Raw genomic sequence first — 72089 nt, 5'->3', positions numbered from 1 at the left:
GATGATTTTTCCTTTACTTTTTTTTAAAATCCATTCTTGGTCTTTGAGACAGTAGTGTGGATGCTTGCCCAGAGCCCTGCATGCTAGGCTTGTGACAGTACAAAGAACTCTGTGCAGAGATGATATTTAAAGCCACCAGTAGAGGCAGGTTTCTTAAACATGCCAGTATGGTAGTAGCATTTTGTTCTTCTCTATTATCTTGAGGAACTCCTTAACAGAAGAGGTTGAACAGTAATGTTGGTGTGAGTCTCTTCACAAGACTGCTACTTTCTTTGGTCCCTCTGGAGTTTATCAGTGTTCCATCAGTGTGCCTACTGGTGAGTCAGGAAAGAGGACTGGACCTCTTTTGCACACTCTCGACATCTTTAAGTCCTCATCCAAGAACCAAACTAGCACTAGCACCTTTTCTCAAGACCAGAATACATACCCACCACATTTTGCTAGATGATTGTTTGTTATTTTGTTTGTTTGTTTCTTACCATGTATTTTAGGGATGGTTGGTTAAACAGGGATTATTGTACCAGTAGGAGCTGGCCATGGGAAGGGAAGAGGTATATCAAAACTCCTAGGGCAATTACTAATATCAAGGGAAAGCTAAGGTGATACCTTAGGGATTTAAGCATCCTTTTCTTAAGGTTGTTGGGTTTATAATACTACTGGCTTTGCAAAAGCCCAACAGCTTATTGTTGGTTTTGAGATGAATTCTCAAGGTTTACTTTTAACTTATTTTCAGTGCAACTTGACTGCAAGTAAAGTTCAATGCACTGCCAGAATTCTTGCAGCTTTTGAAAACATTGTCTAGTAGTTTTAACTTCTGTAATATTTGATGCTTAACTTTCTAAATTGTGTTTTTCCTTTGGTATGTAAAAAATAAAACACTGGGAGATCTATATGAAGCACTGGAAAAAAAGAAAAAAAAGGAGACTTTTTTTTCATTTTCTGGAATGTGTCCTCTAAATTACTGTATCTTTAATATATAAATGTAACATACAAAATTGCACATTCTACTCTTACCACCAAATTATTGATTCACAAGGTTTCATACAACTGCACATCATCATGTAATTCATTAAAACTCACACAAAGTCTACTTAAAATCAGCAGTAATAGTATAATTTTTTTGATGCATTGAGTAAAATACATTATTAATCAAAAAGATATGGGGAAGAAAACTTTCTAGCAAATTTTAATACTTGGAGTACTCTCAACATACAGGGGTTGCTGAGGAAATTTCTTACCATATGTATGATGCAGGTTTTATTTCCCTAATTTTAAAGTTTGTGGAAACAGGTTCAGTTTTTGGTCCCAGATGAAGAGAAGCCCATAAGGTCTATAGTTTTACAATATTCAGAAGTATAATAAGAATTTTTGAGAACAGAACATCAAGACGTATTAAGATCATCAAGGTCCAAATCAGTGCTAGTGTTAACAGTCAAAACACTTAAGTTCTTTGGAATCCTGCCCTACATTGTGTCAGTGCCTACTTACAAAACCAAAGAACCCCTTCCTAAATGCTTGGAAATATTGCCTGAAGTATAGGGAGTGAAAGCCATTAAAAATAGATAGTTGTATACTGGTATAAAAGCATAATGTGAGCAAAGTTTATTGCTGACGTGGCATTAATTAGTATTTGTAACATGGAGTTATTACAGCATGCAGTGGCTATGCAGCCACAATATTTGCCACAGCTGTGCAGCTGCACATATGCATGCACACAGGAAAAAAAAATCATACAGTATTCCTATGCTTGTGTATTTGAGACATTTATGTACCATAAGTGTGCATCATTTGGTTTTGAAGCAAGGACGATGGTTAGATGTGCTGTAACCTATTCACATGTGCATGGGAACTAACTGCAGACTCTGCCTTATGCTGCATTAACTGTCTTGAGAAACCAAAGTGCAGTTTGGGAGGCAAATCAAAGTTTCCCTTGCCAGGAAGTGTTTTGTTTCTGTAACCATAAAGGAAGTCCATTAGGTTGTTTGACTGTATTTGGTTCAGCTTAGTTTTTCTCCTTTCTGTATCTTTCTAACGCAGCTGTGCTTTTCCTTGAATCTGATCCTGTGCTGTGGCCTGGGCCATGGCCTGGACTTCACCCTCAGTATTGCACAGTGCTCTATAGAATACCAACACAAGTTCTGCAGTCTGTGGTTTTTGTTTGGGTTTTTTTTTTTCCCCCACATTGACAAGTGTCTGTCCCATCAGAACAGCCTCACTTTTTAACATTATAGTTTGCTTTTAAATACCTTTTCCTAGATGATTTTGGGCATTTTTAGACTGATTCTTTTCTTGACACCTGGAAACAAACTCAGCAACATCAACATTCCTTTCTGTTGCTCCATTGATCTGAAAATGCTGCATTTACAATTGTTTCCTTTTGAATCTTCTTTTCTCTGTTTTTATTGTAGCCAACAATAGTCATCATGTCAGCTGGGCAAAATATTTATTGCAATATACATATAAAATTAAATGTTCTGTCATGCCATTTCTAGGTGAATTAAATTTCAACAGTGGACAAATCAAACCAAATTCTGAACTATTTTGAGATACTCATGTAGGTGGAAGCTGGACAAAACCCCTAGTTCATGAGGGTGTTAAAAATAAGTGATTTATTGACCTGAGCAGGACTGGTTGGTCATAGATACAAATGTTGAACTGTAAGAGGACAGCTCTACATTACCTGTCACAGACCTGTTTATTCTTTTCATTGCTAGGGGTGTTTCTTAGTATTTCAAAATTGTCATTTTTCTATTAGAGATTGTGATGACCTTTTACCGTGCTGAAATTTTGCATGCTGAATGCTGACACCTCTTGCAAGTACCTCATCTGTAACCATAGCTTTTCAAGGCCACTTTTTATGTGCTGAGTGTTCTTTTGCTCTCAGATTCCCTGGGCAGAATCTAGCTTGTTGTGGGTGCTGTAACAAATGATAAGAGATTTCATATGAAGACTTGCTCACAGGTAGCCTTAATGTAACTCCCAATTTTTTAGTGTTATAATGTGTGATTTTTCCCTTTCTTAGAGTTGTTACACAGTTGAATATATGCTAAGTAGGTGGAGTATCTGGCTTTGTCACAAGTTTAAAATACTGTACTTTTGAGCAGACATCATGAAGAAAAGCAGCATCTTGTGGGTGTTATCTTGGTGTTTTTCCCATTCAAGGGATTAATGTGTGACACTGTACAGTGACACTTTAGTTGTGCTCTGCTTTTCTTGGCTTGTTTAGTAAACTACTATGTGATAATTTACATTTACTTGGTGTGGTGGATTATGCTTGCTACCTTCTGTTGCATCCACTGAAACTCAGAAAGACCGTAAAGAGAAGCTCCCTAGCATATTCTGGGATGGATGTCTTTCATTTAAATGTGTTCCCTCTCTAATTTGTTCATTATTTGGACAAGAATATGAACACCATTGTAGGTGGTGTCTTCAAACAGGTGTCAAGGATTTTCCCCAGGGATTAGCTCTGTTCCTAGGACCATTTATTTCAAGAGGAAGGCTTCAACTTCTCTATGTTGTTGAATAGTGTCCAGTTAAATCAGATTAAGGCAGTGTTTGAACACACAGCAAAAGATATGTCACAAGGATATAATGCAGACTTTGGTAGAAGCCAGGAAAAGATCACCCATTGCTTCAAACCAATTATGCCAGGCTTAAAACTCACTGGAACTAGTATAGGCAGGTCTTCTGCAGCCGTATCCTGTGTGCTGTTATGCAAGAAGCTTGCATAGGGCATAGCTGCTGAGTAGAGTACGCAGCTAAAACCACATCAGTCATCTACACTGGTTCTTGAGAAGAATTGTGTGGGTATATCTCTATACCAAAGAGGAGATGTAGATTTAGTTTCTGGGGAGCTGTGCACACCCTGTTTTGGAATCTGTCCACCTCCCAGTGAATTCTCTGAAGCAACTGCCAACAAGTGTGAGGTATGCTGATGGGACAGTCTATGCCTAAACTTCCTGTCTGTAGAAGAGACAGATATTTCTACCTTCCTTCACTTAGGTGTTGCAACTGTAGAGCCAGTATTAATTTTTAAGGCTTCCAGGTAGTACAGTAAGAGGATTTGTTTAAAGAACAAGCAGTTAATAACTGGAGCATCACATAGACCAGCTCACCATCAGAACTGAAGAGAAAGCAGAGTGTTTGCAGCACCTCCAGACAATGCTTGCTGTCTTTCTGGGGGTGTTGTGTTGTTTTGGTTTTTTGTTTTGTTTTGTTTTGTTTTGTTTTGTTTTGTTTTGTTTTGTTTGTTTGGTTTGGGTTTTTTCCTACCTTAGCTTGCATCACCCATTTAAACAGATCTACTAGATCACTACATTCAGTGTAAGCCTTGAAAGCTCAGGTCTGGGTCCTTCTGCAGCGTTGTGGCCAAATGTGCAGACAGAACATTTATTTAGATGCATACAGTTCTGCCTGCAAGCAAAAGCCAGGGATATGCTCAGCCATTTGAGAAGACTAACACGGTAGAGAAGCACATTTACAAGGAGTCCTCCTCTGACTAGTCAGGCGGTGTACCTGCAGTATTGAGTCTGATCAGATCCCCAGGTTAGATAGCTGCTGCCATGCTTTATCAGCTTCATCAGTTGGACACTTAACAGCTAAACAAGCTGCTTGGGAAGCAGGGAACAGGCAATAACTGCAGCAGCAGCCTAATGTGATAGAGAAAGTCATGCTTCTTATGCTTTGGCACCAGTGGCACACAGATGATGAATTAAATACTGATACTTGGTGATGAATTAAATAAGCCATGCAAAGTTATGAGGGCTAGATGTGATGCCTGCCCGTTACATACCAGCAACCACATGCACAGTTGCATAATGTTTTAGAGTACTTAGTGTTATTGGAGAGCCAGCTGTGTAAGTCACTGTTTAATGATCTCTGGTGGGACTGGATACAGGACCTGTGGTAAAAAAAAAGTAACTCTTCTCCAAAAGTTTTGGTTTCTTTTTTCTTTTTTTTTTCTTCCCTCCAGAGCTTTTGTTTTCAGCGTGTGATTCATCATTGCTCAGTGTCTTATGTAAACCTCCATTGCAGTGCAAAATGGACTCAAATGGGACACGGTCTAAGCACTCTGAGAATAGCTACAAATGACCCCTTACACAGGCTAGTTGTTCAGCCTGACCCTGTGTTTATTCTGCTTCCACTGTAGTTATGAGGGACCCTGCAAACAGGATCATGTCTTTAAACACAGGTTTTATGTCTGTTAGCTCTTTTATTTAAGCCTGTCAGTTCTCATTTTGGAATCCATCACTGTATCTGCTGTGGTTTGGTTTTCTTTATTCCCTAGAAGTCTGCAGTGATTTATTTGCAAACAGCAGAAGCTTTGGTTTTCTGCTAAATTGTCTGCTTCCAGTTCTAAACACTCAGTGACTCTTCAGACAATGGTTTTATTTGTTTCTGCTGTGTACGCATTCATGTTAGTCACATCATCATTTTGTAATTGCATCAAGCCACTTGCCTTAGTCATTAGCTGCAGGATCTCTGTGTAGTTTCCACCATCAGGGGATTTCACAAACAAATTGTAAGCTATATCTTATGTGTCTTTAGATCTGTACTTTACGTCTACTCTACAGCTGTCTTAGGATGAAAAAAATACAGCCAGTGTAACTGAATCCCTGAGGGAAATAAGAAGAATAATTTTTATTGTGCTTAGGCTTATCTTTGCTGCTAAAAATGCATCCTGTAGCTCTGATGAACTTCATTGTAAAATCTTAAAATGCTAATTTAAAATCATACATTATGAAATACATGGGGAAAGAGAAATCATAGGATCATAGAATGGCTTAGGTTGGAAGGGACCTTAGAGATCATCTGCTCCAACCTCCCTGCCATGGGCAGGGATGCCTCACAACTAGGCTTGGCTGCGCAAGGCCTCATCCAACCTGGCACTGAACACCCCCAGGGAGGAGAAAACTTAATGAGCACAAGCTTCCTTGTGGTTAAGAGAAAGCCCTTTTACAGTGGTAGGAGAAAGTATGTAATAGCATTTATACCCTTTCTTGTTGCCAGTTTGATGTAAAAGATCAATGATAACTGGGCCTAAAGACCATGAAAACCATGGTGACTTTCAGAATTCTAATTTTCTTTCAATTTTTTTTTTTTTTTTTTTTTTTAGCAATAACCATATCACATAGCCATGAGACACTGTCTAGTTAGAAAACAGGCAGATGAATTTTTAGGTCAACGAGATCCAGCTGGTTACTTTAACATGTTTTTCTGTATGCCTTTCTAGCAAACAATGCACTTGTTAAAAACATAATTAATGCTGGAGCAGACAAACAAACCAACAAAAGAGGCACTTAGAGGCAGTGTTCATAGGAGTTAGAGATGGAAAAGCTCCATTAGGTCATCTGCCTATTCCCCTAATAGTAGGAGGCTGTTTTGCTCCATCAGAAGCAAAGAGTTGGTAAACTGTGCAAGAGGGGAAGGACAGAGGAAATGGCACTGGGGAGTGACAGAGCAACAAAAAGGCCATAAGAAAGAACACAAACAAGAACAGCATTAGCAGTGATTTTAGAAATCAAGGTCAAAGCATGCTGCCTTTGGAGGTCGTTTCTGAAGAGGATTTCTTTAAAGCACTTGACTATCTCTGTATAGAAAATAGGAAGGAAGATTGTACACTTGTGCAGGAAATGTATTAAGACAGAGCTAACTGTTTAACAGGGGGACACCACGCAGAGCTGTATAGCTGGATTGAATGGGGGTGGTGGTAGGTTTTCAGCCTTTCAATTGGGAAGGATCACACCTGGGACTCCAGCCGATGACACCAAGCTATGTGGTGTGGTGCAGTCACTTGAGGGAAGGGATGCCATCCAAAGGGACCTTGACAGGCTTGAGAAATGGGCCAGTGCAAACTGCAGGAGGTTCAACAAGTCAAAGTGCAAGGCCCTGCACCTGGGTTATCCAGTCCCAGGCACAAATATAAACTGGGTACAGAGTGGGTTGAGAGTAGCCCTAAAGAGAAGGACTTGGAGGCATTGATAGATGAGCTGAGCACGAGCTGGCGGTGTGCTCATGCAGCCCAGAAGGCCAATCATATCCTGGGATCCATCAGGAGGAGTGTGGCCAGCAGATCAAGAGGCGATTCTCCCCCTTTACTCTGCTCTTGTGAGTATACTCAAATACTGTGTCTAGTTCTGGTGTCCCCAACATAAGAGGGACATAGATCTGTTGGAGCAAGTCCAGAGGAGGCCACAAAAATGATCCAGAGGTTGGAACACCTGTGCTATGAGGATAGGCTAAGGGAACTGGGATTTTTCAGCCTGGAGGCAGGACCTGAAGGGAACTTGCAGGAAGGCTGGAGAGGGACTTTTTACAAAAGTGTGCACTGATAGGACGAGGGGAGTGGATTTAAATTGAAGAATAGGTTTGGATGGGATCTTAGGAAGAAATTCTTCGCTACAAGGGTGGCAAGAATCTGGAATAGATTGTCCAGAGGAGCTGTGGATGCCCCCTCCCTGGAGATATTCAGGGCCAGGTTGGATGGGGCCTTCAGTAACCTGGTCTAGTTGAGAGGTGTCCCTTCCCATGGCAGATTGGATTAGGTCTCTTCCAGCCTAAGCCATTCTATGATTCTGTGGTCCATGAGTGTAATTCAAAGCTCACATTGTAAATTAATCTGAAATAACTGGCAAAATAATTTTAGTGTGAAGCTGAACAGATCCCTGGTCAGGTTCTCCTTAGAGTTAGTTACAACCAATGAATATATTTTTTATTTCTTGTGAACTCTTACCGTTAGCCTTCCTGATAATCTAGTTTGTCAAGCACATGGTGTTTTGTTTTCTCAGAAATAGTTATCCTTCACCTTGCCTAGCCTTGCTACCTTTTAGATGAACTGATGCAAACTTTCTTGTATAACAGGTTAGGCATTACTGAACTCATTCAAATATTAATTTAAGCACCAAGTCAAAAAATTGCCATGGTTTCCATGGAGAGGTTTTTCACCTGAGTGCTGACTGCAATGCTCTTACTCTGGCAACCTTGTCCTGCATTTATTTAATCTTGTAAAACCACCTTTGTCTGGTTTTAGAGTTGAGATACAGCTATAAATGTTAGTAAATATTAATCTTGGATCGACTAGCTGAGTATTTCCATTTCTTTCTGCTCTCTGTTTCAGGGTTTTTCTAACTACTTAGTTGTGCTCATATAATCAGAAGTGTCTTTTATTTAAACATAACAAAAACAGTGATACTTGTTCTAAGAGGAACATATTTCAATTTTATTCTAACTACTCAGATTGCTTTAAATTAAACCAAATAAACTGCTTAAGCCAGAGGATAAGTGCCTTCGCAGTCTTCACAGGCTAATTTAATGATGATCCTTGCATTATGCAATGCAGCTTCCTTAGATAAAGAAAGTCTCCTATGGTCTAAATCCTAATGCTTTCCCTCTGATGAAAAATTACCATTAAATAGTGTGGAACCTTGCTTTTTCTACTATGATAGTTGCCTTTCTTCATTGTATACTGTTAATTACGCTGCCTTGCTCTTTTAATCACCATTAGTGCCAGCTCAAGGTTGAACAAGCAGCCATAGTAAGGTGATAATGCCCAGCAGACAAGGCATCAGGGCAAATATATGTTAGGCAAGAGCAGTCTCAAAGAAATATATTAGAGGTGCAGAGAATTCTTAGTAAGCTAAACACTGAGACTGGATATGCCAAATTGCCCTTTTTTTATTTCCTTTTTTAAAAATATATTTTGTTCTGTTTCATAATTTTTTTTTTTTTTGCTTGCTGGGGTATTTTTGATGTGGTTTTTGGTTTTGGGGTTTGGTTTGGTGGTGTGGGGTTTTCTTGTTTGTTTGTTTTGGTTTGGCTTTGTTATTGTTTGTGGGTTTGGGTTTGTTTTTTGGTTTGGTTTGGTTTGGGTTTTTTTCCCAAGTGCTGATCTGTGTTATTGAAGTCTTATCATTGCAGCTGCTCTAGGGTGTGTGCTATTTGTGCTACATGTCCTTTGTATTCATCATTGAAGACTGGCAAGCCAATGCATGGAGAGTGCTCCAACGTAACAAAGATACCTCGAAGATCTCTGTTTGGCTTGATAAGTGGTTGGAAATCCAATTTAAGAATTAGTCTTGCTCTTTGTGTCTTCATTTTGAAATGAGTAGATTTAAAAGGAGTTGTGTGGATCAGGTGTGCCATGCTGTCATGCAAATGCCCCAGCCCAGCGAGCACACTTGGTGCCACTTGCTTGCTAACACCTCCATGTGTATGTTCATGTTCACATTCATACAATATAAAGACAATATTAAAATATTTTTATAAGATGTAGCTACTCCCATGACAGCTGAGGTAAACATGCTGGGCTCTTAGGTTCCATAAATGAGCTTCCTGAGATCTGCAAGTCTTTTTATAAATGTTAAGTAAATATTTTTTCAGTTGATGTTAAAAAAGTATTACGTGACTCAGCCCTACAGCAATATTCAGAATTTCTCTCTATCTGACAGTGGATAGACTTTTTTTTTTTTAAGCTATGAACATCTTTATTGGGTGGTTTTGTTGTTGGGATTTTTTTTTCCTGCAAGTTCATCTTCTGTGTGGTGTGGCTGCCAAATTGTATTAACATTTCCTAGGGGAAGATGAAAACTGTTTTGAAGTCATGGAAGTATTTTAGATGGCTATAGCAATAAACAGAATATGTGTCATTTGTGCACATGGGCTCTATTTTGTACCTAGAATAGAAAGGCAACTCTGATTTCTGTGGCTTTGAATGCCAAAGTACCTGTCATTGCATACCTGATTTGGCTCACCTGTAGGCAGTACCATAGTATAAGTCAGGTATTGAAATGACTGATCTGCTAGATTCCTGGATAAATATTCTGATTTTATTATCCTTCCATTGTAAATCGGAGCATGAAATACTTCTTAGACATTTAGTAGCCAGAAGCAGGCACATGGGAAAAAAAAAAGCAGTAAGACACTGTTTTAGCTTGGAGAAGTATCTCACTTTCATCACTGAAGACTGTTTACTGTTTTTCATATGACTTTTGACTGAGAGGAAACTCTCAGTTCGTCTTTGCTGGGGCCTGATGATTGCTACAAGACAGCCTTGGTGTTAAATTTATCTGCAAAGCTGGAGACAACTTGCCTCAGTAGAAAGAACTGTGTGCAGCCATATCTCTATGCCTGTGGCATATTTGCTTCTTTAAGTTCTCATCCTTCATGAAAAGCCAATGCCTGCCAAAAAAAGCACTGTCTAAAATTCTTTCATTGGCATGAAACTGGGTTTTCAAATGTTCCCTGTTGCTGGTAGTACTCTAACCAGAGCACTGGGGCTGCTGTTGAAATTCTCACTTCAGAGTGGAGACATCAGAGCTGTCTGTGGGCTGACTGAGATAAGCATACACTGGTGAAACCAAAAGATGACTTAAGGATTTTGTGAAACTGCAGATCTTGAGTTGTTTTGATTTACTAGTTGAAAGTGTGAACTCTCTGCAATTTCTCTCTGTACTCCTGCCTTCCACTAGGGAAAGTTTTCTCTTCCCCAGTGGTGAGAAGAGCTATTAAACCATAAGGAAATTTTAAGTGAGCACAGACCTGATTGAAGAATTAGATTTCTTTGAAAAACTGTGACAGAGTATGTGGCATAGGGAGGTAACTGCAATTTTTTTTTTTTTATTTCATTTGAGAACTGATTGAATAATGTCATACACCACAGGTTAAAGGAGTGCAGCTTGCATCTTAAGTTTACAGTGATAAATCTTCTGATAATCTTCAGTTTATAACTGAGGATGAGCCTATGGGATAGTGGGGTAGCTAAAATCTAAGGACAGCAGTTTGGCAAAGGATCTGTTAGACTGTAGTTTATAGAACAGAGAATGAGAACAAAGACCTTGGTGCTACTACTGTCTCTCAAAAGCCACTGAGTCTGAGGGCACAGGAAAAAACTAAGGCAGACTCAGATAATCCAGGAAATCTAGGAGTTTAGGGAGGAGATGGACTGTTTGCTACAAAAATGAGGCTATTCAGCTGAAGGATGAATGACATGACCGCGTAGAAGAGGTAGATTCTCTGTTTTGAGGAAGCTGGGAGTTGCAGGAAGATAGCTTAAAAAATGAGCATAACAGGCATGGTGAAATGGTAATAGTGAAGTTGGTTGGGTGCTCTTGCAGGTCAGAACTTTGGTTACAAGCTATCATGGCCTTGACAGAAGAGCAGTCAGAGAGGTGTGCCACAGACAGCAGGGAAAGCCAAAGAGGCTTTGATTGGGATGTGAGGCTAAAAGATGTTGAAACTTCCTATTTCTAATGCAGTGTGAGGAGCAAATGCAGGAGCTGAATGTTGAAGTTTGGGAAAGCTCTAGCAGAAGTGCAGATGACAGCCATTAAGTAGAAAATGTCCAAAGTGCTGATGGTGTGCACACAGTGGTCCCTCACAGGTTGGGAAGAGATTACTCTGCCTAAGGCTTACTTCATATAAGGGTTAGACTGAAAATGTGAACATGAGGGAGCACTGTTACCCAACTGAGTGTATTGTGATTACTTTTGTAGATGCTAAAGAATGTGCAGTGATTATTATAGCACTGAGATCTTCTCTAGAAGTGCTAGCAAGTGATACAATGACATATAAACCCCATTAGTTTACCAAAATCTAGTGTAATTTTTATACTTCTTTTCTTGTTTAGGCTTTACAATAGTGATAAAATCAGTGTATCTTTTCAATATTTTTGGAAGGAAACATGTGAAATGCTGCCCTGTTTCCAAACTAGAAGAAGCAGTTGCATATACCACAACAAAAATGTTGTAATCTCTATGCCACAACATAGGAAATACTGCTTTGCTTGTGTAATTGCATAGCAACTTGATACAGGCTTGAGAGACTTTGGAGGAGATATTGACCCAGTGGCTCAAAGGTATGTTTAGGATAATATCAGTGTTTTAATGGATGCAGTTTTAAATTGCCATGTTATTACATACAAAGGGTAGATTTATGCTTGGCATATCTCCCTTGGCAATGTTGGCACTAAACCAGGGAGTAATTTTCTCTATTGCATTTAACAATGTCTCAGATTTAAAAGCAATGGAGCCATTAAAATATGAGTCCATCAATTAGAAAGTAATTGTGGTATGTCTCTCTAGTGCCAAGGGATTAACCCTATATAATCTCAGTGTGGTTAACAAAGGCAGTTAGCTGCTTGCTTTACATATGAGTTAAATCTGTCAAACGTGATGACTTCATGGCAAACATGCTCAAGCCCCAAAAAATGGGTTGTTGATTTCACTGAGTTAGTTCAGTGGGAACCTTGAACTGAAGGGCAACATGGTTGGGGTCCCTAGGGGCTGTTCCCATATAGGTGGTCCATGTTTGGAATTCACATACAAGTTTTGTATCTTTTCAAAGGCTGTGAGAGTATTAAACTGTATGCAGCTTTCCTCCCCGCTGTGTTGAAGTCGATGCTTGCTTTAGGGCAGTAATGCAGAGATGGGATGAAACTGGAACATAATGGTTGAGTATTTGTCAGTATTTGCTGTCACCAGTAATTATTATTAGAAACTATCAGCTGGCAAAAAAACTCAACACGAGGCAGCAATGGTCACTGGCAGCCCAGAAGGCAGCCATGTCCTAGGCTGCATCAAAAGAAGTGTGACCAGCAGGATGAGGGAGGTGATTCTGCCCCTCTGCTCTGCTCTCATGACACCGCACCGTGAGTACTGCATCCAATTATCGTGCCCCCAGCATAAGAGGGACATTGAACTGTTGGAGAGGGTCCGGAAGAGGGCCATGAAGATGATCAGAGGGCTGTAGAACCTCCCCTGTGGGGACAGGTGGCAAGAGCTGGGGCTGATCAGTCTGGAGAAAAGAAGGCTCCGGGGAGACCTTCCAGTAGCAGCCTTCCAGTACCCTACCTGAAGGGGGCCTACAAGAAAGCTGTGAAGGCACTTTTTAGAAGGGCTTGTAGTGATAGCACAAGAGGGAACGGATGGAAGCTTGAGGAGGGCAGATTTAGACTGGAGATTGGGAAGAAATTCTTTACAGAGAGGGTGGTAAAACACTGGAACAGGTTGCCCAGGGAGGTTGTGGATGCCCCCTCCCTGGAGGTGTTCAAGGGCAGGTTGGATGAGGCCTTGAACAACCTGGGGTAGTGGCAGGTGTCCCTTGCCTATGGCAGGGGAGTTGTAACTAGACAGTCTTCAAGGTCCCTTCCAACCCAAACCAGTCTATGGATCTATGAAAATCCAGTTTTATGTACTAGATATTAGACAAAAACAGCAGTGGAGCTGGAGCTGGAGCTGCTTGAGAAATTTTTGCTCCACAACTGGCAGTTGCCATCCTGTTAGCTGGTAACCAGCACATTCTCCATCCTGATTCATTGCACTGCATAGAAAAAACAGTTGGCTTGGTAAATCTGCAGAATACTAACTTTTATAAACTGATAGTGTAATGAAGGCCTTCTGGGATTTTACCATTGCATTTGGAAATATTTGAAGGATGGCAGGGAAGGCAAGGACCTGTTATCTAATACATAGTTCAGACTGTCCTTCAGTTAGGGTAACACTCTGGTTCTGCCGGGGGCTGACATTGAATGCTGTTGAACACTATATCAAAAATTTGTCTTTCTGGAATGAAACCCATCAAGCTTTAAGGCAAATAAACCATATCTTTAATAAGGTTTTAGGGTAAAGTATGTTGGCACATTGTAAAGAGATTTATGATTTCTCTCTGCACAATCTCCTGTAGCTGATAGGAAGGAGCCTATAGCTGAAATTGTATAGGTTGTTGTTGAGGCTTAGAAAAAAATGAGGAACAGAAGGGTTAAAGCTGATGGTGAGAAAAGGCAGGAGTGATGTTATGGCCTCCCTGGGGCCTGTGGGGGAGGGAAGAGGATGTAAGATCTATTGTGGGTGGGAGTTTGCTTTTACTTTTGTTGGTAACAAGCCTGATATCTGATAAAAGCCCACTGAATATACCACTTTTTTTTTTAACTCCTCTACTGTCTCTGTCTACTGTACCCCAAGATCTGCAAAAAGGGAAGAAAAAAATCATGCTATTTGCCTTGTGCATGTCATGCATCACAGCCTGTGAGCCATGTGACCCAGTCCTGGACTCACAGTTGGTGGCTGCTGCAGGCCTGTGGTGGCTGGTGTCTCCCTGGCATTGCCACCCACTGTACATGAAGCCCTTCTTGTAAGATGAAGGTGGCATCTTGATTAAGAGCTTGGGGCAGGGATCTCAGAGGCTGACCATGAAGAGTTCCCTGTGCACCTCTTTCCTTCAGGGGATTATATCTTTCTTACCTGTGTTGGGACTTCCCACCCAAGGTTCAGGAAGGCTGAGGGGTGGCAGGGTTGGAGGCAGCCACCAGGTGGTGATCAATTGGTTCACACTCCTGCTAGGGTTTTTTCCCTTATAGGGTTGAAAGCCCCTTGCCTGTCAGCCCTGGCAAGACATCCCTTAGTGACTTTGTCTTTCCTTCACACCTTCAGAGAATCACTCTGGCCACACTTACTACCTCCCCATGCCCACCATTCCTGGCCTCATATCAACAGCCAGCCATCTCTTCTGCCATCCCTTCCATCTCGCCAGTTGTGCTTCCTGTAAGCCATCCTCGTAGCCATCCCCTTCATCGCCCTTTCCCAAGACACACTTACTCCGAGCACCTTCTGCCCTTTCCCTAACCTCTGCCCCTATTTCACCTGTCCATCTTTTTCTTAAAGTGGGCTCTGAAATGAGAGATTTTTGTAAGGGTTGTATTTGTGTCCTTTGCTCCGTGCTTGTTGAGTGTATTTGCTGGCCACTGGCAAGGAAGGTATAGGTATTGCAGGAGGGTCCACAGAGATGCTAGCTTGATGCTGTGGAAGCCAGAGATCTTGCTTTTAGGTAGATGGCTTGCACCAGTCTGTTATCCCTTTGATGAATGGGTTTCTTTCAGTTCCTTTCTAACATGCTCAGCGGCAGAACCCTGAAGTTCAACAGCTTAAATGATTCAAAATATTCTGATTTTATATTTACATAGATGGACGTTCATTATTGTTGTCTTAATTATTTAAGAGAACAATTCTTTTTCTTTTTCTTCTATTCTGCTTAGTCAGACTTTTCTGAAAAAGGCAAAATCAAATCTGTAAGCTGGATGCTTTAGTAGAGAAACTGGGATTTGATGTGTTTAAATACCATTTATTTATTCATCTTTGAAAGAGACTTGTGCTGTTGTCCATACCCCTCTACACTTCAGAGCTATAATCTAATTGAAGATGCTGTCTGTCTTATAAAGCCTTGAAATACCATTGCACAGAATAATGCAATTGAAGTAAAACTACAAACCCAGAAGTTGGAAGTGTGTGCTAAGGAACTACCAAAAAGCTCTTGCTAATGTATTTACTGATGAAGTCTGAGTGATTGTTCAATACAACCTGTCCCTAAAATGAATTAACTGAATGTCTATCAGCTTTTCTGCAGAGTTGGATTTGATTTGATTTCCTCTGTTTTTACTTTTTCTAGGGCTGTCAGAATGAGTGCACAGCTGGAGGATGTACAGGAGAAACAGCAAAGCATAGGACAGAATCTTTCAAGGTATGTTGTTTGGTAAAAGAGGAAGGCTTGAGACATTTCAGTAGATGGTGCCAGACAGTATCCATAGCATGACAGTGCTTGCTGTGCAGGTGTTCATAACTACTGACACACCTGAGTGTCATAAATCTGTACATTGCATTTGCTGAGAATGCAGAAATTTTTCAATCTGGAAATAAAGTATGTTGCAGGTACTAGTTCAGCATGCAATTATGTTTCTGGTACTAGTTTAGTTTTTCCTAAGTCTATGTAGCACTCTATTATTTGTTAAACTTTAGCATTATGATTAGTGTTTAAAAGTAGATTTTTCCATCTGGTCTCAAAGTGGCAGAGCTCAGGACTCCAAAGCACACCGCAGCTCTGGCATATTATCAGCACTCAACAAACAAACAGGGCTATGATAATAAGGAATGCTGAGCAGCTGCCAGGAACTGACATGAAATTGAATCCCTCTTTTTTTATTTTAATCTTCTACTTAGAACTGAGCTCAGTTAAGATACCACTTCTCCTGCTGAATGCAGTGCTAGTAACTAAATGCTCATTTTGAACACTGTAGGGAAACAGATGTCAGCTTTTCATTCTCTGTTGGAAATGTAAAGTCTATCAGCATCTGCTTCTTGGAATTCTACTTTCATTCTGTCTTCATTTCCTTTTTTCCCCAGTCTCTCTTGTGTACATTTTTTTCCTTTATTCCTTATATCACAAATCTGTAATTCTTTTTCCCTCTCTTCTTCACTGCTTTACATTCTGCAGTTATTTAAAAATAGTGCCTGGAAAAAAAGTCTTCACTAGTGCTTTTTCAGCAGTTCCCTTCCTGTTATTGCTGACTGTTGTCAGCAGCACATGAGATGAAACTACGATGATACACTTTGTCACTGTCATCTTCTTCCTGATTTTTTTTTTTTGGGGGGGGCAATGTCACAGCTATATGGTCTTCTGAATTATGCTTAAGAAGTTAGTTCTCTTTCAGTTGTCAGATTTTATGAAGATATGGAAAATAAATGATGCATAAAATGTGTTAGACTCACTCCTTGATAAGATTTATTCCAATGCTGGTCTCACTGAAAACAGTCAAGAATTCTTGAGAGTAGATGACTGCAGAATTTCACCATGTAGCAACTTGGTTTTTTTTCTTTTTCCTCTTCCTCAACCCTTCCCAGTTCTTCTCTTCCTCATTTCTTCGCATTGTGTCTCTCTGGAAATTCTGCCCAAGAAGGAGGATTTAGGATGACTTTTCAGCCAGAAGGTCTGATTTGGAAAATGTGGACAAAACCAGGAATGCAACCACTTTTGAAACCCCAAGAATTCACAAGTATGGAGTGCAGAGTTATTTGTGAATTCACCTTTAATAAACAGCCAAGACAGACCTCAGTGGATTCATTCAGTACAGCGTGCTAGTGCATTTGAAAACAAAAATTGCATTACAGAGAGGAGGCTCTTGTGTAATCACACTGTACTGTGTCCTTCCACTCATTGACTTAGGTAGTCCAGAAGGAAGATACATTGGCAACAAACTCTGATAGTGTTTGGGCCATGGGTGAACTGGACATAAGCTAAAGCAGACTTAAGGTGGGTTTAATTATACTGGCAGTCAAGCAGGTGCTTTACCAAAGGTCCAAATATTGGGTGACACAAAGTTGGCTTTAATCCAGTTTCCTTTCTGTCAATACTCATATGTCAGCCAGAATGGGAGCTCGTTGTAATGGAGGGTCTGTGTGAGGGGAAAAATATGTTAGCAGGTGGGACAGATGGTCATAAAGGAAATAATGCTAGGAAAAAAAGCAGCTGGCTCATGGCAAAGTCTAATTTGTAAGTCCATTCTTGCCTTCTGGCTCTGTTTCTGCAAATTAGCTGCAGTCACCAGAAAGTGTACAGTTTTTTAGAAAATATTATACTGTAGGGAGTGTGTGTATGAAAATTACAGTAGGAATACAGGTACTGATTTCAGAAATGCGTTGTAAAAATTATTTGCAGTCTCTTTTAACTTCATAAATGAAGGAAAAATAATTCCAGTCACTGACAAGTAAAATAGCCTGGATTCATTCTAAGGAGTGTCAGAAACGTTTATGAGGAAGACGATTATGGTTACAATCTCATAAACTATAATTAATAATATTTCAAAGGAATCAAGTTGGCCCATGGCACTGTCTGTGCTGAAGAAAGCCACAATTTTGTGCCAGAGACCTTAAGTATTCCAAGATTTTGGAAATGCAGAAAACAGGGTATGGTTTTGTTTCATGCTTACATAAAGCATTGTTTAAAGTGGATGATGCCCAGCATTTGAATACCAAGTTGGCCTGCTGAAGACATTTCTTCTTAGAATCCAGTGCTGTGTTTTTTAGGTGGAGTGAGCTTTTTTGAACTTTAGCTCTATTTCTGCCTGATTTGGACAGGTGGACAAGGAGATTCCCTATACACTCATGAGAGAAAGAAAGAATGCTACCTAAAAGCTTCTAGCAAGCAGTTAGCCCTGCTGCTAGCTGCCTCCTGCTTTCTGTTCTCATGGGTTTCTCTCAAGTCAGTATGTCAGAACTGGCAATTGGTTCATTTTAACTGCTGCTGAACTACCTTAACTGGACTTACTTCTCCAGTTAAAAATCTCAGATCTGTGTTTTACAAGATACTTAATGTGTTGCATTTAGAGCTGACACAGTGATCTTGGAACAGATAAGAAACACTGAAGGAAATTGTGATTATGCTGGAGTTTCCCTGATTGTAGAAAATGCCACATGTCCAGGATTTATCAACCAAGCTCCTTCCACTAGAGTGGAATCTTCCTCCCTCCCTCCCTCCCTCCTCTAAGTGCTGTATGCACATACTAATTTATTTAAATAACTGGCTGTGGTTTGTGACCATAACCTAAGAGGTTATACTTGTAGGTTTTGTCTGTTGTTAGCAGCTGGTCTCAGGAAGAGAGTACAAAACCAGTAATAGAGAGTGCAGTCATCCTCTGTATCAGTGAACGCATTTCACAATGTTGAATCAAGAGTAGTCCTGTCTGATTTGCTCTTACACATGTTTTGGGTTTTTTTTGCATTCAATAATGCCATGGAATAGCACAAGGTTATGTCTAAGGCACTTGACATTTATGGCTAAAAATCTAGTAATTTCTTTAATGCCTTCTTTCTGCTTATTGTACTGTCACGAAGCAGAATGAATGTTGCTTGGATTATATAGTGGTCTATTTCCATACATAAATCTCATTTTGTTTCTCTTAATGTATATATCAGCTCTGACTTTGAATTCATAATACTTGGTCTTAAAAGACTAAAGGCATCTGTTACTGCTGTTTTATTTTCTTCATGTTAACTAATCAATATCCAGAAAGTTTATTTTTGTTTTTATGGAATACATTTTTCTCTTTGACAGACTGATACACGGAACACTTTAGGTAATTAAAGTAGGTACTTTAACAGTATTACCTACTCCTTGTGTGTTTCTCTGTGTTTTAATGATCTGAAGCTATGTAGAATTAACTGGACATCTTAATGATGCAATGTTCAGTTCTTTTGTTTTAGTTTTTAACGGCCTATTTAGTGTACCGAAATAGTGCAAACCTTCTAGGGAATACTGGCTAGTCTGCTATGCTGAAGTAAAATAAAATAGCTGTAGTTTAAGTGAACCTGGATTTGCTTGCTGATATGAAGACTTAGTGGATTGAGAAGTGTTTAAATGGATCTTCTGTATCTGAATGGTTCCTTGTGTTACTCCACATAAAGGTGTTCACTTACAGTCTTCTGCAAACAGACCCAGCCTCCCCAGGTTCCAAGCCAGTGGGGTGTCAGCCCATGGTGGACTGGAAGCTATATAGAATCATAGAATGGTCTGGGTTGGAAGTGACCTCCAAAGGTCATCTAGTCTGACTCCTTCTGCAGTAAGCAGGGGCATCCTCAACAAGATCAGGTTGCCGAGAGCCCAGGTGAGCCTCACCTTGAATATCTCCAGGCATGGGGCCCCAACTACCTCTCTGGGCAACTTTTTGCAGTGTTCCATCACCTTCATGGTAAAGAAGTTGTTCGTAACATCCAGTCTAAATCTCTTCTTCTCTCATTTCAAACCATTGTCCCTCATTCTGTCACTGCAGGCCTTTGGAAACAGTCCCTCTGCAGTCTTCTTGTAGCCCCTTTCAGGTATTGGAAGGTCGCAATTAGGTCTTCCCGTAGCCTTCTCTTCTCCAAGCTGAACAAGCCCAGCTCCCTCAGCCTGTCCTCATAGAAGAGGTGTTCCAGCCCCCTGATCGTTTTTGTGGCCCTCCTCTGTACCCACTCTATCAGATCCACAGCCACCTTGTGGTGAGGAAGTTGTGTTGAGAAGTCTTAGCACTGTGAAAACAATTCACCACAGTTCTTCCATGATGCACTAGAGGATAATTTCCCAACTGTCTGCAAGTAGATTTCTCATGCCATCAAGAACCCATCTGTAAGGTAGTTTGAGATCTGTGACAGCTCTGTTCACTTTTAGCTTGGCAGCAATTAGTTCTGTGTTTTTCTTCAGGTGGGTAATGTCCTTCAGATAGTTGCAGGCTTTTAGCAAATAGGTTTTCTAAGAGTAGGGAAAGTGATTGTCCCATTATCTGAAGCTGTAGGCTTTGCAAATAAAGCTAATTGACTTCAGCAAATAACAGGAGCTTTTAGCCAGGATACGAAGAAGATGCTAGAAAAACAGATAGGGGGCAGCCTTATTGAGTTGATTTATAGCTTTATCTTCTTGTTAACTAGGAGCTTAAGATATAGTTAATGTCTATAAAAGCACAGAAATTGTACTACAGTTTTGAAAATTCCTTTTTGCTTAAATAATTTTGGTTTTACTTTGGGGATTTTTTGTTTGTTTCATTTTGTTTGCTTGTTTTAATTTTGTGGGGTTTTTCCCTAATTTGAAGAATTGCTTTGAAAATGCAGGCCTTCAGCACCAGTCAAAGGAACCTATCTGACTCCAAAACTTACACAAGCCATGGCGTCCCTATCTATTTCCATCAAGTCTCTGGGATTCATATTTTATATATATATTTTTTTCTTTGTTGAACACACCTGAGTAGGAACTACATTTTGGAAAAATTATTTTATCTCTTTTTTTATTTTTTCCCTTTTCATTGGATTCTGTTTGCCTTTCTGTTCACTTTTGAAATCTCTATAGCCTAACTCTCATGAACTAACAGCTTGGAAAGCCGGGGAATAGTTTTATCTTAATCTCGTATTTAGTCTCTCTTTCTAAGAAAGTAATGAATGGAATGAATTGGCAAAATGTGGCAGTTTCAGTGGCAGGTCAAACACTGAAATTCATGGCAATTTTTAAGTTTACCTTCTGTTTACCATTGTGAAAAGGAGATAAGAGAAAAAGGCAGGTGTGATTAACTGAACATTTGAAATTCTCGTAACCTGTATGTAAGAGACTGCACCATGAAAGTATTTTATATTCCCAAAGGTTTTTGAAATTCGATTTGAAATGATAAATTCTGAATGCCTTCATTCCATGAATACACTTCTCTGCATATTTAGAAGCTTATTAAAATCAGGGTAAGAAGATTTAATTGCAACTGCTCAGGACTTAGATGTGTGAGATTATGATTCTATTCTTGGCTATTCCACATAACATGGTTGTGACTGGCCAGGATACTTAAGCAAGGTATTTCCAACTTGTTTGTCTGAAATTTTAGATTTGCAGTTCATTTCTTCCTTCAACATGGCTCCTTTTTAGAGAAAGGTTTAGGTGTAAATACCTTAAATTTTGGTGTGCTTTCTTCACATGAAATAGAAATGTTGTTTCCCGAAGCGGGAGATCTTAAATCTTCATGGACTAATTGTATAAGTTTTGCTTTCATAGAGCATTATTTGAGCATCTAAACCACTGTGCCACTGGACAAAAATGTGATATTGGTGAAATGTCACAGATCTCTCTATCCCAGTTTTGTGTCACAGGCCAGTGTGAGCCCTCAGCTTGTGTTAGGCTCAAATCTTCTCCCAGGCAAACTCTTTCTAAAAATGGAGCATTGTGTTTATGCTGCAGCGCAGAAATACAGTGGTTGTGAGACAAGGAGCAGTACAGCATCAGGAATTGCATTAACCAAGCTGTCAAATCTTTTGAGAAGAAGCTGTATATACTAATAGTGAATTCATTGGGTAGGGTAATTAATTAGTATGTTCCATTAGTGAAGAATGGTTCTAGTTTTGTATCTTTGGGAATGTTTGAGTCTATGAAAAAGACTTTCTGTGCAATAAACTGGGCTGTTAGAGAATTGTAGTCTGTATTTCCCTATATGGAATTGCTTCTTTCTAATCAAAGGCCCAGGTGTACCTACATAAGAGACATGAAGTGCAGTGACATGGCCAAAAAGGATTTTTATATAGCTGACTTGACGAGCAGTAAGTGAGCTGTAGCAGTGTGTTTTCCAGACCAGTGCAATGACTGCATTAAAGGCTGCTTACACTTCCTCCCTGTTCACACCTCCTGATCACTCCACTTAATTAACTGGAATAGCTGTTAGTAACCAGAAGTAGTTTATAGGACCAAAAGGTAACCACGTGTCCAATTTCTGGATAATAGCAATACATACTTCTGTACAGTATGTGGATTAGAAGAGACTTGAAATCAAATAGGTGCTTTCCTTAAGATTTCCTTAGTATCAGATAGAAGATCTCCTTAGGATCTGTAGGAACCTTGTTTCTTCATCTTTCTTAACTTTCAAAGACATATATCTACTGCAACTTGTGCCAGTGAAGAACAGACTAATGAGTAAGGGACAAAAAAAACCCCAAATGTGGAACCATTAGTAATCCATTCATTTTTCCGGAAACAGCAGAAATGGATGTGGCTAGAAAAATACAGGTAGTTTTGCCTCCCCTGTAATCCAAATTCCTACAAAGCTGGAGGTAGGGTCTTGATTAACTTCAGTGGGCTTTGGATCAAATCAGTGGGAGGTGGTGCATGGCACCATTTCAGCAATGTATTGGAGAAGTCTTGAAATGTAGTCAGTGCCATCGAAATCGAGTATATTTATTCATTGTCCATGTATTTGAGTGTTTTGTAGGGCAAGACTGATTTCCTCAAGGCTTTCTCTACAGTCTAGCTGGGCTGCAGCTTTCCAACATCTTTATTTCCTTTCTGGTATATTTGGGGAGCTTCAAGGTATGTTTTCAGCTGTGTTGCTGCCCTAGGTGCCCTTTTCATCCTCTAAGGCAAGAAGTTTATGTCAATTCCAACCACTTATCTGTTGTCTTACCAGAGCAGGTTTACTTCCCTGTCTACTGCTCCAAACCAAATATTCCTGCATTATAGTTGGAACATCTGTCAGGTCATGGGAAAGGCTAAAGAGGCCAACAGTATGTCATGCCCTTCTCCTTTTTCTCCCATTGCTTACAAGTGTAGCAGAAACTTATTCTCTGTTTTGACAAATATTCAATGAATATCTCTTATGGATAGTTTAGGTTAGATGCCTTGCAGAGGATGAACTAGACAAAGTCCTTCCCACCATATTTTCTGTTGTTTCTATGATTGACTCACAACTGGTTCAGAGCCTTGACTCCCTTTTGCTTTGTCATTTGTTCTGTGGTTTATTACCCAGTGTATAGTCAATCTGATGCAATGATTCCAGGCCCCAGTCCAATTATTTGTGCTAACACATTCTCAGATGAAGTCTCAGGCAAGCTTTATGTTGAAATATTGCTGGGTATTCTCCCTGGGGTTACAGAAGATATTTTGTTAGATTTTTCTTTTCTTTTTTTTTGTTTTTTAATAGGAGGAAAATCAGGGCTTTCTTTCTGCTCAAATCTTCTATCTTGGCATACTTTTCATTCTTGAGCCTCAGGCTCTGCTGTAAATTTAAAATAGTAATGATGTTAAAGGGATTATAGGATAGCTTAAATTAGCATTACTTTTATACTTACAAGCTGGTAATAGATTTCTAAGGATGTATTTAACTCTCTTATTCTGTTTTGAGTGGATAAATCACTTCTTGTTGTTATTTTTTTCTGTTCTAGACTTCATTATTGTGATCAGAGCCATACAGAGCTTAACCCTATACAGGAAGTGATGGTCTCTGCTCTAGAAAATGAGCAGTGTGTTCCAAAGATGATGGGAATGGGAAAATGAAACAAACCCACACACCTTGGTTTACCCAAGGTCTGTAGGACATAAATTGCCTCTTTTTCACTGAAGGAGATGCTGCTGTGGTGTCAGCTACTGAATAGACCTGAGAGATAGTAGCCAGACAAACTAGACAAGAATAACACCTGCTAGAAGAGCTTGCAATTGGTTTCATCTGGAGCAGTAATCAGCATTTCTATTTCTAAGACAGGGTTTAGGAACAGCAGAACAGGTGATTGCTTATTTTGTCCCAGTGGATGAGAGAAGTACCAGCTTCCTACTACTATACACAGCCTCCATAACCTTTTCTTACTTTCTGGTTACATAGTGTAGCACTGCTGCTGTCTGTTCTGATGCCACTGATGGAGGATTTCCTGTGTAATCTCTCATTCCTCTCAGAGTTTGCCAATAGTTTGGCACAAGCCTTTTTGTGTGTGTGTGTGCAGTAGTAGCTGTTAAGTATGATTCTTGATGTCTGCCTACAAAAACAGGCCCATATGGTAAAGGATCTTCCTAGATCAGGTTGCAATTCCCTGTGTGCTGCTCACAGTAGCTGCTCCACAGGAGCAATTATCTGCAACATATAGTAGAATTAACTCTGCTTATGAGGCTGTTGGGTTGGAATATCTAGTGAATGAATTTCTCCAGCTAGCTAAGATCATTGCATAAGTCAGCAAAAAAACCAGGGGCAATCCTCTGCCATTTATACTCAATATCTGGAAAGCAATGGAGCTGAATGAGTTACAGAAGAAAGGTGGCATCTTGCTCATTAGCTGCAAGGCCAGAAGAATTTATTTAAGAGAAGAGAGGGTTTCAGCTTCCAGAGGTGAATTATTAAGACACATTCATCAGCCTAGTTAATATCCTCAACCTAGTTCCCCACGACTGCTTCTCTTTGGCAGTGCAAACATCATCTCCTCAGGCTGTCACGTAGGAGGAGCTGAGGTTCAGGAGGCCAGCCAGAAGGTGTTTTGGGGTGAAAGTAGCTGCTCCCACAGAAGGAATGCCTTCCTGGCATACAGATGGGTGTGCTGGGGTAGGCCCAAAAGCAGTGATGGAAGACTGAATGAAAGGGAAATAACATCCTCATTCCTGGACCTCTCCTCAAAATTATTGTCTAGTCCCAGCCTCATTGTCTCCAACAGCTGGCTATGCTTTGTTACCTTTCCCCTTCATGGTAATTCCTCAAGCTTTTTGTAGTCTGTCTCCTCAAAATTTGTTCTGCCACTGCAACCACATTTTGCTGTGTCAAAAGAAGTTACTGAATTTTGCTTACACTTCGATGTCTGTTACTGCATCAGAAGGCCATGGTATATCCTAGGATATCCTTACAAACTCAGAATAAGTAAAAAGAAGTAATAATTGCAGTTGCTTTGTGATCTTGATTGAATCACCTTGACTAGAAGTCAGGGAGGTTACTCATTTCATCAGAATAGATTAGTCACTCTTACCGAAGAGATGTTAATATTTCAAGGATTGCTGCTGAAACTTGCTGTTAGAGTTAAGTAACTTGTAAGCTGTCTTACGGATGAGGCTGCCAGTTCTGGTTTTATTCACCAAGGTGGCAGAAACCTTGCCCAGCACAGTGTTTAGAAAAATTTGTGTATGTCAATTTTACACCTGTTACAGCTGCTCAACCTATTGGTTATGGTGTAGTTGTTTCAGTGCAGTGAAAATAACCTCAGCCAAAGATCATGTGGAGAAAGCTTTAGCAAAACTTGATGGAAAGAGTAGGACAAAATATGCACTTGCCACTTGCACCTACCTAGGACAGCTCTGAAGGCTAAGAAAGGTAGGAATGCAGTAATGACAGTAGCAGCTCTGGCCAGAGGCAGCTGTCAGCTCCAAATCCACTTAAGGATATTGCAAAGACTGGTTAGAATAAGCATTAAACTGACATCTTGGCTAGGGGCACCAGAATGTCTTGCTACAGCTTTGGTTAAAATTGACACTGACTGGCATGTCACTTGTAGTTTGACCTAGCTCATAACTGACAAGATTGTTTTGATCAAATGATGAATTTTTAATTTCAGGAGGTCATGACACATCTTCTTTACTTGGACTGGGTAAAGCTTCACTCAGGAATAATTTGCATTGGAATCAGCAGGTGCTTTTCACACAAAGGCATGTTCCAAAAAGTGCCTCTGATCAAGACAATGGCTGTCTGTAGGTGTATTGTTACTATATAATCACTGGAAAACCAATAATATTCAGCTGGCTCCCTTTTGCCTACCGTAGGCAGAGCCATCTGGTTCCTCCGATTTCTTACCAGAGTGCCCTGGGCAGGGACCTGGGCACAGATACCTTGTACATGCTGTACTGCTGTGACGTGGTAAGCTTGCAGGGCTGGGACTCTTTGTCATTTTACTTTAGGCAACAGGGGTGGAATAGCTACACTCAGTAGACTGTGTGCCACATCTGTTTCTGGTTTGTTTGGGGTTTTTTTTTTTGGTCTCCCTTATTCTTTTTGTTCTTGCATTTATTGGTTTTTCTTCCAGTTGAATGGTTTTATTAGGCAGCAGTCAGAAGGTGCTTGAAAGCTTGTTGATAAACAAAGGAAGCAAAACACAGATCTAGCTGAAAATTATCCTTTTTATTTACAGTTCAAATGGCAGAGATCTGGATGGGTGTTATAACCAGTCTCTAACATCCTTAATATGCTGCTTTCAGGGCTGGGAGAATGTTGACAAAGGAAAGAAATAACTTGCCATTTATAAAGGTCATAGGTGATACTGTGGTGGCACTGTGATAATTTTTTGAGTGATATTAAAGTACTTGTGGTATTAGTCACCTGGCCTTGCTTTGCTCTCTTTGTGTTTCTTAGCAGCATTTAGTTTCCCTCTTGCTGGTGCTCCTTGAGCAGCACAACTTGCTAGGACAGGACTTTGGAGGAAGTTTAGCCTAAGGAGACAGTGGGTCAGGCGAGATCTTGTGTAGGGGATCTTACTGCTCAGGGACCTAGAAGAGGTTGAGAATGCTGGCAGTACTTCATTGTGCACACCACACTGTGGGAAAGAGTACTCCAAGGATGGGTTCTCTGATGCCCCCCACCCATGCACAGATAAAAAAAAGATTGGAAGTGGATGGTGTCTTGACATAGAGCACTGGGATTCTGAAAGATTCAGGTCTTGCACTGTGAAATTGCACTACTTCCTGCTTGATAAAAAGAAAGAGAAAAATACAATAGAATGAATAAGGGGGAAGAGCCTTAAGAAAAGATCTTAAGAAATTAATGGCCAATGAAAATCTTAAATGCACCTCCTGAGAGTTTACCAGGATTATAAAGATCAGGAAAATTGCCTTTTTGCCTGTTTAATGATTGTTGCCCCACTGGTCTATGCAGTTTAGTCTATATTTAAAGTCTTTTGCAGGGTGTTCTACTATTGTTTGGAGGAAGTTCTATGGTTCAAGTGTCATACTTGATACTGTAGAGCCAGCTGTTTGCAAAATGCCTTAATGAAAGTTCGTTTGCTTAAATACTGAAGGAACCTAGAAACAGCATGTGGGGTCTTTGGTCAGAGTGTGCAGCTGCAGGAAGCTCTGTGGTCAAGAAATTATTTGCTTCTTTCCTGGATAAGAATCATAGCTATGTGCCTCCTGCTTTCAAACACCTCAACCTGAAATCCAGTCCAGTGATTTCTGTTTGTGACAACAGAAAGTCCCCAGTTCTTAGCACTGAGAGCTAAGAAGTATGGTCTAATGCTCTGAGGCATGTTCACTGCCATGTGACCCCCTCTGCCCATCACACAGGTCTACCCATTTTATTCACTTGCAGGAGGGAGCACTTGGCCCACCTCTTACCTCTAATGAGCCAGCATTGGAGTGACTCTAGATCTGAGACCTTTTTTGTATTAACCATTAGAGCATAACAGTGTGCTTACATTTGATTGTCACAGTTTCATTAAATTATAACTTGCATGATAAGGATTGTCTAAGGCTCTCTTGAAGCCTAGATCTCCAAATCTGGAGGATTATATTTGGTATCAAGATAATCAAGATTTGGGTTAAAGAAAGTCCAAATGCTCTCAAGCATGCCAACTATAACAGCCAGGTTAAAAGCCTTCCCCAACCTTAAAGTAAAAGCTATTTGTTAATCCCTGTGATTTTAGCAAACTGTTTTGTAGTGCTGCCTTTCAACTAGTTGTGCTACCACAGCTGAGGAAGTGGCAAACTGAGGCATGAATGTAGCACTGATGTGAGTTCTAGGAGATGAGACTCCATGTGATAAATCTGGTCCTCAGGGCAGTTTATAGTAAAAATAATTACCTTCATGAAAATGATCTGAGATGAGACACGAACCATAACTTTAGGGAGAGCTGTTAATAGTACTGGCAGTAGGAGTGCTTTAGAAGCTGTGATTCTGTCCAGAGATAAAGCCAAGGATGTAACTCTGTTCTGCATCCTTGCTTAAGCCTCGCTGACATCCTGCCCCTGCAGAAGTGTTTTCCTGAGGTGAGTCTTTCACTCTTTTGTGACTTTTTTGTTATGATTCATACTCTTCTGGGATATAATATTTTGCAAAGCAAATGTTAGGACATTATCAGGTAAAATTAATTTTTATTTGGAGGACAACATTAAGTAGTGCTGTCAGGAAGATAAAGGGTAAAGCAGGATAACTATAAAGAGTTGAGTAATTGTTGTTTCATCAGATTAAGTATTAGTTCAACCAGGCTACTGTACGTGCAATATCTAGACAAGACTTATAACTGCAGATAGCTTGAACCAAGCTTTTAGCCATTAATTTGCTCCATCTCTAAGTTAATTTCATATAGAAGCCATTAAGCAAAAAAAACCTCACCCAAACCAACTCATCAATACAAAATAGGCCGTTGATTATTAAATACATCTTGAAAATCAGGTTGTTTAGAGGCAGAGGTGTGTGTGTTCTTTTTCAAAAGCTTGGGAGTGATTTTTTTTTTCTCATTTTGTAAAATGTGTGCTGAGTCTGAGAAGTCAAAGTCAGTGCTGCCTCTTAGAGAACCGCCTTTTGCTGCACATGCAAATCCTGAGAACCATAGTCTGAGCTACCCACGGTCCAGTCTGTTTTAAATAGACCCAATAGAGAGGAGTTAAGATTTCTCTTGGAGGTCTGTAATAAGAGTCGGTGCTTGCAGAGTCATGTTAGGAAGAAAAATGGAGCTTCAAATACAATTCTGTGAGTTCTTCCTTGCCTCTGACCAGCAGAGTTTTAAATGCTCAAATGGTGCAGAAAGAGAATGGGGAAAGTGGATCAAGACTGCCCACTAGTACTCTCTAGTTGTTTAGCCCTTATGTGTGTATAAAAGGAGAGCAAAGTGCCAGAGATCCTGATTTTCTTTTTTCTCCTGCTTAGGACAATTGACACCACTGGTTTAGCTACTACAAAGAAAATTATCTCTATCCCAGGCAAAACCAGTACAAAAAACTGCTGCATTTCTACAGCTAGTCATGACTTGTAAGAAAAAGTCTCTCGAGTTAGTCTTGCAGGGGAACATTTAGCCTTCTCTACTAATGGGATCTTTTGAGGAAAACATGAATGTAAATGAACAAGCTGGTGTGACCCAAGTAATCTGCTGGCTCTGATCTCACATTGCCTTTATGCATTAAGGGAAAATCAACGTAACATCTGCTTAGTTGTGAGGGGAATTGATTTCTGATGATCAGCGTATGTTCTGAGGTACAACAATTGGGTGTTTCTGTAACTTGTTAATCTAAACGTGCAAGAAATCTTCATCTGCTGATTTTCTGGGTTTATTCCTTGTGCTGCTTCCTCCACTTAACAGTGCTTTAAAATGCACCTACTACTTCTGATACAAGTAGCACTGTGTATATGTGTGCATATGCAGCATGAGTACTTTGCCAGCTACTTAGAAGTTAACCACCATTAACCGTTCTGTTATTAAATGTCCCTGCAGATAAAATATTGCATTTGTCCATGTTTAGTGAGGCAGAATAATTTTTAAATGTCTGACAATTATTTTTATGCACTTCATCTTTGTCTTCATGTTCCTTTAGGCTTCTGACTTGATTATCACCCCAGCTACAACTTTCAAGGAAAAACCAGACCCCAGCGGTTTGGTATTTGGAACTGTGTTCACTGATAATATGCTGATAATTGAATGGTCCTTGGCTTCAGGTTGGGAGAAACCTTACATTAAACCTCTTGAGAACCTTTCATTGCATCCAGCCTCCTCATCTTTGCATTATGCTGTAGAAGTGAGTACTGAGTCAATTTGGAAAGTGCTATTTTATTTCATTATGTCTTGAAGCCATAGCTTTGTAATACAAGCACTATTACTGTCTGAAGTTTATTAATATCTAATAACTTTTTGTTGTTGTTGTTTTTAACTGATGACCTTCCAGACTAATTCCATTACTTACAATAAGGTTATGTTATGTTTACATTAGTATAACTCAGAAGCAGCTCTGGCCTGTGGATTCCAGCCCACTTCACTTTCTGCCCTAGCGAAGGTGATCCCTTTCTTGTCTGGTGACAAATTCATGTGAGAATGCATTTCGTTCACTGATGGTGGATCTGTCCAATTACTGTCTCTGATGTACCTTAACGGAGCATTGCATAAGATCATGTGAGATTCAGTTTTAATTGGGCAATGGATGTGCACTTTGTGAAAGCTATTTTAAGCTGTTTTGAAGTTTCATAGCTTGGATTGCAGGACAAATTAGGCAGATGCTCGTTTGCAACTCTGTTCAAAGTTTGGAGAGCTCTGAACTAGATCTGATGTATTCATCATATACAAGTGTGTTTAAGCAGAGAATATTCAGCAAGCAACTTTGGAAAGTGAAATGTTAAGTCGGAAACCAGCGTGGTTAACAGTTTCCGTGCTTAGCTGTGTACTGCCTGAAGCTGCCTTTTGTGTCTCCAGAGCAGCTTTGGCTATACTCACATCTGTGGGAGAGCCTCAGTAGGGCACATATGCTGAAGGTGGGAGTGTCTCCACTGAGGTTAGTGGAGTTGTTTGTGCTTCTTTTATTTATTTTTCCTTTTTTTTTTGTTTTGTTTTGTGTTTGCTTTGCCACTGATGTAAGGAAAGGATCAAGTTTTCCCCTACTTACTGTCTCTGAGCTCCTGCCTTCACCGTTCTCTGGTGTTAGTTGTTGCTATTTTTTTTCCCCATCAAGTCAGCAGGCCTCCAAAGGTCCTGTGTAAATTGCAACAGGCCCCTGTGACAAAGGCTGCAGCTCTCGATCTGCCTAAGAAGTAAGAAACCACGCTGGAGTCCCAAATCTATATTTCATTCTTAGTAGCATATTGCTTTAATGCTTGGCTTCTGGCCCAGTCTGAAATCGTTGCTAATATGAATATGCTCTTATTTTTTTCCATTTATTTTTTTATTTTTTTATTCTTTTACCCTTATTGCATCACGTTTCCTCTAGCCAAGAGGACAGACAGAGGAGAATCTGGTGCCAATGCTGTGGCTCAATGAATACACAGTGGGTATAATAAAAATGCTGAATTTGGCATTCCCTCCCCTTCCTCCTTGCCCTCCATGATGCAGTGTGGTAGTCTGGATCTGTGAACTCCAGATCCAGCTCCTGTGATGTACACATGTCAGATAATACTGTTTGCACACCACTGTAGCAACCAGTCATCCAAGCAACCACAGCAGTTGCTTTTATTCGAGTTGAGCATTTCTGGAACACATCACTGTCTCCCTTTTTAATGAGTGAAAGGTTTTACTGAGCCCTGAAAGGTTGGAAGTATTTCTTTTTGGAGAAAAGGATTTAACAGCTTGAGAAGGCTTTGTGTTTCAGTAATGATGTGGTTCTTAGTTCTCTCAAACCATTGATAAATCTCAGTAGTAACATTCCCTCCTCTTCCCTCTCATTAAAAGTCCTGTGGATGTGTTTTGGGAGATTGGGGAGGGGGGGTTGGGAACAACTGTTCTGTGATAAGAAAGTAGCAATATAGAAATGTGGTATTAGTTAGTAACTGGCCCAGTAAAAATTATAACAAAATATCAACCATATCCCCAGCTATGCCATCCTTTATTAAAGACAGATTTTTTTTTTCTTGTAGCTACAATGCCTGTCCTAGGAACAGTTTGTTTTCCAAAACTGTAGACATAGCTTTCAATGAGGTTGGCATTGCCATTGGAGTAAGATAAATTTTGAAGGCAAAAAGTTCTGGGTTCTAATTCTAGTTCTACTACATAGTTGGCATGTAGCCTAAGAAAAATTACCAGGATTCTTGCAACCCAGTTACAACCCAATTAAAATTTGTCATGTGGAAGGACCTAGCTCTGTCGTGGGACTGCAGAAAAGTTTTCTGAACATTGCTTTTCGCTGATTATTGTGATAAAAGGATATAGAATTTAATAATAATGAAGACTTGAGTACTCTACTAGAATTATTTAATAAAAAATGCAGGATTTTTTTTTCCAACTAAGAAACTTGTGTCTGTAGACTTCCAATCACATAGAATGTATTTCCAGCCTTTTTTTAAATTTTTTTTTTTTTTTTTTTTGTGGAACAGTCAGACCACAAAGCCTGAGGGGCCTGACAGCACCGTTGCAGTTAAATTCATAGAACTTAAATTTAATTTATAAACAAATGCTTTAGAAAATAGATTGTAAACATCTGAATTCCTGTCTGTAACCATGTGATCCTTTAATGCTTAATCTAAGTAATAGTTGTGTATATGTATATATTAATGTAAGCTTATGTGTCTTCTGTCTATAAGTGGAAATTATCAATCTGTAACTGAAAATAACTATGCATATTTTGTGGGGAGATATATTTTTGCTGTGGTTAGGAGATGCCCTATAGCATCCTGCTGGGAGGGCACTGGTGGCATAAGGGTTTCTGGTCCATTGATTGTCAACACCAGTCATCCAGATATGGCAGTTGGATGGGATAATTATGATTAATTTAAATTTCTTGTAAAGCAAAAATGAAACATTTATACATTCTTCTTCTAATGTCAGGTTGATGCATCCGTCTCTCACACTAGCTAAACCCTTTTCCACAACATTAGGGGTATGTGGGGGAAGTATGTGACCAAGAATTTGCTACAACTACAGCAAGACCTGCAGCAGAGTTCACTTAATTACCTTATTCTCTGCTTCCTACTGAAATGTCTTTTGGACAGAGCTCTAAAAATTTTTAACATATATAATTAAATTCTATAGATCTTATCTGTAAGGGAGAATACTGCTCTGGCTCAGCCTTAGGTGTCAGAACAGATCAGTCAAACACATGCTACAAATTTTAATTGATGTAACCAAATTATTAAAAAAATGGTTATTATTAAGTCCCTTGACAGAGAAAGATACATAGCCAGGTTGTCTTTGGATTATAAATTTCATAGTAACTACCTCAGAGGAGTGTGTTGCAGGGATGAACTAGTTAATGTTTATACTTTGTTAGTGGGGAAAGTCAAGTTCTTTTGTTTCCAAGCAGTGTGTTCTGATTTTTGTGCAGATCATCATGAGATAACATGGCAATTACGGTTTGATTTCTTTTTCCTTGGTAGTTGTTCGAAGGAATGAAGGCTTACCGAGGAGTGGATGGCAGAATCCGCCTGTTCCGGCCCACCCTCAACATGGACAGGATGGCACGGTCAGCAAGGCGAGCAACTCTGCCAGTATGTAGCCACAGCACCTTCTTCTCCTTAAGTCAGAGAGTATTTTCATTTTCAGAGACCACGTCTGAAACATTACAGTAGTGTAACATTTATTAAACACTCTAACTCCTACATAATTCAGTTAAAGTTTGTTAAGAGTTCTTATTCGGTAAAGGAAACAGTTTGAAACACGTTTTTCTTTCAAATGACAGCAGTGTTTGCTTGCTTTGTTATCTTAACCCTTCTATCTCAGGTGTTACACAGTCTTTCTGATGGATGAGCACTGTCCTGCAGGTATTTGCACGCAGACAGCCAATGAAATTGTTTTGGCACTAATGTTCTTCTTTTTCCTCTTTCCGCTTCAGTTAAGTCTCTGTGTGCTTTCATTTTTGGTCATGCTGACAACTTAATGCTGCTTTTAGCAGTTGTATGTCAGCCAGTGAATTTCCTCCTACACTTCTTGGCTTTATTACTGCGAGTACTTTGTAACTTTGTAAAGCTGGGAGACTTGCTGAGCCCATTGAAGTTATAACCCAAAGCAGTCATCTGCAGAAGAGGTGATGCCGTACCCACTTGCCCAAGTGGAGATGCTAGCTACACTGGGAGTTCTGTCTGTGCTTTGGAGACAAGAGGGATCAATTTTCCTTTTTAGTATCTCAGGAGAATACTTTGTAGCAGAAGAAGGGTATTCAGGATACTTTATAAAAAGCTGCAGTGGCAAAAACCATGGGAATTTACTCAAGGTAGATGATGTGGTCCTGTGTACCTCTATGGACTGTCACTGCTACATATCCTGATGAAGTGTTCCCTTTAACCTTTGGATCTATAAAGACCACAGAGTGTTCAGGCTGTATTTCACCATTTGTTTTTTTCTCTTTGCTTTCTTTCCTCAGTGTTTTGACCAGAACGAGCTGTTAGAGTGCATTCGGAAGCTTGTGGAGGTGGAAAAGGAGTGGGTCCCATATTCAACTGCTGCCAGCCTGTATATCCGGCCTACCTTAATTGGAACCGAGGTGTGAAACTTTTTTTTCCCCTTTTGTGTATTTAAGCATGAGGCAAAAGCTTCCGTCCGTGAAAGGAAATACACAACAGTTACTGAACAACAAGTTTTAGAACTGGGGGACAGCTTGGTTTTGTTTTTACTTTTCAGTTAGTCACCTGCAGCTCGGCTTCACAAATTTTTGTTGCCCACACCACCACCTAGTGGACACATTGATTCAGCTCACAGAAAGAGAAATGATTCTGAGTGGCTAGGACAAAGTTGAGATTTATACCAAAAGAATAGTTAGTTGTGGCCTGGTGATGTATACCTGTAGCATATGATTAAGTCAGAGAAAATGTGAGGGAATAGATGTTACCGGGGTAGATTTTGTGATTTCATCTTATACCTCCATCCTGACCTTAATGAGGAGACGTTAGAAAATTCCACCCAGGAAATTATGATGGCTCTTCTGAGACAGACTTTTAACAGAACTAAGAACTAGTTCATGTGTCAATTTATTCTTGAGCCTAGATAAACCTGACCTTATAAAAGGCTTCTCAGAAACTAGGTATTAGTGTGTACTCTGTGAGTTTCATATGGATGTGACTCAAATCTATAACATTAATAAAGGGAATTGGAAATTTTATTGTAATTAAAACCTTAAGGATGTTTTTTTAGCAGTGGAAAGAGAAAAACCTGTAGTGGTAGAGCATAGGACAAAGAATGTATAGTTCCTGACTAAGCAATTTACTCTTTGCATTATCTACATCTGTAAGTAGTTAGTATAAATGAGCATTATATGTTTCACATGCGTTCTAGGACTCCATTAATTTAATGCTTGTAAACTAGGTGCAGATTTTCAGGTGGAAGTATCTCCACCCAGTGACTGTAAAGTACTAATTCTAAAAACTGACTACCACCATCCACCTCCCCATTCTGTCTTTGTTTTTAGAAATTCTTTTACCCTTGAGCTTTGTTTCAGGTTAGCCAACATATCTGACCTTTCCACAATGTCCTATGTTGTTCCTGGATTACATGTCCTGAAACTCAGTCCTTTTATGAGTCAGCACAATTAAGAAACCCTGTCAGCATGATCTTTTGAGTGATTTTGTCAAAATCCAGAAAATATCAAGATATCAGTTCATCTTGTTAGAAATTTTGCTGAAGGAGTGAGGTAGACAGAAATCAGAAGAATCTTTTCAGTACATGAGGAAGGCTTATTTGAATTTTCCAACTATTTCATTGTTACACAGTAATTTTCCCTTCCACCTCCTAGTTTAGCTTTGCATAGTTTGTGCACACTGTTTTGCTTAGACCTTTGGTCCTAAAGATGTAAGTTCACTAACTTTGTTATAGTAGAGATCTAACTTTAGAAACAAAGGATGAGCTTGTTCTTTTAAGAAGACTAGTTTTTAAAAAGACTAGTTTTTCTGAGTTGGGTCGCAGAACCATTCTGGTTGGAAAAGACCCTTGGGATCATCAAGTCCAACTGACCCTACTCTACAAGGTTCACCCCTAAACCATATCACCAAGCACATCTAAATGACCTTTAAACACTTCTCATGGATGGTGACTCAATCCCCTCTCTGAGAAGCCCATTACAATGCCTGACCACTCTTTCTGTGAAAAAACTTTTCCTAATGTCTAGTCTAAACCTACCCTGTTGCAGTTTGAGGCCATTCCTTCTTGTTTATTCACAATTACTTTGTGAGAAGAGACCAGCACCACAATTCTTTCAGGTAGTTGTAGAGAGTGATGAGGTCTCCCCATAGCTTCCTCTTCTTCAAATGAAACAGCCTCAGCTCCTTCACCAGCTTCATTGCCCTCCTCTGTACTTGCTCAAGATAAAAAAACGAGTAGAAAAGAGCAACCCATTCAGTTGCATAGAAGATACCAAGAATTGAGGGCAACCAGCTGTATGTAGCCCTTCTTGAACAGGTTGATCTCTAGAAAACTCTTCCGACCTCAATCATTCCATGATTCTATGGTCAGTCCTGAGCTTTGCAAAGAATCATATAGTTAAGCACGGTCCCCTCCCACAGGATTTAGAGTGATAAGTGCCAGAATTTTGACCTCCACCTTCCAGTTTTGATGGTGATGACTCAAGTCATCCCTCAGACAGGAGAGGAAAAAACAAACCCAAAACAAAAATAACAAAAATAACAAAAAACCCAAACCCAAAAAACCCCCCGCCAAAACAAACCCAAACCCAAAACTGGTACATTGCAACTTATTTCCTGTGCTGTTGTGTGAACCATTTCCAGGAGACAAACCATTTAACTTGTTACATAGTCTTTACAGAGCCAACACTCCTCTATACTAACAGGAGTTCTAAGTGGCAGTGTGTAATTCTCTTCGCTAATACAGCGATTCCTCCATTGTTGTTATTGCTAGCAGTCATCCTTCCAACTCTTCTCACTAAAAGGCTTTTCAGGCTTATGCTATGATTAATTCATATAATTATGTAGTATCTTCTTAAACTAATTTCTGAATTCTCTAAAGCTTGAAAGCATTTGAGAAGATTAGAATAATATCTACATAAATGAAACAACTCTAAGTGAATGGGGACAGTGTATAAGCTTAGGGTTGTGATGTTCCTGGGAATGAGGGGAAGTTACACAAATACTGTCTCTTCATTGCAGCACTTTGCATTGTCCTGGCAGAAGTAGTCCATGTTGCACTTGGTGCCATGGTTTAGATAGTCATGAGGTTTAGGGTGACAGGTTGGACTTGATGATCTTTGAGGTCTCTTCCAGCCTTCTTGATTCTATGATTCTATGATTCCCTTGAAAGCGGCATTTCAAAAGCTAATTGTGCAGCATCTGACGTGTGAAACATACCAGTAACTTTTGATTTGTTTGCATTCCTTACTTCCAGCCATCCCTTGGAGTGAAGAAGCCGACTAAAGCCCTACTGTATGTCATACTGAGCCCTGTAGGCCCTTACTTTGCGGGTGGATGCTTTAGCCCAATATCCTTGTGGGCAGATCCAAAATATGTGAGAGCCTGGAAAGGAGGAACGGGGGATTGCAAACTGGGAGGGTAAGAAAACATGATTCTGCATCTTATACATAGCTTACAAGAGAGATTTGGGGTTTAGTGAAGTATCTAATGCATTTGAAGTAGAGGTATTAAACGCAGCAGTTAAACAAGGTACTGTAATAAAGATTTTAAAATTGTATGTTGAAAATATTACTTACATGATTCAGTTGGGTTTTTTTGTGTATAATATTGGATATTAAAGTCAAGTGGATTATTGGCCGAGGCAATTTTGCAGCAGGAAACTGAGGAACTGGGCCTGGAAGGTGTCAGTGCAATACTTGGGCTGTTCCCCTTGCAGAAGCTGATGTTCAAGATAGCACTTCTGTGAAGCAGTATTCAGTATAGCAGCCTGCTGCCAAATGGGCAGTGAGCAGCACTGACTGCTGACCTCCTTCCTTGGCAGACTGTCCTGACAAGCCATCTGCAGTTATCTAGGGGAGAGTGGGTGTTTCAGGGAAAGCATCAGAGAGTTATCTGCACTGACTTGACTCTAGTCTGGCAGTTTTCTGCTGAACTAGGCCAAAGCACTAGTTAGCTAGAAACATAATTTTTAATGTTCAAGCACTTGACCTGTGGAGTGAAGCTGTTTAGGACTTGACTGGAAGAAGCAATTTGAATGTTGCTGAATAAATTACTTGATTATTCATCCTTGGTCTTTGATTTTTAAATGAAGTGTATTGTCTCTACCTAGGAGCTTCTTTTCTAGACAAGTTGTCAAGTGATGCTCAGTGGAGCTGGTAGAGTAATCAAAGGGCAGAAGATCATTCATTTCATTTTGAGACCTTTTGCTTTTTGTGACTTTTTGCATAGTTTTAGAAATACATCAGTTGTATCCTATGGATCCTTCATACATCAGCTGTGAATAGTTTGGAATCACTACTGACTTGATTTGTGCCTCAAGGTGAGATCTTAACTCCAGTGTGGTCAGCACTTTGGAGCTGCTGCCTTTGGGTCTTCATGGTTGTTGAACAACGGAAGCAATAAGGGGTTCCCCACTGCCCCAAGAAGCCACAGAAGGTCATAATGTGACTGACAGATTTTTCGGTCAAATTCACTCTGTAGGCAGCATTTTATGAGATCAGTTGGTCCTCAAGGATGTGGAATTCATCAAGTCCCACTTGCAGCTCCCAAAGCCATTAGTTCTGTGAATGTCTTTTACTAGAAAAAGAAATAAGTCTCCTTTCATGATTTTTGTGTTCCAAGAGCTTCATCTGGTGTATATGACCTGTTAAGCTGTCATATATGAGATGAGGTACTTGGTTTTATTTTGCCTTTTTTTTTTTTAAAGCCATGAGCTGGATGTTGTTCTCTTGCCAGGATGCCAAGTGCTGAATAAAGATCAGTGCTTTCTTAAGGTGTCTAGTTGCAGAAAATGGAACAAGAGATGCTTTTCAGGCAATTTGGATGGATAGCTTTGAACTGTTGGTGTTGTTTGGCCCTTTGAAGTTTTTGGGGTGTAGATAGAAATGATCCAGTAAAATACACTAGTTGAATACTTCCAATGAAAATATCCCAGGGACAGACAAGCAGTGACTGTGCAGAATACTTGCTCACCAGGTAGATGTGCACAAAACCTTGTGTAGAAATAAGAAAATATCCAAACAGATACTCATAACTGTTTGCTCTTTCTTTTTGTTTCTCATAGGAATTATGGTTCTTCTATTTATGCCCAGCAAGAAGCCATGGAGTTAGGCTGCCAGCAGGTTTTGTGGCTCTACGGAGAAGATCACCAAATAACTGAAGTTGGAACAATGAATCTATTTCTCTACTGGATAAATGAAGATGGAGGTATAGGAAAACAAACTGTGAAAACTTTCTCTGCTTAAAAACTGTTTGGTGACCAGTTTATACCATTGTGAAAGAGGAGATTCTGGAGCAGGCATGAGTTGTGCCTTCTGATAACATACTAAACTGTTGGGCCAGTCCACGTGCTCAGAAGGGCAGAGTCTAGCTGTACATGAGGTCACACTGCAGGTTTGGTGTCCATTCTAGCAGCATGCTTGATATTGAAGGAGGTTTTGGATCATAAAAAAATGTGGATACACACAGCTATAAAACATCTTTAGTAAGTAACTCTTCAAACTCTTGCTTTTGGCATGAGTGGTTTCCATCATCACTTTCTGGCAAGTCAAATGTTCCTGAAGCATAACCAAAAGTACTTCAGCATCCAGCTGCTGAAGAACTTGTCTCTTTCTTTGAAGAATTTGAAGTTCTGTCCAGTGGAGGCAGAGAGAGAAGCATGTCAGTCAGCATTCTGCATCACTAATGCTCAAATGATGCTTTCAAGATACACCATCATTCTTGAAGCCATTTTTACCTTTGTATCCACAGCCATTTCTGAGCAATCCACATGCTGATTAGAAATCTGTCTAGTTAGTGAGCATCCAAATATTTAGGCATTTCAAAAACACCCATTGGGCATGCCAGTATTCAGTCAGAGGTGATAGCTGCACCTGAGAATTGGTTTGAAAGACTGCAGGACTGAATTTTTAAAGGGTTGAGCCGGTGCATAGGCAAATGAATCAAAGGACACCTCCTGACTTTCTGAGTGTTGGCCCTCCATGAAAAGTAAATGTTACTGCATGGCAGCAGACACAGGGTTCAGACTCTGATTGCATCATAGTGCCATTGCTACCCTTGAATATTGACTTTAATCTGACAGTGCTCAGCTGCAGTACAGAGGCAGCATTCTGTGGGGGCATCAGTGTGCTTTGGACAGCGCAGGGTAATGGGAATCCAGCTACCTGACTCCCATCTCCAGTTTCATTACTGTTCTTCTGCGAAATCTTTACCACTTTGGTAAAGAGGAGGAGGATACTTCTTCAGTGTTGAATGAGTCTGCAAAATCTTGTGAATGAAGCTGTAAATATGGGAAATCTTCTTGTTTCTATAGCAGCAGTAGATTTGTCAGTGTAGCTAGATGGCCAAACTCATGCCTTGTATAACTTCACCGAAGAGACACAAAAATAGATTTTGGCTCATTCTGCCCAGGGAAAGGACACTGAAGCGGGCACGTAATTAGAATTCAATGTTCTCATTGTACTTAAACCAGGAATATGCTGGAATTATCCAGCTGCAGCACCATACCCTTCCAAAGATCTGCCAATCACTCTGTTACGAGTGCACTAGTGAATAGTACTATTGTGAGGTGGCTGCAGCAAACAACTTGTAATTCATGCCACCCAAGCTAACTGTATACTGGTAAACCTGCCATTTCACATGACATGGTTATTAGTATCTCTGGAGCACTTTGCTGTCTCCTGGTGTGTTGATTAATGCTTTATTTATCATATCTTTGGCTGAGAATCACTCTTGCTGCCAACCTGTGTCATTGTATACCTGCCTATGGCTTCACATTGTGATTTCAGGTGTGTGCTATTATGTTCTGTCACTTCACAAAGGATACCTGCTTAGGCTGTGGGTCTGTTTTGTCATGCAGATCCTGCAGCTGAGAGAGGGATCTAACATAAAAATAGTTAGGCAGAAATTGCAGGTCATCATCAAAAGGAAAATGTCCTTCTTTGTGTGTTCAGAGGTCACTGTGGGATAGCCTAAGAAGCTCTTCTTGGCTTATAGCAAAATAAAGGCCTAGCCCAGCAAAGCCTAGACTAAAAGATATCTGTGCCACTGAGAAAAGGCTTTTCTTTCAAGCCTTTGCTTTTATATATCTTCAGTTACAGCACTGTGTCTTGAGTGGCTGGAGGAGCCTGGAAAAATGTTTAATTTGCAACGGTGAGGAGGGAGTGGAGGAGGAAACAACTCCGTTTGTGGTAAAATAACATGATGTGCTGTATGCTGCTCTTGTACACCCACTGCTGCTTTGGCTGAGGCTTATAATATGACCATATCTGGGTTCCTGCACTTACATCAATACAGGATTATGATATTTCATTCATTAAAATACTGTTTTCATTTTATTTTCACAAAGTGAAAATTCTGGTGACCCTGCAATTCTTTCCATTTGCCTCTTCAGAGCTCACAATCCCAAAAAGTTCTTAACATTGAAACTCATTTCCTTTAATGTCTATTGTTCTTCCTAGAATATAGGCTTGACATTATGGAAAACCTTAAAATTTAAACACCTGAGGGTTGCTGACTATGAAATTTATGGGTACTTCCCTAAAATTCAGTCTCTTCAGAAAGATTTGGGACCATCTTGGCCCTACTTCTAGCTTTACTGTTAAGGAATTGTGAATATCATTCATGTGTTAGTATTTTTCTGCTGTTAGTAAAATGGGGATTAATAGTGCTCATAGTTTACATAAATAAAAAGATAAAAATTCTCAGGACCAGTCAGGTAAAATACCAGGCAAGTTTTGCTTAGTGCTCTGGAGATGGAAGATTATCTGTGCTGCAGAAGTATCCTGTACAAGGAGGATACTAACAACAGAAAAAGGATTGTACCTTCTGCTCTGATAGAAAGCCATAGCAATAGCACAGAGAGGAGAGCAGCAGATGAATGAGATGGCAAGCAAAGAGAAGGAGGGGAAAGTAATTGAGGAAAGTAAATTGACAGTGACACAAAGTTGGTGATTACATGAGGAAAGCATAGAAGAAAAATCTGAGGGAAGTAAGGAGAAAGCAATAGAAAGGACATTGGGAGAGGAAGTCAGCTGTTATTAATAGTGAAATCAGTGTTTTCTGGATTCTCCTTGACCCTAAAGTTCACTTGGTATCTTCTTATTCTGGTAAAATGTATTTTGGAGAATTTCTTGTGATTGTTACTGTCCTGGAGACATCCCACATTTGGAATCTTACCTGCTATACCTTTATAAAGGCAGATGTGTTAAAATTGAAGCTGTGTAATATGTCAGACCTCATTTTAAAGATCCTTTTTAACACTCTGATGCATTGCCATTGTTACAGCATGCCTAGACCATACCTGGTGTAGTGAGGCACTGGTTTGGTAGTGCAACTAATATTACAGTAGCCTACTAAAGAGAAACCCTGACACTTTGCATCTAATGCTCCCCATATTTTCTACTATGTGTTTTAAGGTTTCTGGCCCATCAAAAAATTCAGAAGGCAAATGCAGTCTGTGAGCTCACAGTCTGGTTTTTTTGGAGATGGACAAATAGATGTCATATGCAGCCTGGTTTGGCATTGATTCACAGAGAGGATGAGCTTTTTGGCATGCCATGTTGTATAGCATGATTCTCTTTCACAGATACCAGGGGAGCAGCTGTTCCTTGGGTGGCCCCAGGCTGGTAGGCATCATATGTGTACTTGACAAAATTCTACAGAGCAGGCTGTTTGAAACATTTTGGGACTCCTGTGTTCGGTCTGTTCAGTGCTGTTTGGTATCTGGCTTGGCCTGGCACCTTTTCAAACTAACTCAAATCAATTAATATATGTTGTTGAGCTTAAATAGCTCTCGGCCAAGATCCATGACAACACCTCCACATAGAGAATGTTATCTGGTGTGTAATTAACAATCTTTGGTTTTAAGGTCTACATTAGTTGAAGTTTTCTGTTAGAGAAAGGGGAGCGCTTTGACTGGGGCACAAATGTGAACTAACAAATGAAACTAATGGAAAAATGTCAGTTGTTGGTGCCTTTGGAATTTTATTAGGATTGCTCTTTTCATGTAGAGAAAACGAGGGGTAAAAACAGGATGTCCAAGACAGAAGATCTTCAAGGATCTCTCCTCTCAAGATGTATTTGGCAAGGTTTTCACTGCTTTGTTTCCTCAGTAAATGGACCTCCAATTTTATTTTTTTTTAATGTTACATATTACTGTTACAAAGTGGGTATCCTGAATCCAATATTCCCAAATTAAGTAAAGCAGTTCAGGAAAAGTAATGATCTGCTCTGAGATTATTAGGCACGGCTTCTGTTGTACTTCTCTCTTCTGAATTTGAAGACTGTGCCATTCAGTGGTTCCCAGTAGTTATACAGTGAATCCGTAATGCGCTAAGGAATAAAAACTACTACCAGGCTTTAGCCATGTATTTGTTAATGTATTAAATGTATTTCTTCCCCACCCACTGAAGAGTACTCAAGAGGTTCCAAACACTCCACATAAGTTTATTGGAACTGAATTTATGTAAATCTGAGAAGTGTTGCATCTTACTGGGTAGGAAATGCTCCTGCTATTTTTCAACTCCTTTTTCATTTTCACGTATAATATCGAGAAACACTATTTTTGTTTCTTTGGATGTTTTTTCAATCACTATTTCGATTTGTTTTGTGTTTGACAGAAAATGAGCTAGCAACTCCACCTTTAGATGGCATCATCCTTCCAGGAGTGACAAGACAAAGCATTTTGGATCTGGCACGCAACTGGGTGAGTGTTTTGAGTGGTTTCAACTATCATGTTATAACATCAGTGAAAGGAAGCATTCCTGGTGCTCAGCATCTTGAAGTTCAACTCATCTGCTCAAATCCCTTAACCAAAATGGGAACTGAGGGCATGCTAATTCATAGATTCCCTGCAACATCATCAGAATACCCACATCTGTCACACAGAATATTATCAAGCTTGCAAAATTAGCTCCGTGTAGTATTTAACATGAAAATTCTCATTTTAAAGCCTCTGGTACCAGCTACTTAAAGCGAGGAAACAAGCAATTACCATGCATGACCAGAGATATATTTTAGTCATCAGCACACTATTTCTTAACTCAGTTCTCATGGTTCCACCCTTATTTCTATTAACTACCATGCAGCCTGAAATCCAGCCACAGTCTTGAAGTCATCTGTCTGCTTCCAGATTCCAGTTCTGTAGTGTAGCCATCCAAGTTCTTACTGGGATGCTTGGGATTATCTCACATTTTGAAATGCAGCAGACTATTTGCTCTGTCTGTACTGTATTCAAATGTCTTATTGCAGCTTGGATAAGAATACTGTACAGCCAAAGGCTCACGAAACTCAGTATCCTGTCTCCTGATTTTGACCAGGCTTGTGTTTAGGGAGGAGTAACAGGAATAACACAGGCATGTTTGACGATTTCCCCCTGGTATTAACTCAGCTTCCAACTACATGTAGCTGAAAGACTTGCTGAAACACAGATCACTCAAATTCGACTTGCAGTGAAATCAGCTAGGCTTGTACTTCCCGACACATCTCACTTACTGAACTCCTATGTATCTTTATTTGTATTGCTCCCATCTCCCTTACAAGACAGACAGATATTCCCAGTTGATAGGGCTTGTTTGTGAGAAACCAGACCTTCACCTCAGTCCTCTGGACATGGGGATTGAGGCACCCTCATTCAGTTTGCAGATGTCACTAAGCTGGGAGGGACTCCTGACCTGCTGGAGGGTTGGAGGCACTACAGAGGGACCTGGCCAGGCTGCATTGCTGGGTTGAGGCCACTGGGATGAGGTTCAACAAGTTCAAGTGCTGGATCCTGCACTTGGGTGACAACAACCCTGTGAACGCTCCAGGTTTGGGGCAGAATGGCTGGAAACTGCCCGGTGCTTGACAGTGGCTGAGGATGAGCCAGTGTGTGCCCAGGTGGTCAAGAGGGTGACCCACATCCTGGCTTGGATCAGCAACAATGTGGCTAGCAGGACCAGAGCAGGGAACATCTACCTGTACTGGGCACTGGTGAGACTACATCCTGGATTCAGTTTTGGGGACCTCACTTCAAGAGGGATGTTGAGGAGCTGAGGTGAGTCCAGAGAAGGGCAATGAAACTGGTGAAGGTACTGGAGAACAGGTCTGGTAAGGGGCAGCTGAGGGGTGACAGGACAAGAGAAAACAGCCTCCAGTTGCTCCATGAGAGGTTTAGATTGGACATGAGGAACAGTTTCTTCTGTTTGAGGTTTGTCAAGGCCTGGTTCAGGCTGTCCAGGTCAGTGGTGTAGTCCCTGTCGCTGGAGGGGTTTCAAAGCCATGGAGAAGTGGTGCTGAGGGGCGTGGTGTAGTGGTGACCTGGCAGTGTTGGGTTAACGGTTGGACTCAATGATCTTACAGCTCTCTTCCAACCAAAATAATTCTGTGATTCTCATAGGTGTCTTCTATTCTCACGTTGTTCTCTTCTTACTGACCTGCTTTCCCTAACCTGAAACTGGTGTCCCTGCCCATGGCAGGGGGGGTGGAACTAGATGATCCTTGAGGTCCCTTCCAACCCTATCAATTCTATGATTCTGTGGTGTCCCTGCCTCACTCTCTCATTATTGTCCTCTAGATCATGTTAAAAAGCTTGCATATAAAACAAGCTCTAAGCTTCAGTTTAGTCTGTTAGGACAATAAAGTCCATATAATTCCATGAAATTAAAATTTCGAAGTTTGATGTTTACTTCTGTTTTTTAAACACATTCCCTCAAGAAGTTGCTCTGCATTCTTTAATGCTCATAGAAGGGAAAACACTTCCCCTGTTAAGGCTGTCCAAAGTGAATTGTTTTACTGATACCTGCAATACAGTTAAATGTTGTTTGTGACAGCTGTGTACAGGCCACAGTGTGGAATTCACCAGGGATTAAAGAACTATGCTATTTAGAGTTGGCATTCCAGGTGGAATTAACAGAATGTATTTTGCTTAGGAATTGTGTGAGAGTGGGATGCAAAGCTCTCTTGAGCAATTTTTATATAAACTCTACTGTGCTGGAAACCATGAGTGCTCAGATTCTGTTGTTATGTGGACAAATCCCCCTCTGTTATTCCCTCATGCGGTATCGATATCCTGTAGAAAATCAGAGGGCAGTGCCACTTCACCATCAGGACTGTATCTGGCAAACCACAGCCTGTCTTTGAAGGTCATTCTTTTGACTTGAGTCTTGTCTTGTGTGAAGAAAAGATCACAAGATCATAGTCAAAAATTGACTGTCGCTACAAACAGGAAAAGAAACCAAACCATTATGAAACTTTTTGCAATTTTTATGGTTGATTTTTATTGTGCAGGGAGAATTTAAAGTCTCTGAGCGATACATCACCATGAGTGACCTGACAGCTGCCTTGGAAGAGAACAGAGTGAAGGAAATGTTTGGTGCTGGAACAGCTTGTATTGTATGTCCTGTCTCGAAAATTTTATATAAGGGCAAGGTAAGAAAATAGGTTGGGGTTGTTTTGTTGTTGTTGTTTTATTTTTCTTTTCCTTTATTTTTGTCACCTTCTTTCTTCAGAAGTTTATCATCATTAACTGCAGCTGAAGTGAAAAACTTGTGAAATAGAAAGGGATTGCTGCCAGAATCCTGGAAAGATGAACAGTGTCAGTATGTTGTCAGAAGAGAACTTTCCCTCTATTCAATGCATAAAGTCTCACTTCCTGGAAAAAGGGGGGAAAAAATAGCTCCCAGCTTGTTTGAAAATACAGAAAAATACATTCTCCAACAGTTCTTTTATTGAACATTTTTTTCCAAAGTTAAGGCACCTAGGAAATGTGAGGAGAGAAAAGACTTTCTCAGGGAACAAAGTTTCTGAGCCACTGTGTTTTTCCTTCTCAAGTTATTCTCATCTTTTCCCATCACTTGCAGGGAACTTAGCTCAGATGCAAGAGCTCTTTCAGGAGGATGTGCAGCTGCTTCCACCTACTATACACCATGTGGGAGATTTCTCCTGCTCAGGTGGAATTGCAGAAGCATTCAGTCTGTTAAGACAACTTGATGCTATTTAGCCAGCACAAAGTTATTTCAGAGGACTGGGTCATTGCAGTTGCATATATGGATGTGCTTTGTTCCACTAAACGTGAGAAGGGCAGTAACAGACTGTGAAGTAATACTGCTTGAATTGATAAGATGGAATATAATTGGTGCTGATATAATTGGTAGTATGAGAGATACTGAGGTGCTGAGTGATACTAAGTTCTGTAAATGTACCTGCTGTGTTCCTACACCATATTAAATACTGTATGTAACTTGTTACTACTCTTGCCTGTAGAATAGAACTTTTGGGTTGGACAGATCTTTTGGAAGGTTTAGATGAGCTTTTGCTTCAAGGCAGCGTAACTGTTCAGTCACTCTAATTTTTCGCTGTCTTAGCATTATCTCCCTATAAAAAACATTGCTTCTGTCCTTGCCTACTTGTAAGAAGATAGAACTATAAAGCTTGATAAACATTTATTAAACTTCTTGGTGACCTAGAGGTATTCACATGTATATAAAGCTATTATTACATGTTATTCTCTCTCTATTTCCCTCTGCTCCCCCGCTTCCTTTATTTCATGTCAGCATTTGCACGTTCCAACTATGGAGAATGGACCTCAGATAGCCACCCGTTTCCTGAATAAGCTGAGTGATATCCAGGTAAGTTGCTTCCTCTTCTTTAACCAGATAAACTGATAAGAGGTGAGGCCACATCTGGAATACTCTGTCCAGTTCTGGGCCCTTCAGTTGAAGAAGGACCTCAGGGAACTGGTTGAGAGAGTCCAGCTCAGGGCCACAAAGATGCTGAAGGCAGTGGAACATCTGTCTTATGGGGAAAGGCTGAGGGAGCTGGGGCTCTTTAGCTCGGAGAAGAGGAGCCTGAGGGGTGACCTCATTCATGTTATTTATAAAGATGTGAAGGGTGAGTGTCAGGAGGATGGAGTCAGGCTCTGCTGGGTGGTGCCCAGTGACAGGACAAGGGGCAATGGGTGCAAGCTGGAACATAGGAGGTTCTATGTGAACAGAAGGAAAAACTTTTTCACTCTGAGGGAAGCAGAACAGGCTTCCCAGAGAGGTTGTGGAGTCTGCCTGGATGTGTTCCTGTGTGACCTATTCTAGGTGAGTTGGATTAGATGATCTCTGGAGGTTTCTTCCAACCCCTAACGTTCTGTGAGTGTGATTTGAAAATAGCAGAAAAGGATCTTTTTAATAGTGGTGCTACAGGCACCCTTATGTAATAATAAAGGCTCTTTTGCATAGTTGGATTTTATTCTGTCTTCTTTTTTTTTTTTTTAATTATTTTCAATTCTTCATTTTCCCCTTGGGAAAGTGTAATACGAATAGAGAAAATTTTTTTTTCTTGTTCATCTTGGAAGCTGGATGAGAGTTGCAAGATATTACTGCTAATGTTATCAGTATTGTTTTTAGGGGTTCCTTTTTAAGTGGAAAAAACCCCAGCATTATAAAGAACCTTAATAACTACAATCACAAATTAATATAGGCTAATCATCAAAGAGATGGGCTAAGCAGCAAGAACTCCCTGGGCACAGCCAGCTGATAACCATCTCTGTTTCTCAGCATATTTCCAATCACGCAGTTGGTTCTTGATCTTAAAACAATTCCTTCCTCTGTGATTTTTTAAATATAACGGTGTATTTAGCATCTGTACTTGATCTCCATGTCTGGGCATGGGAGTTAATACTATTTCAGGTAAAAGTCAATGAGCAGCACTTGTTGACCCTTCTTACTTTAGTTGCTTGTTTTGTTTTCCTTGTTTAGCATAGTTTATTTTAGGGTATTTGGGGATAGGAGCAGGTCTTGGCAAGTTACAGATCCTTTTAAGGTCTCATAGCAGCTTCTTGGTGGTATTGTCATGAATGTGTTATCATATGTCCAGATTTGTTATGCACTTTTCCTTGTGATCACTGTTGGCATGGCTTGTGCTCTGTATTAAAGCTGTCTTGTTTGCATGTCAAGTATCTATCCTTAATGTCTAAAAGCACTTCCTTAACTCCTGTGTTATCTTCCAAGGCTCTTTCAGTGTGTTGGGGCCTTCAACAATTTGTGATCAATTTGACTCTCCACTGATCACTTCTCATTGCAGTCATCGAATAGCTCAGTATCAGAAAGAGCTGAGGCTAGTTCTAGCACCTTGTTGAGTGTTGTGTGGGGACAGGTATTGCCTTAGCAGTTTGCGTCATGAGACAAGCAAGTGCCATCTCTAGAACAATAGCTTGTGAAATCCAGAATTCTGCTGCAGAAGGCAACACTGGAATATGTGTCTTTCTCCCTTGGCCAAGAGATAGTGAATGGATTAGTAAGACAAATTTATCCAGCTTGCTTCTTCCCATGCACTCCCCAATCACCCTGCTTTTCTACCTGCAATCTAAGACTCAGGAGGAGGCTGAAAAAGTATGGATTGCTTCTAACCATTGCCTTTCTTGGAGCTTCTCACTTTACACCTGTGCATATGGACCTTTTTGCCTTTAAACTATGTACATACCTTGTTTTCATTAGTTACATGCCAAGGCTAGATCAATCACTCCTGGAAGGTGCTGGGCTATGATGTGTATGTTTACTTCTGTTTTCTTCCTCCTTTGAAAAAGTCAGGAGAGTGAGAACACTTCCTCGTTAGAAAAGTGATTTTAAAGAGAATGATGGCTGCTTCCCCTTTAATAGCCAATCAGTGGCTGCTGGTTTTATTTCTGCATATTTCTGTCTGTGGAGAGATGAGCTCATAGCCCAATGGACCCCAGGCTGTCATATAGAAAACAATGCTGTAAGGCACAACATGGAGTGTGTCATATTCTTAAAACATCAAGGGAGTCTGCAGGATCTTTCACAAAGATCTTCTGTGTATTCTGCCATCAGGAGAAGAGACAGCTTTGCAGTGTCATTGGACCCATGTCATACCATTTGGACAGTCTGAGGCTGTTATTCCAGGGAATATTCAAGATCTAAATGCAATGAAAATGATAGCTAAATACAACTTGTGTCTCCAAGCTGTGCAGTTGCCCAAACTAGGGCAATGTACCCATTTCATATTGGACAATGGACATCTGTATAAAAAGTAAAAATTCTCAGTACCCATATTGGTCTGCATCTGAACGTGTCACCAAGAGGTGCAGAGCTCCCTATTCAATACCATTATACCAATTCCCTTGTGTGCAATATGTGCTTTTAAAACATTTCCAGATTATCTTCATTATTGTGTCTCCAAGTCTATTTTCATGCTGTTTATTGTTCTTTTGTAAGTCTTCTGTGTTCAACAGGATTTATTTGGATTTGAACAGCTGTTCAGTGACAACTAGAGCTAGAGTGACAAATTAGAAACTCATGGGGAGAACTGATTCCATTTCTCATGCCAATTGAGACAGTAGTAGCACTGCAATACACATTTCCCTTCCAATCACTGAGTGGAAATCATGATTAATAAAAGGCTGGTAGAGATTTTTTTTTTTTTATTATTAACTCATTTATATTGTGCACAGTAATAGTGTGCTTGTGAATGATATAGTCATAGTACACTGTCTTCTGTGAATGATATAGTCATAGTACACTGTCTTCTGAGTTAGAAGATTCAGAGATGAGATTCTTTAGGAGTACCACTCAGATGTTTTTGTGGTTTTGCATTCCATACTTAGAGAATAAACAAGCTTTTGCTATAGCCTTTAGAGTGAAGGTTAGGGTGCAGCTTGGAAGGGACAGAAAGAAAGTGAGGTATTGTTTGTATTATATGATATAAAACACATTTAAGCACTGCAGTCAAGACAGCAGAGAATGGACATTTAGTGAAAAAGCCTATCTTTCTGAAAGTTGCACAACCTAAATGGATAGGTCAGCAGAACATAACCAGAGAAGGTAAATGTGTGTTAATTTTTAGACAGTAGGACCTGTGGCAGGGGGTAGAAGGGATGGGATTAACTATCTTCAAGTCACAAAGTCTTTGACAGAATCAGAAGTGGAAGCTACATCTACTTTTATTTCTGGAATTAAAACATTCTGCTTGTGGTATAACATCTTCATTCTCCTTTTAATTCTGGAAGCAGGTTCAAATCATAGTCATAGAATCGTTTAGATTGGAAAAGACCTTTAAAGTAATTGAGTCCAACCATTAACAGAGCACTTAGCACTTAGTGGTAGACAAATCTACTGCTAAACCACCTTCCTGAACGCCACCTTCAGGGATGGTGACTCAATCACTTCCCTGGGCAACTATTCCAGTGGTTCACAACCCTTCTGATGAAGAAGTTTTTCTCAATGTCCAGCTTAAATCTCCCCTGGAGCAACTTGAGGCCATTTCCTTTTATCCTATCACTTGTTACTTGGGAGGAGAGGTCAGCCCTCACCTCACTACAACCTCCTTTCAGGTAGTTGTAGAGAGCAAGGTTGTCTCCCCTGAGCCTTGTTTTCTCTAGGCTCAACAAGCCACATTCCCTCAGCCCCTCCTCATGACACTTGTTCTCTAGACCGTTTACCAGCTTCATTGTCCTTCTTTAGATAAACTCCAGCACCTCAACGCCTTTCTTGTAGTAACAGGGACAAATCTGGACCACAATATTTGACATGTGGCCTCAGCAGTGCTGAGTACAGGGAGACAATCACTTCCCTAGTCCTGCTGACCTTGGTATATGTCGTACAACCAGGATGCTTCTCGGCCACCTGGGCACAGCGGTAGCTCATTCAGCCACCTATCAACCAACACCCCCAGTTCCTTTTCAGCTAGGCAGCTTTCCAGACACTCTTCCCAAGCCTGTAGCATTTTCTGGGGTGGTTGTAACCCAAATGCAGGACCTAGCACTTGCAACTTAGACCAGGCCTTGCAATTTTTATTTTTTTTTCCCTTTTATTTCCATCCTCAGCAAAATTGTCTCATGTGATGGTAATCCAGTGGTTAAACTAACAATACATCTGCTTTTCCTTGGTTAGAGTTCCCAAGGCAAACACACTGGGAATGTAAGCTAGAAATCCTTTGAAGAATTAATTTGTCTGGAGTCCCATGTAGCAGCACACTGTAGCAGCACACTAGTGTTTCTTCAGCCACTTTGCAGATTGCAAAACAAGAGCAGCAGAATTAGTGATGAAAAGAAAAAGTAAATGTGATAGATGTGGAGGTCATTTAGAGGCTTTACCTGCTGGAATAAAGAGTAAAACATAAATACCTTGAGAATGATTCTTGTGTGGATCTAGTATTGTGCTTTTCTGGCACATCTTGATTCAGAACTGTTGACTTTTCCTTGCTTTCCTTACTTTTATCTCCTTTCCTGCTGATGTAGAACCTAGACTGGAGGAACTTCCTTTTATCCTCTCTATAGAATTAAGTGATTGTTTTAGCCTACTGTCTAAACCTAGTATTTACTCCTTGTTGAAGAGTGTTTTCAAGCTCCCTGAACGTGGTAGTATGATGGAAAGGACTCCCTGCTTGCATGAGCCACTAGTCTGTCCACCTCTGCTTTACTTACTTGCTTACTTTAGTCTTGTGTGCATTTTTGGGGCTCTCTGGAGCATTGTTTACAGGACTAGTAACAAAAATTTAGAACATGCAGCCAGTTTAACAACTGAAAGTGCTGCTTTGAGTCTGTGCTTTCCCTGGAAGGGATACAGCTCCATGTGGTAGCTTGACTTCATTTCTCCCTGGAGATCCTGTTGGTTTGTATATGGAAAAATGATTTGTTTTATTTGGGTTACAGTTCTCTCTAATTGTACTCCATGGTGTTTGTGATGTGTTTTAATTCACGTTCAATCAGAATCCCGTAAAAAAAAACCCACCTTAAAAATAAAAAGAAATAAAACCAAATGTGTTTGTTTATTGGAGATTGAAGAGAGGTGTACTTATGAAGAAATTAGTGAACTGACCTCAGGGAATAACTGTATTCAATTGATGGAAAGCTCTAGTGAAGCAAGACTATTCTGTGTCTTCTCTAGTGAGTGTTGGTATCACTGCTTCCTAGTCTACTTATGGGAAGACGGAAAAAGCTTCAAGCTGCTTTTAGGCTTTGCTCAAATCAAAGAGATATAAAGGCATAAGAAATAATCTAAACTACTATCAGTTTGGTGGATATGATGAAAACAGACCTAAGAAGTTACTGTAATTGTCCATTGTTACTTTTAATTTTGATTCTTAAACTCCATTTTTGCTTCATTTCAGTATGGAAGAGAAGACAGCGATTGGGCCATGCTGGTGTCATGAAGGTGGAGCATTTGAGCCCCTCCAGACAGAACAGACATGAACAGTGACAACTTCTGTAGCTGCCTGTGTGTAGCATAGTTTCTGTATCAGTTTCCTCCCCAGGATGATTGTTTCCACAATCCAGTGAATGAGAACACAATCATTTTGATTTCTACTGTAATCCTCTTAGTAGAAGCCTATATTCTTGGTAGAGGTGCTAAATGTTAGCAATAGAACTTTCCTAATGGGTTTCTTAGTGCCTCCTTGTGTCTTACGTACAGTCTGAAAACTTGTAAAATGCTCTTCAACTGCTCTTCAGTTTGGTTTGTTTTAACTGCCATCACCAGCATTGTCATAAAACTCAAAGCTGTTGCCTGTTAGTTGGCCACAGGGTTTTATTGACATCATTTTGCCTTTTCTCTGTTTAGAAAACAATTAATTTTAGCCATGTGCTCTTTTCTTTCATCCTCTGTTTGTATGGGAGGCTCCTGAGCTTGCATAGCCCTTTAGATCCCTCATGCATACTCTGTCAAGTAACACCTCTGTGCTTTAGGCCAAAATTCTCTGAGTCAGTCTGGCCTGCAGTATGCTCCCTGTTGGCCTATTGCCTTTCCCTCCGTGGGGATACGCAGTGGCTGCTTGGGCAGTGTATATCTCTTGAACAGTTGAATACATCCTTCTGTTCATGATTTACAGGACTGGGTCAGGGCCTGCTGAGACAAGAATTACTCTTTGTCTGGCCTGGGTATGGCACTGCAGACGCAGTGTTGCCTCCCAGGTGTGAATGCCAAGAAAAGACTGGGCAATTGTGGCTGTAAAAGTTGAACCACTCTTCACAGCAACTAAACCCATGAACTGAGGATTTTTTTTTCATCATCCACTCACATAATTTAGATCAGCAAAATGTTTTTCTTGTCACCTTTCCCACTCACTGTGAAATATGTCCAGCCTCCATTGACACATGTAATAGGGCTTTCCTACTAAGGAGCAAGCTATGCTATCAACAGAAAATACCTAGCACAAGAAAGAGATTTCATTCAAACCCTGATTTCACTCCAGTTAAACACATACTTTTCGTATACTGCTGCTCTCTCACAGGCAGTCTTGATACTCTGAAAGCAATACAGAAGATGTAGCCCATCATTAGGGAAATAACTTCTGCAAATGTCCAGTAACACCATACTGTAGTATTTATTAGCTTTCTCTTTTTGCACACAGCTTTGTCAAACAGCTTTAAGATATCTCTTGCCAAAAAGGATCACCATCTTCTGTATCAATGTTCCAAAGTGCTGCTTCAGTGTGAAACTGGTGAAGCTTTATTGACACTGATGGAGTCCTGTAAGAAGTAACAGTGAAACATTTATTGCCATAGTTTGCAGTAGAGATGCACCAGTATTAAGGGAAATATTTAGCACTTTTTTTTTTTTTTTTAAGACCCAACAGTATCTCTCACATGTTTATAAGTCCTTCGTAGTTACTGGCATTTATTAACATAGTTTTAAAAAGGCAAAATTTCTGATGCACCCACCCATGCCTTACACAACTGCTAAAAAGTAGCCTTATGGCTTTCCTGTTAAAGTTTGGGTTAGATGTTAAAGACAACCCCTACTTGGCCATCACTTTATTTTGCTTCCTCAAATTATGACTTTTACTATCTTTTACTGCAGTCCAATCTGATCTTTTAATGAAGAACAGTTGAAGGTTCTCTTTGACAATGTAGCCATTGTTAAAATGTGTTGGATAGTTTTCTCTTTAGGATACAACTGCAAGGACAAAATGTTGTTTCACTTATAGTAGAAATAGTATCGTGCGTCCCTTTTCTGACCATTTGAATCTGTATTGTGAGCTGGTCTTTCAGTATCTTACTATGTATTACAAGCTGCTGTTAATCTTTGTATTTAATTAGATGGATGGGGGAAAAAATCACATGGGGAGTTATGCCAAAATGCAATGTGGGGTAGAGAGTTTAATCCAATGAGACAAGTATCATAACTAAAGAGTGCCTTTAACTAGAGTGTGGTGAGGAGCTCACGAAAGATTTGTCATGAGCAACCACATGTGGTTTCCTGTTTCTCAACAATCTAAGCTGTCCCTTTACGTTCATCTTAGATTTAGCAGCAAAAGGAAAAGTGGAACTAGGTAACTTCAGATGCATGGATCACAACACCATGATACTGTGGTATAAACCTAAAGGTTGTGTAAAAGTTTTCTTAAAATGGATGCAAGTAATTTTGTGTGAAGAAACCTACTATGGTTTGCACTGTTTCCTGCAGTGACCAGAGAGACAACTTGACTTTCACTACACCTTTTGGACTGGTGGAGACTTCAAAATGATGGCAGTTGAGACTGGAATGATAGGCAAAAATGCATAGTCTTTTCTAGCAGAGAAGAATGAAAAGACACAGTATATGTGTTAGCTGTTGTCTTTAATATCTTGGTTAACTGCTTTACTCTGACTGTATCAACTCAAAGTTGTGCTTGTTTCCAAGTGGAATCCAGGTGAATAGGTTCTAGATTTTAAACTTTAAAACCTAAATAAAGCAGCTGACAGGTCAGCATAATACACAAAATTCTTCTGCTGTTCCATGCTGTCCTACCCAGCATTCTGCCACTTATTATTTTTTTCTTCTGGTTAACAGGATAAAAAAAGATGTGTAAATAATAATGAGTATGTGGTACTGCATTCTTTCTGTAAAATTTGGGAAGGAACTGTGGTGTTTCTTGAGCTAATAATAGATTGTAAAAGAACATCTGCACATATTTTCTCCATGTGCACTATTTGTTTAATTTTAACAGATTTACACAGAGAGAGTATGGTACATCATAACTAGGCAATTATCCATTCTTCATCATTTAGTTAGGGTTTTGCTAATCACTGATTTAAAGACATGAGATAGTCTAACATTACGAGAGTTTGAGACTGTTAAAAAAATCAACAAAATAATATTGTTGTGTGATATTTGCATAATTGGTTGCAATTATTTAATGTTTAATTGGCTTTATCAAATGAGATTCAGCCTTTCACATGCTTATGTTTTACAAACACTGGTACTTTAAAATGATAATAATGAACTCTAATTTTTGTATGTTCTTTATTCTCCCCTTCATTCTTTTGATGATTATTTTCACTATTGAGCACATACTTAATTTTCAGTTTGGTGAACATAACTCATGCATAGGAGGGAAATCCTTCAAATGAGAGAACTTTTCATGGAACTGGCATGTTATACAAGATGTTCTGATGCCAAGAGTTATAGCTTCAGCAACTGACATTACTTAACTAGATTCTTAATTGCAACAAGGCCAGATTTGCTGAGAATTTACAGTGACAGACTCTGGTAAGAATGCTAATCAAGGTTCCTGCTTAGGGTAGATAAACTGTTGAAGCTGCATCAACGCAAAGCAAGCTTAATTTTTCTGGGATATAGAAGGGAAATCTGATAAGACAAAAGCAAGACAGGGAGAGATCTCTCTGCCCAGCCATTGTTTACATCTGTTCAGCTATCTCAAGCCAAAAAGCAGTTGTTGTCCATTCCTCTTTCTAGATAAACTCTTGTTTATGCGTTACCTTATTCAGCAGGGCTGTATTGTTGATCCTCTCCTGTATATGTATTTCATATTTACTTTTCCTCAGACAAGAAGAATAGTAATGTGGGAAATTGTGATATTTGAAAGAGGCAGTTGGAGTACAAGTTACTTGAAATACCTGTCTAGTATATGGTCTTCCAAGGAAGTAGACAGGAAAACAGCTGGAACTGATATCATAACTGCCTAATTAGGACAGGAACACTCTTGAAGTCAATGACCTCTCCAAAATAAACTACATAATCTCAACAGATTGATTTGTTTGAACTGTCTGTTGATAGTGCCTTGCTATGGAATGGAATATAGAGATAGTAGCACAGCCTGCCAGTCTATGGCACATTGACTCTCTCTGCATGGATGTTAAGTTTTACTGTTCTAGTGGTAAGCTCATATACTGAGAGGTGAGCAGGTGTAAATCATGATTTAGCATGCCCCGAGGTGAGCCCTTCCTTTCTTTCTCTCCTTTTCACACAGACTTGCAGCTCCTTTTCCATAGCCTCCTATCATGATGCCACTTAGTCTCAAAGTGACTATTTAAGCAAATGTTGCAATCCTTTTTGCTTCTAGCAGTTTAAAAAAAAATAAGGAGTTTTGTAGGTGTTCAGGTGTCAGAATTGCACTTTAGCACCTGCATACATAATGCCTGAACAAACTTTGTGACCCTGCACAAATTATCTCACCTCTTTCTACATGCAGAGTAATAGTACTACCATTTACACTGCTTTTAACTGTAATCCAATATTTTTCATCAAAAGTTGTTTTACTACAGGTCAAATAAGCTTTCCAGAAAACCTTCTAAGCAGCAGAGAAAGATGTCATGTGAAGACCAGTATTTCAAGGATTGCTTTAGGGTAGAAGTACCTTGATTATGCAGAGGAAAATATATTACTTGAATTAGAAATGTATTTAAGGTTTGCTATATGAACCCAAACAAGTAAAGTAAGTAAGTCAGAATATAAAGTAGCATAGAAAAAGATCTTGAAAAGATAATTCACCTCCATCTCTTAAACAATGCTGGCTAAAGGGAATGCTTGAAGGAAGCATTGTACTCATCAGTAGAATCATCAGATTACAGCTGTTCTGGGGGTACCCTGTTGTGTAGCACAGAGACAAACCTCTTTACAAATTTTCTGAACTGCAATATTTAGCAACTGGGAGCTGTCTTTTAGTGTGTTTTGTCAAGATTTGGAAAAATAATTCCTAAGTCCTAAATCATTTAAGCTAAATAACTTCTTAATAAGTATTTGTATTTTCAGTCAAAATAGCGAAAAGAAAGTCCTGGTATGGCACTGGTGAAAAATAGCTGTTGTAGCAATCCTTCTGTTCATACCATGCTTTAAGCGTGATGGTTATTAGTGGGAATTCCAGGGTATTTTCCCTCACTGTGTAAAATCTGAGTGCCATCTATTGCTAATTCCAAACCCAAAATTTTACAGGTACCTTGAGCTAAAACAATCAAGTGTATTAGGACTTAGCAGGTGGAATTAGTAACTCAGGTAGAAATAAATTTCTTAAACCACAGTAGCAAGGTTAACCACACCCAAAGTTACTAACAATAATGGTGTTTAAATTTACTTGTAATAAGAGCATGGGCAGATCCTCAGCCCTCTCTCTGAACATGAATTTATACCATTTGATTATCTTAAAACTGAATTCATTGTGTCTGTTTTTTACCACATCCTGAATTCTTAATCTTATGCTTTAAAAAGAAGAATCTTAAATTTCATGCTTATAGGAAGATCATAAGGAGGATTTAAAACTTTGATTTAAAATTTTTAAGTCTTTTAAATACCTGCTGGATAAAGGTAGAAAATGAAAGGACGACTTTATGGAAGTAATTAACTACAGTGTTCCAAATGGTTTTTCAACACTGATAATTTTGGGGTTTTACCAAAGAGGTATGCAGAGAATAGTAGGTAAAATAAGTGTAGTGCTTTTTTTTCTAAGAGCTGGTTCTCTTAATAATGCTAGCTTTTTGTAGGGCTCAATTCTGTCAGGCTTAGAGCAGTCATTTAAGTGTGAGGTGGAGGAGCTAAGAAGTTATCTCAGGCAGTATTGTCTTGCAGGAGCCAATTTTGTTTCATTTTATGATCAGAGTGATCAAGATGGGAACATAGAATCTGTAAATTTTGGACCTTTTTGTAAAACATTTTACTTTTCGCTTTAGAGTTCCGTTAGAGTGTCACTGAACTATTGTCTTAAACTATTGTGTCTCAGTAGGTTATGAGAAAAAAGAAACATTCTTACTCTTTAAATAATCACTTTCTTCCTGTATGCCAAATTCACTCTTCATTCTGCTTTGGTCACTTCTAGAATTGTGACCTCTTCAGATGAAACAGGTTTTATCTCTATTGTGCTCTACTATTGTAGTCTTGGGTTTTTAGTAAGTATTAAAGGCTTGCAACAAATGCCAGAGCAAAAAGCAAAATGAAAAGTTGTCTGTTTCCAGAACAGGCATGCTAAGAAATGAGAGTAAAATTACCTATCAAGTCAGTCAAGAGAAGGAGGTTCAGAAGAATTGTCATCACCATTCTCATTCAGTCCAAAACAGAGGCTACCCAGCTGCACTAAATGTCTATCAAGATGGTGGATTGTTACTGCTATTGAAGAATGCTCTTATTCAGTTGTTTAAATACCTGCATTTGTGCCTGCAGTTTCATAACTTGTGCCCTAGTATCTTAACTGAAACCTGCAATAACACTTTTATATGCCATGAAACAATAAACTCTTAGATCAAAACACACAGGTCATGTTCCAGATCTAACAGTGAGAAGCTGTTTTCTACAAGTCAGTGGCTTATTCTGTCCCCATACTTTCTGTTTTCTGATGGCCCAGCAGCTGACTAGAACTCCAAGTAGGAGACAAATATATCATTAATTCTATTTCATAGTCAAGGATGTTGACAAAGAGTGAAGCTGCTCCCAGGGAGGTGGCTTGGACTCTAACTTGGCCACTATAGTAGAGAGTGACAGAATGCAAAAGATTCTTTGTTATGATGGAGACAAGCAGGAGTTTTATCTGCAGCTATTTGCAAACAATTTTCTTTGAAGTAGTAAACTTGGAAAGACAGACATTCCAATCTACCTGACCTTCAAGCCATTTAGAAGGGTGCAGTGGTAGTTATTGGAACTGTAGGATATAAGTAGTGGGAAATTAGCAACTTAAAGAAGGAGGAGTAAACGGCTCTGAAGGTCTCTGTTTTCTCAAATGTTAAAATTAACTGGGTATTTTACAAGGAGCAGAGCGTGTAAAAGCAGTCAAAGACAGAAGTGTGGAAAAAATACTGGATAAACTAAAGGAAACTCTACCTCATTCTTCTCTAAGGGTTTTGTAGAAGCACAATTAAGCACTCCTAATGGCATTGTTATGGACAGACCATCTGGCATGAAAGAAACACTTTATATTTGTATGTCTATAAATCCTGTAATAACTGTATTTTGCTGGCAGTAGAAACAGTCTATACTATTTGCAGTTTTCCTCATCAAATCTGTAATTATGCAATGTTTCTGTCTCCAATAAAGGAATTTAATGGGCACCTGTTTGTGGCATGTTATGAAATCATCACTGTGGAGTGCAGCTAACTAAGCATAATTATCCCATAGATGGGAACTGCTATGAAATACATTCTTGAAGGCTGGGTTAAAAGAAAAAGGAGAAAGGAAAAAAAAAAAAAAAGGAGTTTTCTAATGAATTGTGGTGTTTAAGAACAGCAAAGCTTATCGGTGAGCAGTAAGCTAACTTTATAGTCAAAATACAAAGCTTGTATTCTGGCATCCTCTGAAGTCTAAAGAGAGTACATTCAGAGGAAAAATACGAGGCCTTAACAACATCAGACCTGCATCTATCCTGCCAAGCCTGGAGGCTGAGCCCATTGTTTCACTTACAGTAAAATGCTGGACAAACCAAGCTGCAGAACTACCTACCTGCTAACCATGTTGTCTCAAAACAGCTTTCAGCATGCCAGGAATATGTAGCAATGGTTGAATGTAACTCCTGTTCTAGGGGGTTGTGGATGGTGAACTCAAGGGAGAGAAAAAGCCATAAAACAGGCTTAGACACTGAGCGCTGCACAGAGCCCTTTGAATCACAAGCTGTTACTCTGTGGCAGCTACTGGGAAGCCCTTTGAAGATGGAAATCACTGAAAAGTGAGTATCATTAAAATCTTGGCGTTTGCCATGTGTAGTAGCTGTGTTTACCAAAGTCCTTGATGTATCTCCCCTTTTCATAGATTCATAGAATGGTTTGGGTTGGAAAGCACCTTAAAGAACATCTACTTACAACCTCCCTGCCATGGGCAGGGAAACCTTCCCCTAGGCCACCTGCTCCAGTGTCTCACCACCCTCACTGTCCAGAATTTCCTCCTAATCTCCAGTCTCAATCTGCCCTCCACAAGCTTCAATCCACTCCCTCTCATCCTGTCACTGGAAGGCCTTGTAAGAAGTCTCTTCATGGCTTTCTTGTGGGCCCTTTTCAGGTACTGGAGGGCCACTCCCCAGAGCCTTCTTTCCTCCAGGTTGAACAACCCCAACTCTCACAGCCTGTCCCCATGGAGGCGAGGGGGTTCTCCAGCCCTCTGATCGTCTTGATGTCCTTCTTATGCTGGAGGCACCAGAACTGTGCCCAGTACTCCAGGTGGGGTCTCAGCAGAGCAGAGTAGAGGGGCCGAATCTTCCTTCCTCATCCCCTTGCCTTCTGCACCGCAAGTGACCATTGCCAGCCCACGGTGAGTTTTTGTTCATCAGGGAATGCTGATCTGTGTTGTGGTAAAGTACACAATATAGTAAATTTTCTGTCTGGTTTGGTTCTTGGTGACTTCAGTGAAAGCTGGTGTGGATGCAGGGCACTTTAAAGAAGCTGTAGAAAGATAAGTACTAGAAGTTGTTAATTACTGATAGGAGAACAAGCCTAACATGTTAGACTCAGAATTGATTCCTGTATTTTGACCTTTTCACTTTAATCCTAAGGGAGTCTTTCTTAGCTGTAACCCTGTGTTGAGCACCAGTAAGATAACCTTCAAAACTTATTTATCCCAAGTTATAATTATTTGAGGACTGATCGCAGGAGGCTGAGCAGGCTTCAAAGGCAGACGGACCTGTGCCTTTCAGTAAAAGTTAAAGAGATACTTTTTTTTCCTTCCTTAGTTCTGTTCATAAAGCACTTGCAGTACCACCTCCAGCACTGTGTTTATGTAGAGCTGGTAGCTGGAAAAATGTATGGGTTTAATTTTTAAAGAGGAAAAGTAATTTTTTCAGAAGAAAAAAGAAAATTATGATCCACAGATCATCAGTAATCAAGTATAGTTTAACAATTATACTGTTTCATTCAGTCACAAGATGAGAAGTCTGAGATCTTTCACAGGAAAACTGAAAATCAAATTGTAATTATAGTAAATTGCTAAAACCATGTTGGCTTTTAATGATTTATTTTAAAAGACACTGCTCTCTTAATTTCCTCCACGGTGCATAATACAAGTTTATCAGATAAGTGATTTTCATTAGGGAAAAATTATGAGCAATCTGGAAAGGAAGAAAAGATTAGCAGTTACCCTTGATCAATTCCTTTCTGTGCCTTTGAGCAAGGCAGGTAGCTCTCTCAGCTCCTATTTTCCAGCTGTAAAATGGGGGTAATAGTTCTCTGCAAACTGAGGGACTCCTATGAGGATAAATGCATGACAGGTTGTATGATCAATGAGCAATGGAAGGCCATCTGGGCCTGAAGACAGATTCCACCACGGCTGCCTACTTCACATTAATTTGTAATAGTGTGCTTATTCATTCAATTAAACCTTACAATCCCATTTCTGCCAAGCTCAGTGTTGCTTCCAGTTCCAGTGAAACTTCGCAAGCTGGAACAGTGCCTACAGCTGACAGTGACATTTAAATGCAAGAAAATCAAGTTTATGCTTGGCCAAACCTTCTGTAATTCCAGGCCTTGTCAGCCTGTGGTATTGATTCTGGTTTAAACAAATAAACACCTGACCTTGGAAGACTTTTGCATTGCCTAAATGTTCTATTCTGAATATCAGATGATATCTTCTGGGATTATAAGTATTCAAAAGCAAATTAATTATACTCAAACCAGTCATCAAGGCACACTGCTCTGTTTTTTTGCAGAAGTATGCCTGGCCATCTGAATTTTAAGCCCTTCTCCTTTGTGCATGAGGACCAAACACAACGTGGACCTCAGAAGAGGGAGACAACTTGCAAGAGGTATGATTTTGGAGTCAAGTTTCTGGGTATATGTGTTTAGTGGCCTTTTTTTTTTTTTTTGCATATGTAATTTCTTTAATTGAGGACCAGCTGTTTAGCGAATACAGAGTTCTTCTATGGTACTAACTGGTACAGTGTAAAAGAATCCATACAAGTGAGACTTGAAACATTTACTGTGTTTATTTTTGTGATCTTGACCCAAACCCACATGACCAGGAAAAACCCCACAGACAGCAACACATTGGTTATTGCTTAAAAGAGAAAAGAAGAACTTAAGTTGCAGTTCAGTGACTTAACCAAATGCCTTCTGCTCCAAAATCGCCTGGCTGCATGTTGCAAGAACCTGTGTTAGTGAAGAATTGAGTGTTGTGGACTCTTGCCTGCCCAGGCTAGGGCAGGATGTGTTCACGTTGGCTTTGCTCATTGTACATGCAGGATAGTCTGCTCCACAAAAAGGAGCCTTCTGGCTCCTTTTTGTATCACCATTATTTATTTAGCTGACCAGATAATCTTTGGATGCAACAAGATGAAGTAAGGTGGCTGAGAAGTAGAAAGTAAGCCTCATGTTTGGCTTCTTCCTTCCTGCCCAGAGATGAACTATTTTTGCAACTTAAACACACTCTGTAGTGCTGGTTTAAAAGAAAAAAAAAAAAAAAAAAAAAAAAAGAAGTACAAAAAAGATTCTTCCATGACCTCCAATGCAGAAGTAAGAGCTGACATCTGCCCTGGAGCCCTTGCAGTCAGTATCTATTATGTTCATGTCTGTATCTTGTCCCTGCTTTGGCTCCTCCAGGTTAATGCAATTTTTGAATGCCTGAACTGCAGGAACATTCATTCCCTGATAAAACACAGAGTTCCCAACTTCTCTTCATTTAGCTTGTGCCTAAAACCTGCCTCATTTCCAACAATCAGGTTATGACCTGTCTGATTTCCACTGGCAGAATGACTCTAGGTTGTTTAACATGATTTTGACTTTCCAAGCAAATTAGTCTTGTAACTTGAGATGCTTGATTTGGACTTTCTTCCTACCTGAAGAAAGGTGTCCACTGAGCGATAGGCACAATTCTCCCATTCCCTGAAACATGTAGGGAATGCGAGAAGTATTGTTGTTTTTCATGCACAAAAGAAACAGAAGAAAAAAAGCCTTGCATATCTTCAGTTCACAATACCTTCCTCTGAGTAAACACAACACTGCAAAAGAGAAAAATAAAGCCTCTGTGAGGTAACAATGGATTTTTAGACCTCCTGTATGTAATCAACTTCCAGCCCTGCTTACAAGCTGAGTGTGATATACTGCTTTTTTGTCTATGCTTAGGTGCATTTTGTCAGTACAGACATATAGCTGCAGATCTACCAGCAAAGACATATTGTTTTGTTTATGCAGTAAAACTATACCTGGCCACAGCCCCACACTTGAAAAGTTATACCAGGAAAAGCACATTTTTGCTAAAGCAGAGTCAGTTGGGGCTTTGGTTGGCACAGCTATGCTGGGGAAATCACAATTCACTATGCTCCTAGTTGGCATTGCTGATAGCAGAAGTTTGGAACAGAGTTGTAGTCTCACAGGACTCTCATAGCTCAGGAAGAACAGATTGCCTTTAAACTTACTGATCCCAGGCAGCTCTGGTCTTTGGTGCTTTCTTGACAGCCCTGGGAGCTTTTGTGAGTTACAACAGGCTTTTGCAGAGCTTTTGTACTGTACTGTAATTTGTTTTAAACTAAAACATCTTTCTTTCACCCATAACTACTTCTACCATATTACTTATGGGAGCAGATTTGAGTACTGCCTTCTCTAGAAGATCATTTGTAACCATATAAGTCTTTCTTTAAACCATAACATACATTTACCTGATAGGAGAATTTTGCTAATAGATAGGGAAATTGGATCTTGTTCTAGTTACCTTCCCAGTTTAAAATCTGATATAGAAAAAAATAGATCAGCCCTCCAGACCAAAAAGCATCCTTCCTTTCCTCTGCCATCCAGCACACTGTCCCCACCCAAAAAAAACCCCAAACAAATGAAACAAAACCAAAAAAACAAAACAAAGAGAGGAGAGGTAGAGAGTGTATTTCACTGTGAAACCTTCTGTATCAGTTCTGCCAAGAAAGGAAAAAAAAAAAAAGTATTAATTTTTTACCTATTTAAAAGATTTAGTACCATGTTTCTTCCAAACCAAATGAGAACTGATATAAAATCCCTCTTATGCTGAAATAAGGGGAGCATTTGGGACAGCCTACCTAAAAATGGACTGCAATCATCATCCCACCAGTGCTACCTTACCTTTCTTGCATCACATTCTCTGCTTTTCCATTAATACATCTCAGTAGCATTCAGCTTCATAGCAAAGTATTTTTTAATTCTCTGCAGTTTGAATTTCAGCCTGCCATTCACCTTTCATTCTTTATTGCTGGTCTGTTCAGTTACATTCTCCTGGTAGGAGGATGCCCTCAGCAGACACAAGGTAGCCTCACTGCTTGTGTAACCGAGGCACCCACAGAGCAGACAGCAACAGCTAGTTGAAAGCTGTGGATTTATTGCAATTATTCTGCTCTCCTTCCTACACAATATAATTGCAGGCTCAGATGTCGGTCGGGAGCACAACCAGTTAAACTGTCTAGAGGGAGGAGAACCAAAATGTGCCCTCACTGAGAAAAGGAAAATCTTCTTCCCACAGGTACCCAGGATACATACACTCACCAAAGGCAGGGTGAGGACTCCTTAGACGAGGTCCCAGTTTAAGGGGAGAAGCTCTGACTGCCGGGCTGTTTGCTGCATAGAGTGAGCCTCTCTCCCGAGAAGGACTCCATTTATACCCTGCCCAAGTTGTTTACCACTGGTCAATTTCTTAATTAGTTGGAGAGCCACCCCAAAGGAACTTCTGGGCCCCGGGGACATCAGCTAGTGTGTGGGGGCGTCCAGCTGATTTTTCAACAGTTTGTAGCAAGCCTCTGCCCTTTGTGTGTTTTGGGGCCCGGGGGCAATTTGTACCTGCCACAGCTTGTCTCCCAGAGAGGTGATGGATTGACCAAGTGGCTTTGTACCCTGTGTAGGTGTTCTGTCAGGCATGCACTCCTCTGTTTCAATGTCTCTTCATCTGCTGCGGACTCTGTCTATGGGTCATGACTAATTTGCTGAGTAAAAGTAGCAGACACTAATAGATGTGGGTAGATTTTCCCTTACTGTCTTGCCTTGCCTTGTCCTTTATATTGCTCTAAATTAGGGCTGGCCTATTGATGAGCTAGATTTAGGCCATAGTAAAGTTTTACTCTCCCCTTCTCTCCTCCTCCTGCCAATGCTGGCAGGACAACCTGATCTCTGCCACTGCTGATGTAAGGCTCTGGGGAATAGGAAAGGACTGGTTCAGCAACTGGATCATGGGAACCAGGCTCTGCTCTCTAAACACATAGTGGGGAATGAAAGTGATCTTCTAACTTCTGGGCAGCAGTGAGAAATTACTTGAGCTACTGTATATTAAATGGAGGTAATGACAGACTCAAAAAGATCACACCTGAATTAGAGTTATTTAATTCTCATTTTGATTTCTTGTTCATCTTTATATTTCTTTATGAGGAAAAAGAGTTCTTACTCATTTTCAAAAAGCAAGAAGTCATTAGCATGTTGACTGCACAGTTCATGTTGACTGCACAGTTCATGTTGACTTTTTAGAATCAGTAATACAGCCTAAGCCAAAATTATGAATCAGGCCTTACAAAAAGACATGACCAAACAAATAGTGCTAAAAATAGTGGTTTAAAATATGATTTTCCTCTCTACAGCATGGAGAGTTTTTAAAAAAGGTACTAGTTATTATGAACCTTGCAATAAAACACAGACAGCTGTTTGCACTATGTCAGGTAGTTGTTGTAACACTTTGTAGATGTACCATCTATGTCTGCAGACGTTTTGCAGTAGTGTTGATCATTGATTTTCATCATCTCTTACCTCCCTGTTTATTGGGAATCTTTGCAGCTGTATCTGTTGGAGATGTGACAGTTAGATGACCTGCTTCTGGTCTTTGCAGGTTGTATATAGCAGTGCTTTTGTTTAATAAGTTATTTCAGATGTCTGCCCATCTATCCTACTAATTTTAATTGTCATCACCACAGTCTTTGCCTTTTTGGTGACAAAGCTTACAATATCAGTAGTTGCATACAGTCAGAAGTGGAGGTTAACAGCATTATAACCTGATGCTAGCATCATGTAACTAACATGCATCACTTCAGATGTATTCAACTATTATGTGCAGCTGCAAAACAAACACACCTTTTGCTCCTGATAGATAGAATTTTTGTCTTATTAGAGATATGCATTTTAAAATTATATAATTCCATGCAGATAAAAATCACAAGATCTTTGACAGGAATATAACCTTCAGCTTCATTAATGTCTCTTTAGAAATACAGTCCCCTCTCCACCAGCAAGCAATGCTGATCCCTTAGTCTCCTCCTCAGGTTCTTCAAGTGTTCCTCTCTGCTACAGCTAAGCTCAGAAGGATGCCTCTTACCTTTGAGATTATTTTCTTCTTTCACTTCATTTGCTCACAGTTGGAGGGTACAGCTAGTTGCTGCCAAGGGCTTGGGCACTGTGCATAAAAAGTTTGTTTGTGGTAGATATACAGTTTAGGGGATTTTTACCAAAATATCTGTAGGGCAACAGGGAAAGAGAGATATTAATCCAACAGTATTTTAGGACAAACTTCAGTTGAGAAATTTTCCAAATCTTACAAGTTGGTTCTCACAATATTTCCTGGTTGAAGAAATTGGTTAGGGTTACCCCCAGAATTACAAGTGTATTTTGTAGGAAACTTCAAGGCTTTAACCATCAGTTCAGAACAGAAGAGTTTTTGGTGGCCATGGGGATGCTTCTGCTGGATTGCAGGAATTCTAGAGCCAAGGCTCCCGTCGGGAAAGGGCCTTTCTCGCGTTCTTGACGGTGTTTTATTAGCTAGCAATAGATGGCGCTCGTTTTCCACCCGTCCAACGAAGGCAGGCAGAAAATGTATTTGAAGTAATTAGGCCTGCGAGATAACACTTAAAAGGGTTACTGCTGAAGTTGATGAAAGTGTGTGGGCACAGAGAGGAAGGAGTGCCAAGATGCTTCACCAGCTGGAGAAGTCTTAGGTGAGATAGACTGGCTGCCAGAACAGGCTGCCAAGATAGTCAAAGGGAAGGAGCCAGGAACTGGAGAACGATTTGCAAAATCTTGAGAACAGCTATCGCGATCCTTGTGCTGGCTGAGTCAGGTAATGCCTGTCATTACTAGTGACTGTGGATCCCAGGCAGAACTTGTTAAACTCCCACCAGCAAGTCTCCTCCTAGTCGGCGGTTTGTCCCAAACTCTCCTTGTACTGGGATTAACCCTGGTTCAGGGGTGAGCTGTGTCCTTTGGAGTGAGGCTGTGCTGGCAGGACCAAAGAGAAGGGCTTCAACAACAGTCCTGCTGGGTCATCACCCCATGGCTCTTGGTGTGTACAGGTGTGGGGGGCAGACACAGTCATTTCTCACACGAAGCAGACAGCAGAGGGAACAGGCTTTCCTACTGAATTTTGTGCTTGTTTTCTGGCAGCAGCAGAGAGCATCTCTACAGCATGAGGCTTAGTGCTTGCAGTTTTCGTTGCACTGGCTTTTTCATTGCTGTGGTATACTAGCATCCTGATGATGACAGCTATAGGTGAGGAAAAGGACAGGACTGCTTATTGCAATAGCATTTCACTCTCATACATGATTATATTCATAGGAAGAGAGTTTGTCCTGCTGGGAGCTGGAGCACAGCTGGTGCCATATGTCCTTCTCTATACTGCTCCGTTAGCTATCCTCACCTGGCCACACTGAGCAGCTGCCTGCAGCCCCCTCATGGATTTCTTAATGCTGAACAGTCTGTCTTCAAGCAGGATCATGCCCAGGGTTCCTGCTTTTTAGGTACAAACATCATGATGCTTACAGAGGTGTGGAGCAGGGAGAGGATACTGTTTGCCATGGTTATTTGTGAGAAGTATTTCATGCTGCTAGGCAGTTGTGGGTGCCAGTAGCCCTCAAATGCTTTGCCAAAATGGGGTGTATCATGAAGGCCATTCACAAACTTGTTTTCTTAAAGAGTTTTTCTGTCACAACCACACCTAAACATAACTCTTTCCATCATGGAAAAGTCTTTCTGCATTACTCAGAAGGCTTCTCCTCAGAGTTGTTTTGCACAATTAAGTGAGCAAACTATTTGAAAATGAAAAGCAAAAACGGAAATCTTGCATTAACTTGCAAAATGATCAGAATTTGTTAGGTCTGACCCTAGATCAGGTTTCGCATCAGAAAGAACCAGATTGTGACTTGCCTTGTATGAGGAAAGGCATCCAGGTTTATGAGGCTTATCCAGACTCTGCCCTGTACCCTCCAAGCCAGCTGAATGTTGCAGAACATAATAAGCCTCTTGAATAAGGCCTGCTGTTTTAGAATTTCAGCATTTTGGCACCATTAAAGCCAAGTGTAGTGAATTTAATGTTTGAAATGTGTAGCCTAGTGGTTTACATGTGGAAGCACCTCTGTTCTTCTTGACTCTTGCCTCTGTAGTCCTTCACCAATGCCTTCAGTTCTCCATGTTCTGACCTTACAACAGTGGTGTGAAAATGATTAATTGTATATCTGTTCAAACATCTAATTAGAGGTGGTATTATTAATTCTTTTAACTACCATTACTGCTAGTACTACAACTATAACATCTCTATGCTTTACTTTGTAAAAGAAAATATTGCCAGAGATTGAATTTTAAAACTGTTAAAGAGGTTCCCCTGCCACCAAGCTCACTGTTTCTTACCTGTACTTGCAAAGCTGTCTCATAGCAACACGCAGAAAGGGTCACCTGTCCTCTTTGGAAAAACTTAAAAGCCCTAATGTCAAAGGCTCTTAAAGGCACTTCAGTGGCCAAGCTTTGTTTATAAAGATGCTGGGAAGGCTGTGGTGCTTAGCTAAGTTTGTGAGATTTTCAGATGCTCATCTGATGTTAAATGTAGGCACTTTGACTGCCAGCCTGTGGCTTCGGCAGCTCTCTTGCAGGCAGCAGAGTGTGGAAATGCTGGTCTTCACACTGGTGGCTGATGCTCTTCTAAGTGGAGAAGAGGTGGCTTCTGCCACGGAGCAGCAGGGTGATCCTCTGCCTTTTCATATCATCAGACAAAGGGTGTAACAGAGCAGAGACTTAGACTCATAAATCCAGTGTGATTAAAATACGGAATGTTAATGATTAAAAGTACGTTGAACAAAAAGACTCTGACAGAGTTAGTAAAAACCCACAGTTTTCAGCTACTGCTAAATGACACAATAAATGTACATAGGGTGATGTACCCTGATTATTATTCTGAACTTCTGTCTTATTAGTAATGTACACTGGCTGGTGAGTGCAACAAGCTGCAAGAAGCAGAAACAATTCTCCAATGTCTCCCTTCCTCCAGAAGGTGTTGCTGTTATACAGCTCTGTTAAAGGCACGCACACTCATGTAGAAAGCAGGATGGAATAAAATGTGGTAAGGCTGGGTAAAAAAATGTAAACCATACTAAGTATATAGAATTCAGTCACAAGGATTTCTATTATGCAGGGAAAAGAGAGCCTTTAGTGTAGTATGTGTCCACAGTATAAATAGTTTGGCAAAATGTAAACACCAAATATTTCCACCAGAGATCTTTGCAACCTCACATACAGTAGCTCTACTTTTCTTTTTCATCAAGGACCTCTCTTAATAAAGGGGCTTTTGTGGACTGAATTGGGAAAAATAGCAGCCACCTGTAACTTTTTTTTTAAACCTAACAGTACATACAGTACATCTATCAAAAGTGGAGGAATTTGAAACCTGCAGACTTTTTAAAGAAGCAAGTTCCACATATGATATAAAACAAATGCCATGTGTGCACCAAGCCAAGCAAATTAACAAAAGGGCAGGGGCATTTCCAATATTGCTTAAATAACTCTGGCTTAATAATGGGCTCCTTTCACACAAGCTCACAAAAGCTAAAATGTGTTTCAGAAGGCAAACCTGCATTTTCATTGTATTGGCTGACAAGAACCCTGCCTTTTTTTTTTTTTTTTTTTTTAAAGGCCATTAGCCTAAACATGTGAATTCTCTATGAGGTATTTTGGGGTTGCACACAGCACCTTGATGTAGAGCTGCTCTCTGCGCCAAGTGAAAGATTGGTTTTCCTGGACCATTAGGTATTATTCGCCTGTCAGAAGTACTCTCTTGAGGTCCTTTACCCACCAGACAGGCATCATAGAAGTCTCCTGGGTGTTGCTGTGTTTGCTGTCAGTATTCAGGGAAAAGCCAAGTGTTATGTGGGACCAGAGACTGATGCAGTGCAGAGGCTGTTTTTCAGAGGGGTAGAACTTGCTCTGTTCCTGCTAGCGCTAGGTAGGTGTCTTTGGATGCTCAACAGTTCTGTGTGTAAAACCATGAAACGTTCCCAAAGGTGACACAGGGCAAGTGTATTCGGTTAAGTTATTCTACAGAGCTTGGAAGTCCCTGATTTTTCACAGCCCTAGGTAACTTACAAAATCCATTTCTTAGCGTGACTGTTCAGCTTCAGCTTTTGGTGGCTGGTGTTCTAGTGGTGAACCACAATAGTGTTTTACTGGGATCTAGATTCATCATGATTTCCTTAGAAAGGGAAAAAAAAAACCACGATTGTGCTTATGTTTTTCTGTCCAGTGGAGGGTGACAAAAAGACAGGACAAAAAGATACCAAAAAAATGACTCATTGCAGGAAATTTAAAATTATGCATTGGTTGATATAAACAGGGCTTTGTATAAGAACTGTTGTTCCCAATCTTCATTGGCTTTGAATAAGCAATACAACATGTCATACTTTGCTTTTCCTGTTGGCCTCTGTTTAAACTTCTGAGTTTCCTGTGGCCACAGAAACATGAAAAGGTCTTGTGAATAAAACATTTATCATCCTTCTATATAAAAAACAATGACCTCTACCAGAGATCTAGTAGAGATGAACTTGGACTCTGCTGTCTCTGAGATACAGAGCTTTCTGCAATTACACCACTTCAAAATTACTGCCTGTTGTCTGGAGCCCTGTCTGAGTGCATTCAGCCTGAGTCTGAGACTGAAATACTGCTGTGCCACAGCTCTACTTGCTAGGGATCTGGAGCTGGTTTTGGTTTGCTCTGTGTCTCAGGTGTTACAGAGGCCTCTGCACCAACTGCTTGAATACAATTAACATTCAAGATATTCCAGAAATGCTCCAGAAACTCCCCAGTGGTATTCTGTCAATTCCAGGTGCTAAAGGTATGAATAAGAGTCACCTGAATCCACCAGAGCCTGTGTCATGGAAGGGGAACCTTGAGCAGTCAGCTAGGCTTTATTATGGTCCTTTTGTTCTTCCATAGTCAGCCAAGATTTTCTCTTTAGCTAAAAGTGCTTTGCAAACATTAATAAATAAC

General features: G+C 40.1%; 1 protein-coding gene across 7 annotated transcripts; it reads left to right on the top strand.

Annotated features, from left to right (window-relative positions):
- Positions 1–29577: 29577 nt before the first annotated feature.
- BCAT1 (branched chain amino acid transaminase 1) lies at positions 29578–52885 on the top strand. 7 transcript variants are annotated; one of them, XM_054386461.1, is made up of 10 exons: positions 29584–29778; positions 30958–31014; positions 33056–33166; positions 34039–34158; positions 37005–37168; positions 38814–38956; positions 43369–43454; positions 46016–46156; positions 47281–47355; positions 52844–52885. In XM_054386461.1, the coding sequence occupies exons 1-10, from the start codon at positions 29668–29670 to the stop codon at positions 52883–52885; spliced, it is 1050 nt and encodes a 349-aa protein (XP_054242436.1). In that variant the 5' UTR covers positions 29584–29667. The 7 variants fall into 7 exon arrangements, with proteins under 7 accessions (XP_054242437.1, XP_054242438.1, XP_054242436.1 ...); XM_054386462.1 differs by lacking the exon at positions 30958–31014 and having other exon boundaries at positions 29578–29778; XM_054386463.1 differs by lacking the exons at positions 30958–31014; positions 33056–33166 and having other exon boundaries at positions 29578–29778.
- Positions 52886–72089: the final 19204 nt, after the last annotated feature.

The sequence above is a fragment of the Indicator indicator genome, chromosome 14 (assembly GCF_027791375.1).
Source record: "Indicator indicator isolate 239-I01 chromosome 14, UM_Iind_1.1, whole genome shotgun sequence".
Classification (NCBI taxonomy): Eukaryota; Metazoa; Chordata; class Aves; order Piciformes; family Indicatoridae; genus Indicator; species Indicator indicator.
The sequence above is the reverse complement of the archived record's forward strand: the minus strand, read 5'-3'. Positions and strand labels throughout refer to the sequence as shown.

What these genes read in the sequence shown, in the direction of transcription:
- BCAT1 (XM_054386461.1), top strand. Translation starts at nt 29,668, where the DNA reads ATGCTGATAATTGAATGGTCCTTGGCTTCAGGTTGGGAGAAACCTTAC. An exon ending in CTGGATAAATGAAGATGGAG is followed by an intron (nt 38,957 to 43,368) that starts GTATAGGAAAAC and finishes TGTGTTTGACAG; the next exon opens with AAAATGAGCTAGCAACTCCA. An exon ending in AAATTTTATATAAGGGCAAG is followed by an intron (nt 46,157 to 47,280) that starts GTAAGAAAATAG and finishes ATTTCATGTCAG; the next exon opens with CATTTGCACGTTCCAACTAT.